Raw genomic sequence first — 67126 nt, forward strand, 5'->3', positions numbered from 1 at the left:
CCTTTTTCTGAATTAGTCAACCTTAGGGAAAGATGACTATTGTGTGTAGACATCCATGGCTCATACTGATTTGACTTAACAATTTCTCAGCTTTACAATGATGCAAATGAGATATATGTTCAGTAGAAACTGAACTTGTGAGGGTTTTTTTCTGTTTGTTTGTTAGTTTTTTCACTGTGTGATCCTCCCTCTCCACACTGCGCTGAAATACACTTCCCAAGGAGCCTTGTGATCATGGAGACAAACAACATGATACTTCGGCATGTCATGTTGCCAAGCCAGAATTCTGCGTAGGTTAGGTGGACTCAAAGCACTTTCAATTTACAGTGGTTTTATTGGGACAGCCTATCACCAGTAAAGGAAGACATTTCTGTCCCTTGAGAAGTGTCTCTAAGCTCAGCATAAACATTACATTCATGAAAGTACACATTAGACACTCTCCCCTGCTATGTACGACTTGGACAGATACAATCACATTTCCTTATGTGAGACAAAGAGAGGTAGAAAGAGAACTTTTGTTGTTTTGGTTAGGTTTTGGTAGTAGTGGGGATTGAACTCTCAAATTCTGAAATGTATCTGCTTGTACTCATTGAAGACACCATGCTGTGTAGTAGATCTCAAATCCTCTTCCTCCTGCCTAAATATGCACACCTCAATTAACAGTTCTCCCAGCCCTTTGCAGTTAATGTTCGTACTACTATTTCTGTATATTCAAGATTGTTAGATTCCACAAATAAGCAAGATCAAGTGCTGTTTGTCTTAAGGTGTTATTTGAATTTTTGAGGGACACACCACAGAATTAGAGCCTCAACAAGATGCATAATATGGAAGGGATTCTATAGAATGCTCTGGTTCAGTTCTAAACATAATTGTTCATCAGCCCCTTTTGTATTCTTCCAGGTCCTGACTGACACTTGTGCCTGCCTCTGAGATTGTGGGTCTTTTAGATGAGTCCATCACTCCATCTCTGTGACCTAATCCCAGGCAACAAGTAAGAACACTAGACAAAAGTCAAGATACAGTCAGTTCTTGTCTCAGCAGAGCTGTTGATGCTTTGGGAAATACACAAAGACTCTTCCACAGACCTCCTGCTTATTGAGAGCCTTCAGTTCTCTGGAAACAGGGGAAAGATGGCTAGAAGGATAATTAAGACCAGTTCCTGAACTCAGGGGATTTCTGGGGCAAGCGTTATTTCTTTGCACGAAACCCATTTGTGGTAACATCTCCTGAAAGACAACATGTAGGTATGTGCCTTGGACACTTTTCTGTGCTCTTGTTTCTTCATTTGTTGCTTCCTCTGTTTAACATAAATTTTCATCCAGCCTTTCCCCATTCTACTTTGTCACAAAAACATGTTTCTATGTTAGCGTGACTAATTTTAATAATTGATTAATGATTCCATCAAGAAGATATGCAGAAGTTGGGAAAATAAACTGCTTGCCCCTGATACATAAAGCTTACTCCAAGACTTTGTAGATGGTTCTGGGCTAGCTTTAGTACTACAAGGAATGTGAGTTTGCAAACAGGACTTGTGATACGGCAGATGATGAGCTACCCCCAAAATCCTAAAGATGCTGTATTAATCACCTTCCTTATCACTATGACAAAGCACCTTGTATTAGTCACTTTTCTGTTTCTATGATAAACATCATGACCAAAGTCACTTATAGAAGGAAAAGTCTATTTGACTTACAGTTCCAGAGAGATAAGGGCCTATCATGGTGATGAGGATGGCAGCAGAGGTGGCTGGAGCAGAAAGCTGAGCGCTTGCATCTTCAACCAGGCACAGGAAGCAGAGAGAGACAAAAAAGAAAGCTTAAGAACTCACAAAGCCCACCTCCAGTGATGTGCTTCCTCCAGCAAGGCTGTACCTTCTAAACCTCCACAAACAGCACCACCAGTAGGGGCCAAGTATTTTTAATACCTAGAGCCTATGGGAAACATTCTCACTCAAACCACCACACACCTGACATAAACAGCTTACAGGAGGAAAGGCTGCTTTGCTGATGGTTTTAGAGGTTTCCGTTCATTGTGGTTGGGAGAGCGTGGCCAGTGTGCAGAGCAGCTCAAACCAGGGCTGGGCAGGAAGAAGAGAAAGAGAGAAAACAGAATTCCTGCACTTGCTCTGGCTTTCTCTTCTCACCCCACCCCTCACCCCTTTTACAGTGTCCAATCCCCAGCCCATGGGATGGTGCCACCCACATTCAGGTTGGGTCCATCTTCCTGTAAATCCTTTCTGGAAACAACCTCACAGACACACACAGAGGTGGTCCTTGATCTCCACGATTCTAAAGCCATTAAGCTGACAATGAAGATTAATGATCACACATTTCTATTCTCTGCCTCCTCTGGGTTAAGATTGAGTTTAAAACCAGGATTTTAAGTGCAAATACATGTGACTTAAAAAGAGAACTTTCTCTAATAACACACCCAGGGGCCAGTCTTGGCCCCAAAGCACCTCAGGATCCCCCAAGAGAAAGCCTTCAAGGGATTTCCACCCAGCAATGAACAGAAGATAGGGAACACATTGCTACCAGACTTCCCTCTGGGCTTCACTCAGTCATTGCTTTTAGGCATTTAAAAAGCAATCACAGTCACAGCAGGGGTGATTGGCACAGTGTGGTCTGTCCTCCATTGCTCTCTGTAGACGCAATGACTCAGCTTGAGCAAAGAACTTGAGGATTTGGAAAGATCCAGAAGCATGGGAAATGTTGGTTACAAGGATAGGAAGAGATAGGCGGGAAACATCATAGATGAAGGCCCTCCACCCCAAAACATTTCACTTGGTACTTTTCCCACAGAGAGGTACCCAGGTCTGTTTGTTGTCAGTTCCCTTCCTCACCTCTCTCTACTCTGTTTTTTGGGGCAACACAGGGGCTCACCCCTGAAGTTCAGACTCTCGTGTTGGCTCATCCTTCGCTTGTACTTGGTACAGGTGAGAGGTAGAAAGAGAAAAATGCCAAGTATTCCTCTCCACCGGCTCTACTGATGGTGTTTCCCATGGCATCAGTGTGTCCTCTGTGGCTCCAGGTTCTACCCACCTGGCCAGCCATTGTTCTACCCTGAGTGGTTTTATCCTCTGGGGGAAGCATCTCTTCTCTGAATCCCTGAAGCCCAAGCATAGTACTAGCTTCTGCTTTGCTAACCTCAGACCTTGACTGGTCTCTCAGCTCTCCCATTATCTGTGTGAGCCAGCCCCAGTTTGAAGTTTTCAGTGAATCCAAGGTCTATGGGACCTTGAGGAACAGGCTGCTCTAATGAGCTCCTAGCTGTAGGAGAAACAAGTGTTCGTGTTCAGATGTGTGAACAGATACTAGGTGGCTTCCATGTGCCAGGCCCATGCAAAGTCTTTCACATATATCTCTTTACATGTATTACTACCTTGTTCATCACATATTGTCCCATTTGACAATATAAAGTGACAAGAAGCCTGTATATTTAAGATGGTAATTATGTAGCTTCCTACCTTTAGAAAAACACAATGATATAAACTATAGATCCCTCTGACATTATAAATCCATCTCACCTTAATAGGGAACTTCTCTTTCCTGAAAAAAAATGTTCCTTTTAGCGTTGCTGAGCATTTATATAAATGTTTATGTTAATTTGATACTCACATTTATATAATAGTCAAATTAAACTCCTAAGATAGGAACTGCAGATCCTTCTTAAACAGGGCATATGCAACAGAATGGGTCCCAAATAATGGTCTAAGAAAAAAAATTAAGAAGTGCATCATGTATCTGAGGGCTAAAATGCATCACGTATTTTACAGTGGTCTTAATAGCTGGAGACTTCAGGATTCCACAGAACACAGGAAATTGCATTATTTCATCCAAGTCATTAGGGAGCTCCAAGCACCAAACCACTTAGGCACCATGCAGACTAACCAAATTCACTTTGCCTCGCACAGATGAGCCATGAGACTCCTGCTAGTGACAGGCCAGGGAGCAATTAGAGGTGCCATCCACTCTGGAGGGCAGTTGGCAGAGACTGCGGGAGGATAGGCTCTCCCACATGGGCCAGGCTGGGCTCTGTTCTTGTGAGGTGCGATAAGTGCTGCAGATGAATGAAATGGTGGGAATCATCCTGCAGATAAGTCACTCTGACAGAACGATTTCCAGTACTCCAGGGATGATGGCATTTATGACTTCCTTCCTTGAGTGTTTATAAAAATCCCACTGTTTTGAACATGCTAGCTAATTAGAAGCCCAGAAGCATGAAACCCCAGCAGAATTAGAAGGTATTTCAAGAAACCAGCTTAATGTAACACTATAGTTCTCCCTATCTGTATAAAACACCTTATGTGCATGTATGAAATTCTCAATAAAGTTTTTGTAAAAATTTTTTAAAAAAAGAAATAGGAAAAAAACCATGAGTTTTTCCTACAGGCCAGAACCAGGCCATCTGAGGTGTCTAATGCTTGCACTGTCTATGCACTGTGACTGGTGCATTGTGGGTGTTCAGTAAATATTTGTTGTATGAATGAATAAAAGAAGTAAAATAAATTTTCAACCTCAAGAGATAAACCAAGGGTCCTCCCTTCCTTCATTCTTGCTTCTATACATTTGCTTAACAGACCTAAAGTAGGCGTGCCAGGACCATGCTGGACAAGAGGTGGACATTGACACTAAAGACCTCAGAGGGCCACTTTCTGGTAGAGAAAGGCAAGAGGAGCCCCTTCCCGCGTGTTTGTGGTAGTGGGTCCTGGAGGAAGCTTAGTTACTTCCATGGCCCAGCTAACACCTGCAGGTGCTTTGTGGGAAGAACCCTTCTAGGCATTAGAATTACAGCCAGAGCACCCTTCCCTATTAATAGCAGCCTGAGGCCAGGCCTCACCACTGACCAGGAAACAATGGCTGGGTTTCTATCCCTCTTTGGACTTGGTCAAAGGTACAACTGACACAGTGTCTGGGCTGGCCTTGGTCAGTTTTTCCTTGAGGGTGGGCACATAAAAAAAAAAGGCTTATTACAAGATATTCCCATTAGTATAATAGTAGCACAAATGTTCTTGGAGTAACCGACCTTCCTCTAAATTGAAAGCCCACTGCATGAGATGGAATCCATAATTGGCACCATTATCAGGGCCTGTGGCTATGTATGCCATAGGCCCTAGGGGAAAACCTGCTACTAATATTCTACTAAATGGACATAGTAATAAAATGACTCATAATGACTCTTTGATATATACATAGATGAGAGAAGCTTTTTGCAGTGAAAGGCAATTATCACAGAGACAGACAACTGGTCAATGTGTAAAGAATAAGAGACTGTGGCATGCTCAGTCCTAAATGAGTCATCTATATCACACACACACACACACACACACACACACACACACACACACCCTCCCCAAGGCTCAGGGATTATTGTGGAAGAGGAGGCAGAAAGATTATATTATAAGGAAACAATATTTTCCAGACAGCAGGGCAGTTGCACATATGAACTCACAGTAATTGTGTCAATATGCAAAAGACCTGCTCAAGCTCAAGCCAGACAAAATCCCAGCACAGAAAGGGATGTGGACATAGAGTCCCAGTTCTAACTAAGGAGCCATTGGCATAGGATGGCTGCTGGGAGGGGAAGAGTCAGTTTTCTTTATTGGTGTGCCCCCTGTTAGGTTGACCATGCTCTGGGACTGGTACCACTCTCAAGAGTATTTGAGCAACACAAATGGAACTCAATGGGAAAAGACAAAAAAGAACTCAAAGGTAAGGAGGTAGGGGTGAACCTGTGAGGAGATGGGGGGAATATGATTGAAATGCACTTATGAAACTCTCAAAAGAATTAATTTTAGAAATTTAAAATAAATACAGTAAAGGAAAAAAATAGAAACAGTGTACACTCATGGAAAACATCAGAAAAATGAAGGAAAGAAAGGCTCCTGACACAAAGATGGTGTGGCTCTATCTTGCTGTTTATTTTTACATAAATGTAACAGTGTCTAGGCATTCAAAAGGAGGGGCTTCTTAGCAGCAGAGGGCAGTAGTTGGTTCTAGAACAGAAGCAGTTACCCCAGGTAGATGGCGGGTCTTGTGACGGAAGGGAATCAGCAGAAACAATAGCACATTCTGTAAGGGAAGGCCTGAGCAACAGGCCAAGCCAGGCTCTGATCCCACATCACCATGTCCAACACGGCTTACCCTCTCTGCAATAGGCAATGCTTGTGGTTCCCTCTCCCAACATCCCAGAATTCATATGTTGAAACCAAGATGGTGGTGTTTAAAGACAATGCTTAAAGAAGATGATTAGGTCATGAGGGTGGAGCCCTCATGAATAGAATTAGTGCTTTCTAACAGAGGCCCCAGAGAACTCCCATGTTCCTTCCACCGTATGATGACACAATGGGAAGTCAGTTGTCTATAAACCAGGAAGCAAGCCTTCAACCCACACCAAATCAGCATGCCTTGATTTACACATCCAGCCTACATTACTTAAGACTAAGCTGTTGTTTCTACTCTTCCTACGGATATTTTGCTGCAATAACCAAGAGAGACTATGACACTGTCTGAACACCCTTTGCTCCCTGTGGAATGATGATAATCCCAGTGATACAAACTACATCACAGAGAGGTTATTCCAAAGGTCAAATAAATTAATGCAGATGAAGTACCTAATACAAGTCCTCATAATACGATAAATTCTTAAGTTTAGAGGTAGAAGATGAAGTAAAGTCTCTCTCCCAGCAAACCTATAATTTGTTTATAAAAAGTGTGACTGTTCCCCTCTTATATCTAGGGAACAGTCAAGTAACTGTTCAAAGTTACTTTGAGGGAAGCTCCATGGCAGAGATCGGGCTTGGTGAATAAATCCTGACCACCAGTGCCCTGGCCTACCTGAACCCTACTCCACCTACACATAATCTGTTAGTCCTGAAGTTGTATTGGGCAAACTGGAGAGCAGAGCTGAAAAACCCTAAAAGCAAACATAGAATCTTCTTGAAAATCTGGGCAAGACAAACTTCAGGAGCTGGAACAGCAGGAGAAGAGAAAGCATCTATGGTTTTAGCAGTCCTGGTGGCTGTAAGGGAGGAGGTGACCCATCCACCTGCCTGGAGCTCCAGAAAAAACCCTTGAGCACAGACTGTGGTGGCAGCTTCTGCCAGGCCTGCACCACTGCAAATCCACAGTAAGTGGAGAAGGGAAGAGCAGCTGCCTGCCCTGTGTGCCCAGATCAGTTTCCAACATAAGAACCTGTAGCCTGTGGGGCATGGTGGCAGGGAGACAGAGGCAGGTGGAGCTCTGTGAGATCGAGGCCAGCTGGGTCTACATAGCAAGTTCCAGGCCTGCTGGAGCTAGACTCTGCCTTAAAAGAAACATGCATGTTCAACACGATGGAGAGTATAAAGGGATCAAGCTGAGCCCTGGGAAGTCAGAAAGCATATCGCTGGTTGAGAAGTCTCAGGTACACCATAGTCATCACAGTTACCCCACAGTGAAGGCAGCCCAGAGTTCCAAGAGACCACCACAGAACTCAGGAAGAGCTAAGAAGGATGAGGGAAAATGTGAGTGGAAAGATGACATCCAAGAAGAGAGAACTTCCTGGAAGACCCAAACACAGTATGAGATGCAAAGTGTTCAGGCAACGTCTAAACACTGAGGGCATCCTGGACTCTGAGGAGACAGAACGGCAAAAGCTGAAGAAGGAGGAAGGTATTTACACCCATGTCTGACACGTATGGGGTCACATGACACTGGCTCCAAGCAGCAATCTACCTATTGCCACTTCTCAGGATCAAATAAAAATAAGATATGCCTACAACAAATTGTCCACACAGATGGAAACTTATAAGGACACTCTGGGCTTCTTAGTTATCACATCAGGGAAACACAGCCAGGAGGTAACACTATATAACTAGTGCCTAGTTCCTGGGGTTAAGTAATAGAAGATGCTTCAAACCCATGATTACCTCTGGAGTTAGACAAAATACAAATTATCAGCCTAAATATGGCTACCGGGCTGAACGGCTATGGAATAAATTTGCATCTATAGTCCCTTGATGCTGGCCCTCTTGATTGTTCTGCCATCATGCTGGGGTTTTCTATGGAGCTAAAATGACCTCATTTTATGTTTCAAACTAGAGCTGTTCATCTATAAATTCTCTCCATGCACCTTTCTTTATAGACTTTTTCATATTTGAATCCTATGCAATGCTCAGAGCACATGGCACTTAAACCCTCCACACTTCTGTGCAGGGCCTTGGCTCTCATGCACCTGAGCTCAGTGTCATTTTAACCACCTTTCCCTTGTTGTCTTCTAGTCTTTCCACTTGAATGTCCTTTACTCATAAATGCAGTGTATGCATTTCTTTGTGCCATATTATTTTCAACACCTTGTTTCTTAGGAGAGAATATTAATTTATCATTTCCCGTACTCCCAGGGAAAAATGGCTGATTCCTCCCTCATTAAGAGATGCCAGTATTAAAGTAACACACACCTCTCTCCCAAACTTTTCTCCTCTTCTTCTCTTCTTCTTCCTCCTCCTCTTCTTCTTCCGCTCTCTCTCTCTCCTCTCTCTCCTCTCTCTCTCTCTCTCTCTCTCTCTCTCTCTCTCTCTCTCTCTCTCTCTCCCCCCCCTTCTAGGAAATCTTTATAACCACTGCCAAATCTTTGGCCATTAACCTTTCTATATATTGTAAACTATGTACACCAGTCTGTCACTATTCTAGCTTGCTTCTGTGTTGTTGTGATAAACACCTTGACCAAAAGCAAGTTGGGAAGGAAAAAGTTTATTTCATCTCACACACATCACTGAGGGAGCCAGGGCAAGAACTCAAGGCAGAAACCTGGGGGCAGGAACTGAAGCAGAGACCATGGAGGAATACTTCTTCCTGACTTGCTTCCCCTGGCTCATGCCCATGCTTTCTTTTATAGCCCAGGTCCACCAGCCCAGGGATGGCAATACCCACAGTGGGCTGGGTTCTCCTACATCAATTAGCAATGGAGAAAATGCCTCACAGACATGTCCACAGGCCAATGTAATGGAATCAATTCTTCAATGGAGGTTTCCTCCTCCAGGAGTATCACATATCACATTGACATCCAAGATTAACCATCACAGTCACTAAGCCTGCCATTAATGGTAGTAAGTCAGATTAACTATGATGCTTCTTCATCATCAAGAAATTAGGGGGAGGGGCTGGAGAGATGGCTCAGCAGCTAAGACCACTGGTTGTTCTTGCAGAGGACCTGGGTTTGATTCCCAGCATTCACATGGTAGCTAACAACTGTCTGTAACTCCAGTTCCAGGGGAATCCAATGCCCTCTTCTGACCTCCATGGACATTGCACAACATGGGTACACTTACACACATGCAGGCAGTACACTCATACACACAAAATAAAAATAATAAATAAAATATTTTTTTTAAAAATTAAGGAGAAAATATCAAAGGCGTATACTACAAAAACAAGTCACATATCTAGAGTGACTAAGTTCAAATTCTGTGTCTCCACATATTAGGAGTAACCTTGAAAATTGAATTTAATGAGTGTGCTTATTTTCTTTAGATCAGTTAAGAAAATAAATTCAAGGGACTGGAGAGATGGCTCAGTGGTTAAGAGCACTGGCTGCACTTGCAGAGGACCCAGGTTCAATTCCCAGCACCCACATGGCAGCTAACAACTGCATGTAACTCCAGTTCCAGGGGAATCCAACACCCCTTTCTGACCTCTGTGGGCATTGCACGACATAGGTGCACTTACATACATGCAGGCAATACATTCACACACATCAAACAAAAATGATAAAAATATTTTTTAGAAAAGAAAATAAATCCGGTTTAAAATATTATTGAACTGTTGCAATAAGTGGCTATTAAGTATCAGAAAATATAGGATGTCAGTTTCCCATAGCATAAATTGTACAAACAGAAGTTATAGTTGACTTTGCTGAAGTTTTATTGTTAGGTTGTAAACAGCCCCTTCCCTTCGTGTTGGCAGTCTTACAAATGTGATGCTAATTTTTATCTGTCCATATGACTAAGCCATGGTGCCTAGGTTTTTGCCAAACAATAGAAATTTTGCTGAAAAGATATTTTAAACATAAGATCAGATGTAGCTCAGTTGGTAAAGCACTTGCCTACCATGCAGAAGCCCTGTATACCGTATACAAGTTCTGCATAGCACTGCATAAACTAGGCATTATGGTATGTACCTATATCCCAGCACACGGGAGGTAGAAGCAGGAGGATCAGAAGTTCAAGGTCATCCTGGGTTTCATAGCGAATTTGGGGCCAGCCTGGGAGATATGAGACCATGTCCTCCCAAGACTGCTCCAGTTTTCATAGAAACACACACACACACAGTCTTTTCTCACATTGAGATTTTTGTTTATGACTATTTTGTTGTTGCCACATAACTGTTCTTACCAAGTGAACCAAATTCCATGGTATCCAGATTGCCATTTGCAAACAGTAATAACAATGAAATTTCCCTGGTTTAGTATTGTAAAAATTAAACAACAGAATATTTAAGGAACTTCTGTTGCTTCTGACATGTAAGCAGTGCTCCAGTACAGTTTCTTATTAACTTCTTATTCCTTCTTACTGTGACTAAAATGCATTATTGTTAAGAACATGTATCAATTCACAAAATCATTATCCCATTTTGCACATGTGTGTATACACATGTAAGTATGGTATACATGTGTAGGCATGGCTGTGGGGGTGTGCAGAGGCCAGAAGAATGTATCAGATGTCCTCCTCTATCACTCTCCCTTATTCCTTTGAGACAAGGGTCTCTCCCTGAACTTGATTTTTGGCTAGGCTGGAAGCCAGCCATCCTCCTGTCTCTGCTCCCCCATGTGATGGCATTATTGGCACATGGGAAACCATGCACAGATTGTTACGTGGGTGTTAGGATCCAACCTCAGGTCCTTATGGTTGAGCAGCAAGCACTCTTAACCACTGAGCAATATGTCCAAATTTGTTTTAAGGAAAATGCTGGAGAGATGGCTCAGTGGTTAAGAGCACTGGCTGCACTTGCAGAGGACCCAGGTTCGATTCCCAACACCCACATGGCACCTATGAACCATCCTTAACTCCAGTTCCAGGGGAATCCAAAGCCCTCTTCTGACCTCCACGGCATTGCACGACACAGGTGCACTCACATACATGCAGCCAATACACTCATGCACATGAAATGAAAATAACAAATTAAAAAATTTCATAGATCCTTTTATTTTTAACAAATTATAAATCAGTGACTATTTAATCATGCTGAGTATTAACCATGCTGAGCTTCAAAAATAAACAAATAAACAAATTAAATTACATTGATTTCAGGAATCTGTTCCAGAGCCTGGACTATAATTCCATTGCCCTGGCATGTTAGGGTCCCAGGTCTAACACTGTGGCAGAAATAAAGGCACTGAGTCTGCATATTGTTAATATATATACTTTTATTGACAGAAATAGAGCCTACCATCAAGGAGCTTAAAGTCTAATGCCAGTAAGACATGAGCACAAGTGTCCTACTTCAGATACAGTGAGAGTTTCACAGTTTAGATTTCTCTCACATTGATGAATTCACAAGCAGATGTGATGGCTAATTCTCATATGTCAGTTGGGCCATGGTGCCCAGGTGTTAGGTCAAACACCAATAGAACCTTGCTGAATAAGCATTTTTAACATTTAAATTGGGATTTTTAGTAAATCAGTTGACCCCTCCAAAAGTTGGGTGAGCCTTGTCCAATCAGTTGAAGGTGTTGAGAACAAAAGCCAAGGTGTTTCCAAGTAGAAGTTCTCAAGACCATCACATTAAAAACCTTGCTGGAGTCACACTGCCTGTGGGATCTGGACTCGATGGCAGCATTGGCTTTTCTGAGAATCTTCAACTTCCCAGGCTGCCCTATGTGGTGGTGGTGGTGGTGGTGTTTTAACTCATCAGCTTCTATACTGCATGATCAATTCCTTGAAAAAAATCAAAAGGGGACTTTTCAGTGTCCCCACGTGGCCCAGAGACCCAGGTAGGTATCACCAGGAGCACACAGATAAGTCCCTGTTACCCTCAACCCCCGGAAGGCACCCCCAATAACCTTCTCCTGCTAGATAGCAATACCAAGAGCCTGTCTCCCCATTCCCCCACCCTGCCCCACCCTCCTCACTCATGGCACCACCCTGAGACCTTGAACCTAGTTAGAGACCTCCAACCTAGACTCCACCCTACCCACCTCCTCCGAGGTCATGACATCCTCCCATTGGCTCCAGGGAACATTCCTCACTCCCACTGTGGCTCCATCTCCTGTGACCAAAGAATCACCTATAGAAATGTGTTGGCCTCCCACAGACTTCTGAAGATTGGCAGTGAGAATTGACTAACTCTACAAAGAGTTTGCTCCTCACCTCAGAAGTTCACATATCCCCAGCTATGCAGGGAACACATCTGACACTCCATTCCCACATCCGCACAGGGCTACCACAAGACTGAACACCAATCATCGTTCAGCTAATCCACAGCCTGACATACTAAGGTAACAGCAAACAAAGATCCAAACACCTGCTCATCAAAGTTGGGACCAGATAACTATATCAGGAAACACCACCCAGGACCATGCCTAGGTTCAACCCCAAATCATAGAAGAAAGCTTTCCAAGTCTAATGAAGGAGGTGCCTATCAAGGTCCAAGAGGACCATAGAACCCCAAATAGACAGGATAAGAAAAGAAACTCCCTGTTTCAAATATTAATCAAAATATTCAATGTCCAAAAGAAAGGATGCTGAAAGCTGCAAGAAAGATCAAATCACATATAAAGACAGGCCTCTCAGAATAACACAAGACTTTTCAATGAAGACTTTGAAAGCTAGGAGAACATGGACTGATATGGGTGTGCGGGGATATCGGGGCGCCAGCTGCTGGGTGTGGCGCCGGTCTCCCACATGCCGCTGGAGTGCGGCGGGTCCCGCGGGCCTGGCCGCGTCTGCTGTTTGGGTCCCTGGCTCTCCGCCACTGGGGTGCGCGTGTTTCGCGCACCGCATTGCCGTGGGTCTCTGCTACCAGAGCTGGCGGCTCTAGGACTGCTGTCAGCTGCCCGGTCGGGTTCCGTTTCAATTTCCACCGTGCACTCCCTCTAGGGTTCGAGACCCGTTGGCCACCAGGTCACGAGGGGAGGTGCGAGAAACAGTGAAAGCAGGGTCTTCGTGAGTCGATGACGGAAGGATAGCCCCCCCCAGACTGGATCACAGGATTTTAGTGTTACAGCTTCAGACAAGTGACTCAGCTCAGATCTCAGTGATTCAGCTCCAGCTTTATTGGGGTAAAACTAGGATTATTTATAGTGTGGAGACAGTAGAAAAAGCCTTAGCTGATAGGTGCTCCTGGAATGCTTCATTTACATAGGGCACTGGGCTTCTATCAGGCTATCAGACAATGCCTGATTAAAGCCTGGTAGCTTCTGTGCTGGAGGGCATGTATCTGTGACCCGCACTTCAAAAATAAGTCAGGGAGGAGAGCAGAAGGTGCCCCGCTGAGAAGGGGAGCTACCCCATTCGCACCGAGCCAGCTTGTGGCTATCCGGACATGGGGAGACTGCTACCCTAAACAGCAGGGGTCCCCAACAGACTGATATTCTGCAAATTCTTAAAGACCACATATAACAACACAGGCTCTTATACCCCCCAAAATATCAGTCATAATAGGAGAAAGGAAAACTTTCCGTGATTAGAAACATATTCAAGGAATTTACATCCACTAAGCCAGCACTACAGAGGACACTAGAAGGAATATATCCTTCTGAAGAGGAATAAATACACAATTCAAGTACAATTAACCAAACGAGGTCAAAGAAAACATGGCCACAATAAAGTAACTGGTATTAATAAGTATTGGTCAGTAATAACTCTCAGTATTAAAGGTTTTAATTTTCCAATAAAAAGACAGAGATTCAAAAACAGGATCCATCTTTTTGCTCTCTCCAAGAAACACACCTCACAGTCAACAATCGATACCATTGTGGGGTGAAAGGATAGAAAAAGGTATTCCAAGAAATTGGAACTAAGAAACAAGTGTAGCTTGTTCTAGTATCTGACAAAATGGGCTTCAAACTAAATCTACTCAAAAGACATAGGGAAAGACATTTCATACTCATTAAAGGGAAAATCTATCAAGAGGCTATTATAATCCTAAACATATACATATCAAACATAGGAGCACCCAATTTCATAAAAGAAACACTATTAGAACTAGAATCACAGACTGAGGACCTAACGAAATGGCTCAGCACTGGCTGCTCTTGCAGAAGACCCAGGTTCAGTTCCCACATGGTTAACAACTGTCTAGAACTTCAGTTCCAGGGGATCCTATGCTCTCTTCTGGCCTCCAAGGGCATTGCATAAAATGGGTGCATTACATACATGCAGGAAAATATATACATAAAATTTTTTAAAGTTTTAAAGCATTTAAAAATCACAGATTAACTCCAACACTGTGGTAGTGGGTGACTTTGATACCCTACTCTCATCAATTGATAGGTCATCCAGACAAAAACTAAACAGAGAAAGCCAGGAATTAAATAACATCATAAATTAAATGGACCTAATAGACATTTACAGAACATTCCACCCAAACATCAAAGAGTACACATTCTTCTCAGCAATCCATGGAACTGTCTCCAAAATTGGCCACATATTACGGCACAAAGCAAGTCTCAACAAATTTAAGGAAACTGAAATAACATCCTGCATCCTGTTTGACAACAAAGAAATAAAGCTGGATATCACCAACAACAAAAATGAAAAAAATGTACACCAATTCATAGAAACTAAACAACACACTACTTAAAAAAATTTGGGCCAAGGGAGAAATCAAGAAGAAAATGTACAAGTTCCTAGAACTGAATGAAAACCAAAACATAACATACCAAAAATCTATGGGACACAATGAAGGTAGTCAAAACAATCTCCAAAACAATCCAACACAATTTTTACAGAAACTGAAAAATAATCTCAAATTTCATATGGAAACACAAAAATACCAGCATAGCCAAAACAATTCTGAATAATAAAAAAAAATCGGAGGCATCACCATCCTTGATTTCAAACTACAGTAATAAAAACAGAGCTGTAGTAATAAAAACAGCATGGCACTTGTGGGAGACCACACTGCCTGGCAGCCCTCCCTGCCCCCCAGGGCAAGCAGCCTCTGGAGAACTTGCTGATCTGTCCTCCCTGCCCCCTAAGATAAGCAACTTTTCCAATGATTCAAGATAAGCCTGAGCAACCACCAATTTCCTTATCCTGCAACCAAGACTCATGGTGCCAGTTCCCCTCATCCTAAGGGACATTCATTAACCCGTTGAGACAACACCTTCCCTTCCCCTTCCCCAGCTAATTTCCCGCTTCATTCCGTATAAGAATCCCCGTGGAAAAATAAACTTTTGCAGCTTGATCAGAGTTCTTTGTCTTGCTGTCATTCTTTGTGTCTCTTGTCCCATCATTCCAGGTCCCTGGGAGTTCAAGCCTCCATCTTCCGCCCTGCAGGCCGGGGCAGGCACTCACATAAAAACAGACACATTGATCTTACCCCAGTCAGATAAGATCCAGAACAAACAACGACAAATGCTGGTGAGAATGGGGGTGGGGGTGGGGGACACTTATCCAGTGCTTGTGGGAATGCAAATTGCTGTACTCACTATGGAAATCACTGTGAAAATTCCTCAAAACATTAGAAATAGATCTACTACATGATCCATCCATACCATTCTTGGGCAATACCCACAGGGCTCTGATTCCTACCACAGAGATACATGTTTATCCATGTTCATTGCTGCTCTAGTCACCATAGTCAAGAAATGGAAAAAATTTAGATGTCCATCATAATGGATAACAAAAATATGGTAAATTTACACAACGGAATATTATTCAGCTGTTAAGACAAATGAAATTTGGGGCTGGAGAGATGGCTCAGCAATTAAAAGCACTGGTTGCTCTTGCAGATAACTCAGGTTTGATTCCCAGCACCTACATGATGGCTAACAACCATCTGTAACTCCAGTTCCAGAGGAATTCAATGCACTCCTCTGACCTTCATGGAAATTGCATGACATGGATGCACTTATACACATGCAGGCAATATACTCACATACATAAAATAAAAATAAATAAAATAGATTTTAAAAAAGAAAGATGAAATTTTGAAATTCATATGTAAATAGATAGAACTGAAAATAATTATTCTGAGTGAGGTAACCCAGACCCAGAAAGACAAATGTCACATGTCCTCTCTCATAATTGGATGCTAGCTTTGAATCTTTAGATACATGTATTTCAACTGGAAAATCCAGAGAGATCAGGAAACTAGTAAGGGACCAAGGGAGAGAGACTTCATGGGTAGGGAGATAAAATGTAGTGATATAAAAGGGAAAATGGATTAATGGGGTAGGGAAGGTTAAATTGGGTGGGGAATGGGAGGGCTGGGCAGAGGAGGGATTATGGTGAGGAACAGCTAACCCTAAAGGCCTTTTCAAAAAGTCATATTGAAGCCTATCACTATAGAATAAAAGCTTCTTAAAGTATATACATATATAGTATCAAAGAAACATTTAAATGGAGTTATCCTATAACAGGAAAACAATGTCCCTACCAGACACCACAGGCTAGCAAATAAAAAGTCTAATGCCAGGAATGGACTTCCTATTTTGAAGCTGTTGCCCATGGTTCCCATAGGCCAAAGAAGATTGGCTATTGCCCTTGATCTTAGTTACATGCCAGAACTTGACAATAAGACCCCATTGCTGAAGAGACTACATACATGAGTCATCGAACAAACAAGGAGAAATCAAGCTGGTACTCACATCAAAGCTTCATCTCTACTGATTAGCTTTCATAGTACTAGGAGTTGCTATTCATGTCACCAGAAGTAAAATCTAAACATCAGTCTTGTCCAACTGTGAATCCTGAGGGCTACATTAACAACTGGTCAGGAAAAATATGTCTACTGTTACAATAGTGGCACGAATGTAATCAGAATAACCAACTACCTACTGCTTGGATTTAAGGCCCACTTCACAAGGTGGAGTCCATACCTGGCACTATTATCAGGGCCAAGAACATGTGGCTAGACAGGTCACAAGCCAAAGAGGAGAACCTACTACTATTATTCTGCTAAATGGACATACGATTAAATTGACTCCTAATGGCTTATTGTTATACACATAGATTAATGTATCTCTCTACTCTCACTAGAGAAGCCTCTTCTTGCAACAGAGGATAATTGACAGAGACTCACAACTGGGCAATCTGCAGAGAATAAGAGACCGCAGAGCGCTTAGCCCTAAATAAGACCTGTATCAAACCCTTGCTGCTCAGGTCAGAGGGGTTATTGTAGAACAGTGGGAAGAAAGAATTTAAGACCAGAGGGGGTAGATGACTACAGGGAAACTGTGTTTTCCAGACAGCAGGGCAGTTACTCATATGAATTCACAGCGATTGTGACAGTTTGCACAAGACCTACATAAGCTCAAGGCTGAAAAATTGCCAACATAGAATGGGGGAGGTGGGTAAGAAGCCCCAACCCTAGCTGAGGAACTGTTGGTAACTAATAACTGCTGGGAGAGGGAGACTCGGTTTTCTTTAAGCATGTGACACTGGACAGGTAGACCAGGCTCCAAAGGATGGTCCCATACCTAAGTGCATTTGAGAACACAAATTGGACTCAATAAGCATTAAAAAAATAATGGGAGTACATGATCCTGGGTGAGGAGTAGTGAGGGGGTACAGATCAGGGAACTGGCCTGACTGTGATCAAAATACATTATAGAAAACTCTCGAAAATGCAATGAAAATATTTTTTAAGAAGAAAGTACCTGGCATGGTGGTGCATGTCTTTAATCCCAGCACATGAGAAGCAAAGGCAGGGGGATCTCTGTGACATCAAGACCAGCTTGGTCTACATAGTGAGTTATAGACAAGCTAGGGCTACAGGGAGACCCTGTCTCAAAAGAAAAGAAAAGAAAAGAAAGGAATGAAGGAAGGAAGCGGAAAGAAAGAGAGAGGGAGAGAGAAGGAGAGAGAGGGAGAGAGAAAGAAGAAAGAAAGAAAGAAAGAGAGAGAAGGAGAGAGAAAGAGAGAAAGTGAAAGAAATGATAGAAAAAAGAGGGAAGGGAAGAAGGGGAGGGGAGGGGAGAGGAGGGGAGGGAAGGGGAGGGAAGGGGAAGGAAGGGGAGGAGAGGGGAGGGGAAGGAAAGGGAGGGGAGCAGAGGGAAGGGGAGAGGAGGGAAGGGAAGGAAAAAGGAAAGGAAAAGGAAAAAAAGGAAATCTGGAGGGGTAGGGAGGGTGACGCAGAGGATAATTACCAAATAATTCAACTTTGCAAGTTTCTGATGTGTGGCCCCTCTACCTTGGTGCCATGTGGTGCTAAGGCAGGTCATCCTGAGACTATAACTTCAAATAAACCTTTCAAGGAATGCACATCCTGGGCAGGAGGCAGTTAATTTTATTTGCTGTGTGGCACTTAGCAGAAGCTGCTGGCGGTGTTACGTGTGCTTTCCACCTGTCTCCAGCCAGCTTTTCCTCTCTGCTCTTGCTGCCTAGTCTGCCATTTTAGATTCAATAAATTCTCAGTAGTTAAAGTGAATTGAGTTGAGTATGTCTTTCTCACATTGTTCCATTAGAAGATGATAGATCCCATAAGATGAGAGTTCTAGGCCAATCCCAGTGATAGAGACGATGTAAAGCCTTCTCACCTCTTTTACTGCTTCCTTCCCTCTCTCTTTCCATTAAATCTCATTCCTGCCCCCAGTCCCTCTGCACCTGGCCTGGCTTGATATTTATCAACAATTGTAATGGATCTGTTGCATAGAGAGCACTGTGCTCAATGCCTGGTGAGTGTCAAAAGAAACAGAACTTCAGCCTCTATGTTCTTTGACCTCTAACTCCAGTAGCCACTTTCTTTTCCATCCTCAACCATCTGTCCTCATGAAGTCTGTCTCCAACACTCACACCACCTCCAGAGTTCCTATCCCAATGGGCCACTTGTTCTCAGCCACTGCCTCCTCACTTGGAGGCCCTGGTCCTTTGCTCTAGCCTTCTCCTACACCTTCAATCTCCACTCGCCTCTGCTACCATTGAATTCACCTGACAAAATGCTAGCCCTGATTAATCCGTGTCTACATCCTTCAGGCTTGTTCTCCAGTAGCTGAAATAGGATGCAAATCAAATGATCCTGCAGCTTGTTAACTTTATATCCATGATGGTCCTAAACAGGTAGCACATTTCCCCAGTAAATCGAATCCCATCTCTTTAGGGACCCTTCTCTTTCCTCAAGTCTCCAACAATCTTCTTTCCTGGATTTCATGACCTTGTATCACTCTTCACAGAGAAAATACTTAGATGAGAACTTGCTCATTTCCACCAGCAAATCCTACAAAATGTGTCTGGACCACAGACAAAAGATGAAAGGTTCCCACTCCTTCCCAAAGCCAGCTCCTCTCCATCCAACTGTCTCTTCCTGCTCAATACCTTGCATAACTTCTTCCATACTGTGTCATTATAAAGAACATATTCATATGCCTTCCTATGATCCAATTAAGCATGTTCATTGCCCACAATTTCCACCCATTTCCCCCATATCTCTACACAAAAATCTCCTATCTCTTTCTACTCCCTCATCCTCCATTCTCTGCATAATACCTCTGTCCTTGTCAACCAATGAATGATCATAATAAGATCACCAACAGTCACTGTTTTGTCAAGTTCAGAGGTCAGCTCTCTGTCCCCATCCTCCTTGCCCTCGGCACACTAGACATTGACCTCTGTCTCTTTCACTTGGTTTCATGACCCCACAAGATCACTGCGATCAGTGATCATCCTACTTAAGTGACTATTCATTGATCTTTTTTATCATGAGAAAATTATATGTAAGAAAGTTTGCAGGATGTAGAATGAACTCCCATATTCATCATCTGGCTTCAACTCATGACCAATTTTGTTTCCTCTATCCCAACCAAGCCCCTCCAAATATCTTCAAGTCCCAGGTATATTTTACATATTTCAGTATGTATTTATAAATATGTACACTTTCACAGGAAACATAACCACACTATCATTATCAACCACCCCCTAAAATAATAATAATCCTTAATATTATCAAATAGTAATAGCTACTTTCTTCTTTGCTAGTTCTCTGTTTCTACCTGACCCCTAAGTGTTGGATCTTAAGACTTTGCCCAAAGATCTTTTCTCTTTTGATACTCTTTCCATATGTGACTGTATCCAACCAGACCTTTAAATGCAATCAATTTATTGATGACTCCTCTGAGTTCCTGTTTTCTGTTGAATTTCTAATGATAATGTCATTTTTGATATGACAAGACAGGGTCCCTAACTCTTCTCCATCCACCCTTATCTCAAAACCTGCTCAGATCCCAGCCTTTCTCATTCTAGAAAATAGCATTAACATCTATACATCTTGCTTATGCAAAAATCTGATAGTGTACCTGATTTCTTGATTTCCCTCCTAATTTATGTGAGAGACACTGCTATTTTCTCCAGTGCTCATTTTCTACTTCCTCCATAAGATTATAATTTTTACTGAACACATATTCGCTCAGAATAATGGCTCTGTTTCTCAGCCTCCCTTGCAGCTAAATGTGAATTCATGGTAAACAGAAGGGTCAGCCACGTACCCAAAGGCAAAACTGAGATCACATATTTTCACTCACATCAACTTTCCATTTACAATATGCTTTTTAAGTTTTGGGGCTCAAATTCACACAATGGTCTCTGATGAGTCTAAAAGTAATTCTATGATCCTTGCTAAAGATTAGTTCATAAATTTGAACCCAAGACAATCAGCATACAGCATTCAACTAGTCCTAGGCAATGGTTCCTACATGGGGCAGACATTAAAACCTCAAGTCAATGAGAGGTGAGCAGAGGTGTGCTGAGAGGCTCTGAGAACATTTCCCCACTCTTCATGAAGTGCCATGGGTAAAGACCAAATGTCGTACCTTGTAGCTTCGAGACCACAATTCCTGTAACAATCTTGACATCAGTTTGGGGACAGATCTGACACAAAGAAAAGAGCAAAGTCAAGAGGATCTCAGACAAACAGGATCCTGAGTGAATCCTGCCTGGCCCCTATTAACCTCCAGACTTTTCCAGCAACATGTTACTAAATAATGAAGTGTTCAAGACACTTCCACTTTTCTGTTACTTGAAGCCATTCGCTTTTATGTCTCTGATAAGAAGTAATTCAAATTCCTTTAGGAATAGCCACTAACCACAAGAGGCTTTGAGGTGCTAAGCAGTGTAGTTTGGCAAAGACCTGGAGAATGTATTTAACAATATACTCTATCAGAACAGTACCCAAAAATGCTGTTCTTGCTCCAGTGCCTTCAAGTTTGCAGTAAAATCATTCTTTCTGGTGGTATTTAGTGTTCACTTTCTTTCTATCTCTCACCCCTCTCCCTCCACATCATCCTTCCATCGGACCAAGATGTGGAAGATGAAGTCCCAGGACAGACACATAGGAAGAAACTTTGTGACTACAGCAGGTCTGTCTTGCCTTGTCTTGGGACAGTTCCATCCCAGGGGCCTATCAAACACTTAGAAGAATAAATTTGGAGTGGACCTGTCCTACCAGGCTTCCAAGCATGTTTGCTCTTTCCTGACTTGTTGTGATGGACAGGACCTAGGACCCTGCTAAATCTGAAGTCTGGAGAGGTAGAGAGCATTGTTTGTTCTTTTATCATAAACACTGAAACCAAGGCTTAGAGAAATTGAGATTTGCTCAACGATTCATAACAATGCCTTGATCAATTTTAAACATGTATTTGCTACTAGTGAGTTGGGTTTTACAATAAAAGGTTTCAAAACTGGTGACTGAAAGGTCAGCATGTCCTGCCACAATAGTCACTATTAGAGAAAGTATGGTGCACATTTGCATTCAGGGCCACATGGAAAAGGGACCTGCGGTTGGTAATTTTGCATTGCATTGTTCTGCCTGCTTTGCTTGTGCTCTGAATGAATGGAGTAGACTAAACCCACAGTCAGTTGTGCCTGAGCCTGAGGAAGTAGCAGAAGATGGCCCCAAGGCCAGCATAAGGCCTGGTGCAGCCTCTTCCATTGGGATGGGTCTGGATGGAAGATTCCTCACAGTGAGAATAGGCTCAGCCTCTTGAAATTTTCTATAATTTTAGACTTCCAAGAAAAGTGCAAGGCATATTTTCAAGGTCTCATTTACAATCCCTGGAACTTTTGAGAGATGCCTTTGGTTTGGTTTTTATTGTTTGTTTTGCTTTTCATTGCTTTCCTTGGAGACCTGCCCAAGTGTCCAACTTAGGGATTGAGCAAAATTTTCCATTTTAAAAAGAGAAAAGGCACTGGCTCTGGTCTCTTGGTATGATGCTGATTCCGCTTAAGAAGGACCTGCCACTCTTTTTTGTTCTTGCTGATCTCGATGGCAGGCAATAAAAGGAAGAAAAGTTTAAGGGAAACCATGCTGAACACTGGAATGTTCACCCCTACTCTTTGCAGACTGAATTTCTTCTCACCCTCTAGATCTCAGTTTAGGTATCACCTACCCAGAGCAGCCTTTCCAGTCACCCATCTGGGGTGGACACCCCTGTGATGATTAATTCTTGTGTAAGCCCTTGGCTAACCCCAGGAGATTTGGTCAATTGTTATCCTGCATGTGTCTGTAAGAGTGATTTGGGGTAAGATTTACATTTAAATCTGCAAACTTTAAGTAGATCACCTCCTTCTTTAGTGTGGCTGAGTTGCATTCAATCAGGTGAAGGTATAGATTTAAAAAAGGAAAAAAAGAGTGGTCTCCCCTGAGCAAGGGGGAGTACCCTGGCAGATGGTCTTTGAACACAGGCTTTTCCTTTCTCCACAGCAAACTGCCTTGGCCAGATGAAGCTCTTCCCCAAGTCTCCAGCCTCCAGCCTTTCCTAGGAGACTCTGGGCCCACAAAGCTTCCACAATTGCTGAGTTAATTCATATATATATGGACCACTGAGCTTTTTTAAATACAAGGTCTCACTCTGTAGTCCTGGCAGGCCAGGGACTATGTAGACCAGGTTAGCCTCAAACTCACAAAGATCACCTACCCCTGGGTCCCAAGTTCTGGGATTAAAGGTGTAGGCCTCCACATCTAGAACTCCATTCAGTCCTTTTCTCTGGAGGACCCCATCTTCCCACACACAGCAGTGTTCTTTTCCTCAGCCCCTGTTCTCTTCCTTCAGAGACTCATTCCAATGTGCAGCCATTTCATTCATGTTTTTTCTGTGTCTTTATCAACTGTGACTTCTGTGAGGCCAGTCAGTTTGCCTTGTTCTTGCACCTGTGTCCCTGGGTGCCGTGATCTTAAACGGTAAAAGTTTGGGTTCTTTCTTGACACAAGTGAGAGATGCTGGAAAGTTCAAGAAGTGTTAGAATTCTAGTGATAGAATGCCCCAGTTGCAGAAAGTCTGCATTATCAATCAGCCACTTCCCTCCCTGCTGAGAGAACTGTTTGTTGAGAGCCTGTTTCCCAAGACAGCCTGTCTCCTTGAGCAAATGGTCCTAAGAAGAGATCATAAACCCTCTGTCTCTTTAGATAAACCAAAGCATGCAGTGCCATGAAGAAGGGTACGATAAACTTCTCAAGAATGCCCCTAGTCACACAGTAAGTCAGCCATACTATATCCTATATAAGCCCAACAGCCCCTCCCCAGGGCAGCAGTCGACTCCAGCATGCAGGAAGGCTGTTGTCCCTCCCTGAAGTGCTTCAGTAAGTTCAGTCTTGTCTGAGGTCAGGCATGGTCTCCTGCTCCCTCTTCTATTGTTCCTGTATTCTAAACCCCAATACCTAACACCTAGAAGAGGTTTTTAGGTCATTTGTGGCATATCCATAAAGGGAATTATGGGGCATTGTTCTCTTCCACTTTCTCTCTTTTTTGCCATCTGTCTTTAGTGTGAGAGTTTGCTGTGTTCTATGCACTACCCACCGTGATGTGCTGCCTCACCAGAGGCACAACAGCCACAGGGTCAACTGACCACAGACAGAAGTCTCCAAAACTATGGACCATAATAAGTCTTTCATCCTTTTTGTTGTTGTCTCACTGTGTAGCCCAGCCGGCCTTGGACTCACAACCCTCCTGCCTTAACCTCCCAAGAACTTGGATTACAGGTATGTGCTACCACGCTCAGCTAAATTTCCCTCTGAAGAAATTAATTCCATAGCTTTCATTTGTTATAGTGATGAAGCGCCAACTAATACACTAGCCCATTCCAGAAGTTTTGGGCACCTAGCAAAAGCTATTAAATACTGGTTGAGCGAGTGAGAGGCTAGAGTTCTCCAATATACTATAGACTGGACGAACATGTTCCAATATGTATGAGGACATTGTGTTAAAAGTTCTCAAAATTGGGCTGGCAAGTTGACTCAGTAGGTAGAGGTATTTGCTGAGCTGAATCCCTAGTACCCACATGTTGAAAGGAGAGAGCCAACTCCTGAAAGTTGTCCTCTGATCTTACATGTGCGTGTGGCACACATGCACCCACACATATACAGACACACAAAATAAATGTAATAAAAAAACTTTTATTATTTAAATAAATAATGTATTGAGAATTTCATACATGCATATAAGGTGTTTTAATCAAATCCATGCCCACTCTCTCCCCTCCACCTCCTCCCATATCTCCCCCATCACTTTTTTTCTGATAACTTAATGTACTCTTTCTTCTTCTTTGATTTATTTATTTTTATGGGGCTTTTGCCTACTCTAACAGTCCCCCCTCTGAAGAGGTATCCCTAAAATCTTTTAAGGATTAGATACAAGCTCCCCAATACTTTCGACATTTTTGGCCTTTGGAACAGAGAATGTTGCTAACAGGCCCAAGGACACTTTGAATTTTAGCCCAGAAACTGGCTACATTTCTTTGGGGTCTTTTTACCCTAACTGCCTAGCCAATTCCTACCTCCAATCTTTATTCTTAAGAGGTTACCCAAATTGCCAATAAAGAATCGGGATTCAGACTGCTCTGGCTTCTTCCATGCTGAACAGGGACGCAAGGTGAGGCAATTGGGGTTACCCCTTCAGTGGGTCTATCTAAAAGACTCCCAAATTGCATAACTCTTGTCTCCAGGGGGAAAAGAAAGTCCTTGAATCGTGACTAGGAGATGTAAAGGAGAAGTAAAGGCAAGAGTAATTAGCATTATAAATTTTAGACAGGGAACTTAAAAAAAGTCAGAACAGGGCAATTTTCAAATGCTCATATGAGAGCCCATTGGAGTTTCTTGACAAGGGCTTCCAAAACGGGTCTCCACTTCTTCCCTGAACAAGAGGACAGGTGACTCACCACAGTTATAGGATATTTTGAGAGATGTTCCATAGTCCCCTGGAATTTGGTCAACCTTGGAGGGCAAGAGGCAAAAACTGTCCCTTAAGTCCCTCTGACCACATTAGTATAGGCCTCAAACTATGGCTGTTAAACATCCAAAAAGGTTAGTTCTACCGGTCTGGTACTTTTAATTATCATGTGCTTTGTAGATAAGGCTTGGGTAGAAAAAGAAAAAAAAAAACAAACATTCCCAGATAAACTTTGACTAGATATGTATTTTGTTCCTTAAACTAGTTGACTAAACTATGACCACAGAAATTTAAGATTATGTGTATATCATTTTTGTCTCATCCTTTATCTATCATAACAACCTACACAGACCTTCATTGCTTGCTTAGGCTTTCTCATTTTTTTTCTATTTTAGAAAATATCTCCATTCCCATATCCTTTTAACACCTTTTACATTCTCATTTTCTTTTTTTAATAATTATGAGACATAATAGCATTAACAAATAAATTTTCCATCTGTTGTGAGAATTATTTCGTGGGATACTAAGTGATGCTTATTCCCTTTCAAGGTTCTAATGTCAAGCCCAGTTTTACTGGGGAACCAATGAATTTATTGTACTTACTTACTGAGATAACTGAGGGGTTGCTGAGGGGTTTGTATTACCTGAGGGTATGCACGCTGGAAAGCCTTACCCAGCCTTCTCTTCCTAGCCTTCCCCAGATTGTATAATTTGGCCCTCCGTTTAGCCCTTCCCTAATCCTGGAGGCCATGTGTGATTAGGGCCAAATTACATACAGTTGGCTGGGAAGAGTGGCTGGATACTCCATTGAGGGTCCAATGACCCTGCTTGGCCCTCCTTTAATGAATGAGCACTCATTCATAAAAAACCTTTTTAAGTTCTTACAGCCATGATATGCTACTACTGTTATCCACTAAGGGGGCTGGAATCACACATATGTACATAAACATAAAAAGAGAAGTAAAATAGCACAGAAAATAATAATTTTGGCAGAGATGTAGAGAAATTGAAACCCTCATACATTGTTGGTAGACATATAAAATATTACAACTACAATAAAAAACAATTTGGTGGTTCTCCAAAAGGTTCAATTTATAGGCAACCTATAATCTAGCAATTCTATTCATATATACTATTATGATGGCCCAAAGCTGGAGACAGTCTAAATGACCAGCAACTGGCCCATAAATAAACAAAATGTCATATTTCCAATAAATAAAAGGAATAAAATACTGATTCATGCTACAACATGGATAAACCTTGAAAGCATCATGATAAGTGGGAAAAAAACCAAGCTCATAAGGCCACATGTTGTATGGTTCCATTTATTCAAAATGCCCAGGCTGTGCAAATCCATATAGATAGAAAGTGGATGAGTGGTTACCAAGGGCTGTGGAGCTGCTCATAGGTAGGGGGATTTGGAGAGAAAATGTCTGTAACTAGATGCTAGTAATTAGATGCTAGTAATGACTGTATAACTTTGCAAATATGCTAAAAGCCTCTGGATTATATACTTGTAAATGGTGAGGTGTATAGAATGTAAATTATATTCAATCATCTTAATAATAAATAGAATGAGGGAGAAAGCTCTTGACAAGAGGTTTATGGCCAGTACTGGTGTGGAATGTGGTCGCCAGCTAAATGGAAAGTACAGTATCCCAGCCACTCCAAGTGAGGCCCTAGCACTATGTAGAATGGTCATGATCACAGGAGGAGAGAAGTAATGCTAGTTTCTGGTATGTTTTTTGACATATAAACACAGCTACAGGTGCCACACCATTCTTAAGACTGACAGCCACTGTAAATTTTATGAATTTATGGATGTTGCCTCTTCTAAAAAATATTTTATTTATTATTTTTATGTGTATAAGTGTATTGCCTGAATGTAGGTAAGTGCAGCCATGTTGTGCAATGCCCGAGGAGGTCAGAAGAGGGTGTCCAATTTCCCTGTTGTTGAATTTACCATTACAGATGGTGGTAGGTGCTGAGAATCAAACACCAGTCCTCTGCAAGAGCAGGCAGTGCTCTTAAATGCTGAGCCATCTCTTCAGCTGCTGGATGTTCCCTCTTTGGAGACGATGTATCACAAACTTTGATGGAGAACTCATGGTCCCAAACCATCTGTCCACCCTTTTTCACTTCCTCCCCTGTGAACAGAAATCTTTGGGACAGTATTTAGACAGGAAGCATGGCTGGTAGAAAATGTCACACTTCACTACTACAAAAGCATCATCCTCCCCACACATCAGTCTCATGGAGGAGACTAAAGACAGTCTCTCTCAAACACAAATCCCTCCTGTCTCACCTCACAACCATGCACACTGGCTAATGCAGTTTCACTTCTGGCAACTGCTCCAAGCATCTATCAAAGGCAATTGCATTTCTAGACATCTTGGGGCTCACAAGAGAAGCCTTTGGCACATCTCACTCCAAGGATGCCCTTTAACTCTTGGGGAGACCATGGTGGAAGAGAAGATAGGAATGCCTTGGGAGGGTTTGGGAGACCATGTGTTAACACTCACACAGGAAACATCTTTCCCTAGATGTCTAGCTCTTTCAAATAAGAACTTAAGAAAGGGAGTAAAGGATTATGACTGGTCTCTAGCTCATCAACCCTATGTGAGCTCATTAGAAGTCATCAGAGCCCCTTCCTCACAGAATAAGGTCACAGAAATGTGATACAGAAGGCATAAGAATTGGCACTGGAAGATTGCGGCTCACCACAGAATAGGCTCATAAAGACCCAGGTACCCCTGGTCAGAAAGAAAACATGTTCTTTTGAAATTAAAAAAAATCAATAACTGCAGTTTTTACTCCTTAGACAGGAAAAGTGAGTCCTAAATGCTTATTCTGGGTGTTATTTGAAGTAAGCAGCAGAAGCCTGGGATTTTTGTGAGTAAACTAATCTTGGGTCATCTTCTGAAGTGTAAGCAGGCCTGTGGGTTACCAGAATGATCTGCAGGAAGATGACCAGTGCATTAGTTGTTTCTCCATTGCTGTGACAAACACTCTGACCAATACCAACTTGAGGAGGAAAGGGTTTATTTGGCTTACATCTCCTGGGTCACAGTTCATCGCTGAGGGGGCCCAAGGTAGGAACTCAGGGCAAGAACCTGGAGGCAGGAGCTGAAGCACAGGCCATGGAGGAACACTGCTTACTGGCTTGCTTTCCTGGCCTGTGCACAACCTGTTTTCTTATATAATATAGGCCCACTTGCCCAGGGGTGGCATCCCCCATAGTGGGCTGGGCCCTCCTACATCACTCAACCATCAAGTAGATGTCCCACAGACATGGCCACAGGCCAGGCCAATGGAGGCAATTCTCCCAGTTGAGGCTCCCTCTACCCAGGTATGTCAAGTTGATAACTAAAGCTATCCAGCACAACCAAATTTTCCAGTTTTCCTGAAAAACAAGTGAAGAGAAGTAGATCCAAATCTCCCTTACAGAATTAGACCTCCAATTCCACCAGAGCTATTAGCAGCTTCCTATATAAGGGGCTGGGAGCGGGAAGGCCTGCAGAGCAGCCAGTACAAGAACATGAATGTTGAGAGATCCTAAGTAGTCACAAAGTAGCAGAGGCAAGGGAAAGGTGGGCTAGCAATTTCCATGTTAGAAATCTGTCTGCCAATATAAGGCTAATTGGCATGTGCCTCATGACAGGAGGAACACAGTTTCACATTCTCCTGCATACATAACTGAGGCTCTAATCACCAGAAATGATCAGCCAAACTCAGACTGAGGAACAGTCTACAAACTCACTTGCCTACACGCATTACAAATGAATAGGTCTGTATCATTAATACACAGGCAAACTTGGGAAAAGCTATACATTAGAGACCAAAGGTGTGACAACAGAACACAACACAAGGTGTTGGATTTTCTTTTGCTACAAAATCTAATACTGTGTCAACTAAAATTAAATAAATATAGTATCTGTAGGTAAGAAAATAGTGTTGTAACAATGTTAATTTCCTGGTTTGGGCAATTGTGCTGTAACTGCATGAGAAAATTCCTTGTTTTTAGAAAACACACACTGAAATATTTAGAAGCAAAGAGATAATATATCTGTTCCTTATTCTTAGATGATCCAGGAAAATATTGAGAAGGGAAAGGAGAGGGGGGAAAAGGGGGAGGGGGAGGAGAAGGAGGAGAAGGAAGAGGAGGAGAAAGAGGAAGAGGAGGAAGAGGAGGCATATATTATAAACAAAATCAAGATTCTGCAATTTAAGAAGGGAAGAATGGATATTAGAACACAAAACAGGCACATTGACCTTCCTAAGTGTCTTCTATTGCTGAAAAATCATTTTGTCTATTCAACCCCAAGCTATTGAAACATGTAATGATATATAATACATAAAGGGAGATTTGTTTTTCCCCTGTGGGACTGAAATTACTAAGAAAAAAAATAAGACAGAAACATAAAACATTCCCATTCAGAGAACTGCAGACTAGTTGTCCATGGCAGGGTCTGTGAGAAGCACCACTTAGATTCCTCCCTTCCCCTAACATGCCAGGTGACCATAAGAAGCTTGAGAGAAAGGGAGTCCTCACTGGTTTACCTAGTGCAACGTTCATGAAAATAAGTTATTTTTTCCACTTTCCAAACTCAAAGGAAAGTAAGAGTTCTATATTCATTACTTTTCTCATCACTGTGACTAAATACCTGATAAGAAATAACTTAACCAAAGATGGATTTATTTTGGTTCTTGGTTTTTAAACACAGTATGTCATGCTGGGGAAGGCACTGCAGCAGAGTTTGAAGCAGATAGTTCACATGTCAGTGACAAGAAGAGATTTAGACTGGAACCAGAACTCAGATATAGCATTCCAAGTCCACTCCTCACTGACCCACTTCTTTCAGAAAGGCCCAACTCCAAAACATTCCACAACCTTCCAAAACAGAACCACCAGTGGGGACCAGGTGTTCAAATATGTGAGCCTGTGATGAACACTTTATATCTAAACAAAACATTCTGCCGTGTCCCCCATAGACTCATGGCCATCCCATTATTCAAAATTCATTCAAGCCATCTTCAAAATTCTCCAGAGTATTACAGTTCTAACACTTGAAAATTCCACAGTCCAAAATCTCTCCTGAGACCCAAAGAAAATTCTTATTGTAAGCCCCTGTATAATCAATATACCAATTACATACTTTCAACATACATAGAACAAAGTAAACATTGCCATTCCCAAAGTGGGGAACAGGAAAACAGAAAGGAAAGGTCAGGAATCAGATCTAAGCAAGACCCAAAATTAGCAGGACAACTACCAATTCCATATGCAGCATCCAGGGCTCATGATGACATCATCTGGGTGTAAACTGACTTGGAGGGCCCTGCCCTTCCAGGACTCTCACCTGAAGCATGTATGTCCTTTCTCTTATATCTACTTGGTACCTGCAGCTTTCCTCAGCAGATGTCCCAGGTTTCCTGAGTCTCCAGCTTGCCCACTGCAAATGCAGATGTTTCCTAGTTGATCTATTGCTCTCGAGAATCTCAGCTCATTCAGAATGAAGAGTGAAGTACCATGTGCAATAGGTGAGTCAGCAACATTGAGAGCTCAGTGAAGAGAAGTCATCCAGCCAAACCAAGATCAAAAACCCAAGTCTTCCATGAAAGATCCCAAACTCAAGGGAGGCAATGTCAAGTAAGATAAGAGTTCAGTGGATGAACCAGGCAGGTGAACACTTACAAGTGTGTTTTATTGCCCCAGGCTAAAGACTCAACTTACAGCTCTGATACCCGTTGTGGGGTTGCAAACCACCCCCCCAAAGACAAACAGAATGGCCAGGCTACAGGCTGTCACTCTGGCTATTTGAGTCTGAGCAGCCACCATCCCAAATAGATCTATGATGGTCCTGATACAAAACTAGAGGAATTTGGTGATTTGAGCAAAGCCCCAAATGAGAAATGTTTTTCTTGAATGGGTCTACCAAATTACATGGATATTTGTGAGGTTAGATAACACAGTGGTCAACATCTTCAATCCTGCTGTCAGACAAACACAGGATGGAATCTCTATAGATTCCTAGGTGAGTTACCTAAATACTCCAAAATTATATTTTCTAGTTTGCAATGTTGGGTCAATCAAAGTGTCAAACTCAACGGGCCACTGTGAGTAATAAATGAAAGAATTTATTAAATAGGTCTAGCACGCAGTAGAAGTTCAATAAATGTTAGATTCTCACTGACTCAGTGCCATTATCATGTCCATTTCCTGTAAGAGGGAAAATGACTTCAAGACTTATGTCAAAAATCTAGAAAATTCCTTCTACTATACTCTTTTTCAAAGTCAGAATCATTTCCAGATGTCCAGCTACCGTCAGTGTTCATGTAAATATTTTTATAATAATATATTTATAGAATGGACAAGACAGAGATCTCACCATCATATGCCTATAATCTCCAGTTACATGACCAAAGACAAAGCTTATCCCATGAAACGTCCTGAGAAGTGACTCAGATGTCAGGCAGTCTGCCAGAGCAAAACCACAGAAAATTTCTCTCCCCCTCCTTCTGTCCCTCCCTGTTCTCTTTCTATCTGCATCATCGAGGAAAAGCCTCAAGAAACCCTCTGCCTTCTAGCTCACTGGCTCTTTGTTGACTCAAAGATCACTAATTTGGAGGCCACATGCTGAGCAATACATTGCTCATTTCCCACTAGCTTTTCTGGAGATGGGATAACATATCTTTCATGCGGATTGCAATAACGGTTGCCAATATTACTTTTCAGGATGCTGAAGGCTGCTTTCACCGAAAACACTGCTCTTTCCTTGGGCTTGCAGGTGTCCCATGGGTACAGGAATGGGAAGGGAAGACTTGGTATCTCCACCTTCATGTCATTCTGCCCCCTTTGAACCTCAACCTTTTTGGGGTCAGATGCTATTCAGCTGTCTACATAGACATGTTGAACATAATAAAGGGAGTTGACTTGACCCAAATCTGCTTAGTCCCTCTCCCCACATCAAGGCTGAAAGCACTACCAGCCACCATGACTGATAACATCAGACCATGGAAGGAGTGAAAAGATGTGGCATCCAAGCTCCTGGAAGATCTTCACCTATGTCCAGAACACAGGAATTCCCTTTCCCCTTTATTACCCTGTCTCTTTCCTTCATTATTCTTAACCTATGTTTGTAAGCTCTCAACCTGCCTTCTTGGCATCAAGAAGCTGATTTGTGAGCAAAGTGTCATCTTCTCCACTCTTTGGCCACCTAATAAAAGCCTTTTCTCCTCTTTACCACTCAGGGACATTAGTTTTTCCAGAGGATGAATCCATCTTCTGGACCTGGATCCAGTGATGTTGCACCTATAGCCCAGACATCTCCCTTGAACTGCTACAGATTTATAGACTCAATTTCCCACTTGATGTCTCCATGTGAGTATCTAAAAACTGTCTGAGACAAGTTAAAAATCAGACCCTAATCATCTCCCAAGCAAGCTCCTCCTGCAGCCTTCCCCACGCCAATCAATGGCAACTAAAACCTTCCAGTGCCCAGGTGAACAACGTTGGGATGTCTGTGAGCTCTCTCTCTCTCTCACTCTCTCTCTCTCTCTCTCTCTCTCTCTCTCTCTCTCTCTCTCTCTCTCTCTCTCTCTCTCTCTCTCTCTCTCTCCACACACACACCTACTCTGTCAGAGTTATTACTGATACAGTTCTGAAAACATACTCAGAGCTAGACCACATCTCATTACCTTTCAGCTCTAATTCAGGTCTAAGCTGCCAATCTCTCTCATCTGAACTCCCTGATTCTACAGTTGCCCCTTGCTGTGTATTGAAATATACTCCCCCAAATAGGTGTTGAACTCCTAAAATCTGGTACCTATGAATGAGATCTTATTTGAAAATAGAGGGTTTGCAGATGCAATTAAGATAATATGATGCACTAAACTTCAATGGCCCCTAGACATTGGAAAGGGTTGTATGGGGGGGGGGAGAGAGAGAGAGAGAGAGAGAGAGAGGAATGATCTTTATATTGCAGTAAACTGGACTTTACCAGCCACAAACCAAGGAATACCAAGAGTCTTCAGAGGGAACATGGTTCTGTCAACACCTAGACAGTTTAACTTATAGAACTCATAGAAAATATATTTCTATTGTTTTAAGCTCCCAATTTGTGGTAATTTGTTACAGTAGCCCTAGAAAACTGAAACACACTTCTATAATCTATATCAACAATAGATCCAAGAGTAATCTATTTTTTTGAAACAGAGTCCTGTATATCCTAGACTGACCTCAAACTAATTATTTAGCCAAGGGTGGCCTTAAAGTCCTGATTATCCTGCTTCTACTTCTTGAGTGCTGGCATTACAGGTGTACACCACCATGCCCTATTTATGCAGTGCTGGGGATTGAACCCCAAACTTCTTGCCAGTCAAGCACTGAATCAACCAGGTTACAGTCCCAAACCCATAGAGCAATCTTTTTAAAGGTAATCTGGAGCCCTTCTCTGCAAGTTAGTAAGCACCAGCCTATCCTGTTTCTGCTGGCCCACTAAGCTGCCAGAGAATACCTGACTTGCTGAGACAAGTGGACCTTTCACCACCACCCCCAATCAAAGAAGCTTCTTTTTGCAACAGATGGAAACACAGAGAACAAGTGTCTGTGAGATGCTTAGCCCTAAGTGACACATCTTCAATGCAATGTCTACACATAGGATGAATGCATCTCTCAACTCTCAAGAGAAGTTTCCTTATGCAGAAGATGGAAATTAACACAGAAATCAACAATTGGCCAATGTGCAGAGAACAAGAGGCTGCAGAGTTCTTATCCCTGAATAGGACACTTATTTCAAACTTCTGCCTCCCAAGGCTCAGGGAGCATTGTGGAAGAGGGGGCAGAAAGTGGAAGAGGAGCCAGAGGTAGTAAATGAGCACAAGAAAACAGAGTCTTCCAGACAGCTGGACAGTTATACATACGAACTCACAGCAATAATGATAGCATGCACAAATCCCATGGAAACTCAAACCAGAAAAAAATCTCTGCATATATATGGGGAAGTAGGTAAAAAATCCCAACCCAACCTAAGGAACTTTTGGCAACTGAGAGGGGGAGAGACAATATCTTACAGGGATGAGAATGTTGGTGGGCCCAGTAGATGGCCCACACTGAAGGACATTTAGGGAAACAAATCAGACTCTATGGGAGATATATATATAATATATTGCAGATATGGGAGAGGATCTAAATATGATCAAATCATATTGGATGCAATTCACAAAAATTCAATTAAATAAAATTAAAAAAGAAATGTATATAAAAAAATTTAAAAGGTAATCTGATCTTATTGGTTGCTTGTACAGTCTAAAACCTCCAAGTCCATCTCTGTCAAAGTCCTTCCAGCTGCTAATAAACTGATTTTGATTTCCTCATCCTCCCAACGCTCGCCACCCTGGTTTTGAGCAAGCTAAGCATGCTCCCACAGTAAGGTCTTTGCTCTTCCTGGACAGCTATTCTGCTAGTCACAGGGCTCCTCCCTCAGTCACTTCCCTCTTTGCTCACTTCTCAGTGAAGTATACCTTGACTATCTTGCTTAAAACTTCAATCAACCAATCTTGGGGCTGTAGAGATGGCTCAGCGGTTAAGAACACTGACTGTTGTTACAGAAGACAGGTTCAAATCCCAGCACCCACATGGCAGCTAACAACTGTCTATAATGCCAGTTCCAGGGATCTGACAGCCTCTTCTGTCTTCCACAGGCATTACATGACATGGGTGCACTTACCTACATGCATGTACAACACTCATACACAAAAGATAAAAATAATAAATAAAATATTTTTTAAACTGCAATCAACCAATCTCTTCACTACCAAAGCTCTTTATCCAGCTCTGTTTTTCCGTACATTAGACCCTACTCATATGCCATACAATTTACCAATCTATTATGTCTTTTTACAAAGCTGAAATGTAAGTTTCACAGGGAAGGGATTTCTTTCTTGACCATTAAAGACAATAGAAGGCACTCAGTAAATATTTGTTGACTGGGTGGATGAAAATGAATGAAAACTGTGTTGGGGAAAAACTGATTTCTTAACAAAAGGCATCTTTTAAGTGCAGATAATTCTCTTCCCAGTGGTTTGTGAAGTCTGACTTCCTTGATCAAGTTATTTTCAGACCATAGCTCCCAAATCCAATTTAAGCTGGGATCTTACCAAATCAATTAAATGAAGATTAAATTAGAAAATGCATTTAAATTTAGATAACACTGCTCTAGACTAGATAGGTACTTAATAAATTATTTCTCCTCTCCTTTGCAATAAGTAGAGGATTTTAATATCCTGAAGGAGTGGGTTGGGAATTTCCTTCCATGAGTCATATAAATCTAGAGACAGAAACAAATCATCTGAGGACCCATATACCTGCTTCCAGATTTGTTCCAGATTTGTAGGTAAGCAATGACATAGCAACACGGTGACCTGATGGAGCAGCAGTGCTAGAGGTGAATGAAAAATACCTGGCCTTCTACAGCCAATGAACCCATTTCCCTTTGGGCAGTATTTCAACTACTGATGCCCTTGTACTTGCTCCTCAGTACCCTCTAGCATTATGTGCTTAACAAGTACCATACAAACATCAGAAGATTCAGAGGAAAGAAAAGCTGCTTGTGGTCATTATTACATACTTTCAGGCTAATAATCTTAGGGACTTACCTTTTCTAGGTGGCAATGAAGTCACTTGGCAATGTCTTTTCTTAGCGGAAAAGATCATATTTTTTCAATATATTTTTAATTGCATATATGTGCATGTCCGTGGGTGCAGGTGCTTGAGGAAGCCAGAGGTGTCAGATCCCCTAGGAGCTAGGATTACAGGTGGTTGTGATCCACCTGATGTGGATGCTGGGGGTTGGACTCAGGTCCTCAGGAAGAGCAATACATGCTTTTAACTGCTGAGCAATCTCTGCAGCCCAACATATTTCTTAAAGCAGAACCTGGACGCTAATATCTGCTCCTCCTCAGTCTTCTCTATTCTTCCTACGTTGTATTGAAATCATGAATGATTCCATGAAAATCTTCAGTGTATGGCTATAATGTTAGTAAAGCACAAACTATATCCCATAAGCTCTAAAAGAAGTAGGTCAATAACACATATGACGTTTTCTAGGGAGGGACTGAAGAGGGCTCAGTGGGTAAGGTGCTTGCTGAGACAGCACCAGGAGCTAAGTTTGGATCCCCAGCACCCATGTAAGAGCCAGACATGACAGAGTGCCTCTATAACCCCAGCACTGAAGAGCAGAGACAGGCAGATCCCAGGAACTCACTGACTAGCCAGTCTAGCCAAAAGAGCAGCTCCAGGTTCAGAGAAGACACCGTCTCTCTATGCTGGGTGGAGAAACAATTGAGGAAGTCATCCCAACTCCAAACACTGTCTTCTACATGTACCTGCATGGGCAAGTACACCCATGGGAAAGCGCAAGCACACACACACACACACACACACACACACATACACACACACACTCCGGAAAAAAGGAAAATTTCTAGGAAATCAGAAATTGCAAACGGGAAAGGACCACTATTCTTATGTACACGCTATCTTGTTTTATCCCCTCAGGAGATAGATAAATGTTGCCATTTCTGTAGATGAGAAAATACTGGACAACATATGTTCAGAAAATGCTACTTGAGCACTGTTACTTTTCCAGGTCTGTCCTACAAATTCCCACAAACTTAGTAGCTTAAAGCAACAGAAACTGATCCTCTTACTCTTCTAGAGACCAGAAGTCTGAAATCCAAAAATAAGTCCAAGTCCTGAGACGGTTCTGTCGCAACAGAATCATTCATTCATTTTCATTCATTCATTCAACAAGTATTTACGGAATGACTTCTATGCATTAGCAGGATTTGAAGCCTCTGGAAGGTCTAGGAAGAATCCTTCCTTGCATCTCTCCTAATCACTGAGGACCGCAAGAAACCCTTGGTGTTCCTTGGTTCACAGATCTACTGTCCCAATAGCTGCCTTCGTCTTCCTCTGGCCTTCCCCTTTGTGTGTGGCTCTGTATGTCACATCTTCCCTCCTTTGCCTTATAAAGACACTATTCATTGAATTTATGGCCCAAATGTCTAACTCCTTGACTTAATTACAACTCCAAAGATGTTTTTTTCCTAACAAGGTCATGTTCTTAGACACCTGGGGTTAAGACTGGGCTATATCTTTGGGGAGCCATAGAACCCACTGCGGTCACTAAGAAATGATAAGGCTAGAGCTCACGCCCAACTCTTTCTAATTGTAGCAGTCTAAACACTCCCTGGTCATGGTTCTGTGGTGATCCCAGGGGAACTAGAACAAGCTATTCTGGACACAGCTGCATGAGAACAAGTGTTTCTTCTAGGGTCTTCTTTTCCTGAGAGAAAATGCTTATTTCTGACTCTTCCCGTAATTTATCAAGATTCAAATGAAATCTGAAAGTTTCTCTGCTCTTGTAAACTCCGGGTTCTTCTGAAATTCCTTGGGAAGTGTGTGGGTGGCTGTCCTGATGCTTTATATGATTTGCATTGTCACTTTTCATATGATGAGTTTAAACTGTCCTGAGAGTTGTCACACCCTGTAACAGAACTTTCAGGAGCAATGCCATAAACACCATAAAGATGGTGTTTGGGGCGGGGGGGATTGTCCTAGTTCACTTTCAATTGCTGTGATAAAAACACTGAACAAAACCAACTTGAGGAGCCCATGTTCTCAACAGATTAGTTATTCATGACTAGAATTCTAATGGACTCTTCCAGTGGGTCAAAAGTCTCAGTCTTAAAAGAAATAAAGTTGATAAGTGATTGAATTGTGGCAAATATTAGGGTATTTCCAAATGCCCAGAGCTGGTATATTCTTCAACGGTCCGTTTTTGCTTCCTTTGATATAGAATTAAATGTTTTCAGCACATGATGCCAAGTAGTAAACTAACAGACAAACGACTAATGTGCACTAAAACATACTGTGTATAACGCAAGCACTGAAGAGGGTGACTGTTGCATGCTGCAGCCCCTACAGGTGCTTGACACCTCACAGGCTTGCTTTTGTTGAACATTTCTGTTTGTTCATCCACTTGTATTTTCTCATATCAGTATCTTCAACGGTGACATCATCTGTGATAACAAAGCAAACAAAGTGAGTCCATCAGTTAGCTGGGTTTGGTGGGAATCCCAGCACTTGGGAGGCTAGGGCAGGAAGATAGCCGTGAGTTCAAGGTCAGCTGGACTATATTGGTTAGTTCCAGCCCAACTTGGGCGGCAAAGTGAGGCCCTATCTCAAAAAACAAACAACAAAAATTGAATACGTCCTTTAATCGCAGCACTTGAGAGGTAGAGACTGACAGATCTCTGTGAGTTCAAGGCCAGCCTGGTCTACATAGTGAGTTCCAGGTCAGCTGTGGCTACAGGGAGACCCTGTCTCAAAAAGACCAAAAAAAATTTTTTTGAGTAAGTCCATAACAATCAAGACTGAAGTAGTGATAACGGTCTATTTCATGACTTCCCAGTGAAATCAGAACCTGGGGAGACAGAGGAAGGAAGTAGGAACAAAGAGCTTTATCAGCAAAAGGTGGCAAGTTGGAAGATGGAAATTCTTGTCAAAAAGAAAAATAAAGGGAAATCTTCCTTAAGCGTTGCTGGGGGCTAGGGCCTGGGGGATGGAGCAAAGTGTTCATAAATCCCACAGTGCTAAGCTTTTCTGGCACACACACACTGCTGTTATCTGAAGATCACCCAGTTCTAAATTCTATAACTCAAAAGTTTCTGATTAGAAAGTTCCTTCTTTAAGGAACAGCTAACCTTGAAGTTACCCTTATGATATAGAACAAAAGGAGCTAGAGGGATGGTTCAGAGGTTAAGAGCACTGATTGCTGTTGCAAAGGACCCGGGTTTGGTTCCCAGCACCACACGGTAGCTAACAACAGTCTGTAACTCCAGTTGCACGGATCTGATGCCCTTGTCTAGCCTTACATGCACAGATGGATTTACACACATACACACAAAACACTCATATCCATAAGAGAAAAATAAATAGAATGTTTTAAAGATACAGAACAAGGAAAGAGCATAAAAAGGCAGCTTTCTCCAGAGAACAATTTTAGCCGATGATGGGGCTTCAGTTAGAGCAAAAGCAAAGCCAGTGGAAGACTAATAATATATTATTCAACTATGTAACATCTACAATTGGTGAGTTTTAAAGTCCACTAAAAGATGAAGCTAGAAGCTTTACTTAGGTTTCCCTCTGTTATGCAACTAGTTCTTGGCTCTGCCCATTCTCTGTTCTTCTAACAGCTTACAGCTTACCAACACTTTCTACACATGCTGTATCGTGATCTGATATTCATCATAACCACCTGTCATAGGTACAGCAGTATATAATAAAGCCATTTTTGCAGTGGAGGACATGATGGCATTGGGTCAAGTCCCTTGACTATGCCAGTACTGCTAATAAGGTAAGAAATTGACGTTTGAACTGATTTCATACGACTCCAATCCGGACATCTTTCCATTGTACCTTTTGCCTCTAAAAGCTAGGGTTATCATTAAGGGACAGCTTCAAGTGAAGAAGAGCTACTAAACCCAAAGGAGTGTCCAGGTACCTTGGGTTAAGATCAGCAACAAAATAGGAATGGAACCAACAGTCATGGCAACTGTGGATCTCCACTCTGCTCACATCCCCATCAACACCACTTTCTTCCATTTCCTGCAAGTCCCCACCAGTGTTATCACTGAGAAATCAAATAGTATCAATCCCCAAGTATAAAGAAATGCAAAAGATAGCTATGATGATGCTCACTTATAATTCCAGCACGTGGGAGGGTAAGACAGGAAGACCACAAGTTCCAGGCCAGCCTTGACTACATAGTGAGATCCTAGCTCAATAAACAAAAAAAGGAAACAAAAAAGAAGAAAAACACACACACAAAAAAAAAATACAAGAGGAAGCAGTGCTGAACAATGTTGACTCAGTTTTGGAAGATAACATTCGTACATCAGGTACTTTTTTTGTTTAAGAGTACTTAGAAGATAAAGGTAACTCAAAAAGTAACACAGTAAGATAAATAGATGCGTAACCAGGGGAGGGTAAGAAATGTAGGAGCTCAAATCCAGAAAGAAAAACTGAGACAAAAATATGCAGGAAAGGCTTTTTAAAGAAAGAATACAAGAACATATACCGGTTGAAAGGAACCCAACCAGTCTCAAAATGAATAAAAAAGAGCCCAACCCACAGCACCTCATCATGAAATCTAGAATTCTTGTTATAGAATATCCTAAAAGCTTCCACAAAGGAAACACAATCACCTATGAACAACTGAAAATGAGCATGACTTTGAACTATAAGCTAACATCTGCTGGAGAAACAACCTTAGAATGGGGCTAGGATAGGAAGCAAATCTGTCTGTGACATACATGGAATTAAGACATTTTCAGAAGCATGGTAACTGGAGAAAGACAATTTCTTACGTATGCTCTCAGAAAACAACACAGGATACAACTAGTTAAAGGCATAAGAAGAAAAAGAAAGGATAAATCCAGGAAGAAATCTATTCCTGGGACAGTGGCAAAGAGGGACCCCAGGAAGCAAGGGTAGTGCCTACCTGGGGAGGGTAGGACACCCCATCTTCTAGTAGGAAGAATTAGAATGTCAAGAGGAAGCTCCAGAGGAAGCACTGCAATCAATTAATCAGCAGAGGGTTTTGAGTATGTCTTCCAGATTGCATAGTCCATTCAGGAAGAAAAAAGGAGTGATGTAGAAAGAAAAACAAGTATTCAAAGAGAAGCAAATATTAACTACAGTGTTAGAGGGCATGCAGGCAAGAAGTATATTCTCCACTGCCTTGCTATAGATAATACTCATAAATTAAAATTTCCACTAAAAAGGCCACACTTATTATAAATAGTCTACAAGTTTGATAAATTGATTGGAACTTCTGTGAGTATGTAGAATTACTATCTTGGGCTTTAACCCCCTTCATGGCTATTCACTGTCCACACCTGGGTTCAGCCTGACATCTTTGTGACTATTAGATAAGTCCTTTTGAAATCTCCAAACAGACCCCTCGCTTCCACTAACCCAAAGGTTAAGAATGTCATGTGACAGCATCTGCGGCCTAAAGCAGAGATTTCCCTACTTTGCTATTACCCACCTACATGATTCCACCAACACATCTGAAAACTGTCTTGCTTTATGACTGTCTTTTGATTTCTTACTATAAAACTTCATGAACTGTTATCATGTTGGAATATGGCATTGGAGGTAACCTTAATCCATGCTCCCGGGCCATGATCCCTTATATTTGGCTCCAGAATAAACGATCTTTTTCCCTTTGAGGTATAATTTGTTTGTTTGGTTGGTTGGTTGGTCTGGTTTGGTTTGGTTTTTTTTGTATCAACACACCTGTAATATATTGGTCATTGCCTAAGTGTTTGCCTTCAGAGAGCAGAAATAGGATAGAAATATTGACTGTGAAGCAAGGAACCATAGTTATTCGTGTAGCAAGAGAAAAAATAGTTTTGACCCTAATTTTCCTGAGTGTAACAGTGGTTGTTCCTTTGAGAAGTGTCCTGGGCAGAACTGTTTCAGCTTCTCCCTTTGCCTGGCTTCCTAACTTTTAAAGAAAGGAACCACCTAATTGGAAAAAGTTATTCACTGCTAAATAGCATTTCCTTGGGTAACCCAGGATATCTTGTGGCCTGCAGATAACATCAGAATGCTTAATACCCCTCCGAATTCTTCAATTCTGAGCATCAGTTACTACAAAGCATGGAAATTTCTGTGATGTTTAACTTGCAGAAAGTAATATTTAACCCCAAAAGGTCAAAGTCAATTTTGATAATCAAACCAGGGCGTGGGGGGGTGGGAAGTCACACACCCTGGAGACTGATGACCTCGATAAGCATGGTCTTCCTGCCTATTGTTCCTGCTGCTTTCCCTCCCTGTAAAAGTCCATTGTGTCAGGAACTTCTCCACGATAGGACATCTTGTCAGGATACAGGTGTGAATAAAACTGATTCTTTTCCCATCAACTCTAGCCTCCCCCTCACTGGCCTTTGGGTAGCAAACAACTGGACTTGGGTCTGGTAATATGAATTTTTACTTGGGATGGAAGCCTCTACCAAATAAAAAGAGGAAAAAATAACCAGGTATCTTTTCACGTGTACACCTCATATATAAATACACAGGAGGCAACCAGGAAATGAGTAATTCTTAGTAGTAAATCTCAAAGAGATGGCTTTGACTCGGTAAAGGAAAAAAGAAAGGCTGTGGGAAAGGCTGGTTTGGGGAAAATGACCAGGAAAAGCACATGAGCAAAAGAGAGGTTTGTTATAGAAATGTAGGTGAACGAGGTCCCCCTGCAGTGATGCAAATTTCTATCATTTTTCTCTTGGTAGTAAAGACAGAAAAACACCTTCAATGATTTCCTTTACTGGGGTCTTTTAGATAGATCCACTGAGGAGGTACCCAAGTTGCCACGCTATGTGCCTCTATTCAGCACGGAAGAAGCCAGAAAGACCAACGTGCAAATCCCCTATTGGCAATTAGAGTTACCTCTTCAGAGGGAGGAGTAATGAAAGTAGGAGGCCAAAACTGGCTAGGTAGTTTAAGGTGAAGACCCCAAAAGAACAATGACTAGTTTCTTTCCAGCTGAGACCTGGAAATTCCCTTGAATCTGGGAGTAAGCTTGTCCCTACCTAAGCCTAGGGATGTCAGAACCATCTAATTCAAAAATATCTCTAGTTCCACTATAGCTAGAGGCTAGGGAGGTCAGTAAGGGGTTCTGGTTTTTTCCATACCTCTTTCTTTTTCCTAAAGATCCTGTTCCTAGAAAACACACTGAGGACATGACCAGAACCTCAATGAACCTGGACACCTGGAATGAGGACTGGGCTGACCAGCTCATCTTCCCATCCCCTCCTTGTACTATGCTTAATTAACTGTCATCGCCTAAAGATTCTTACAGAATCTCCTGACTGAGCAGCCCATATGATTGCCCAAGCCAAGACCTGAGACCAAGTTAAGGCTATGTTCTTGCTCTATGCCACCTGAGAACTCCTTCCCAGCTAAAAGAAAAAGGACGCCCCCATTCTGTTTTTTTGTTGTTGTTGCTTTTTTTTGTTTTTGTTTTTGTTTTTGTTTTTTTATGTCTTCAGGGTCTGGAATGATAGAATGCCCCAGTTACAGAAAGCAGCATTATCAATCAGTCACTTCCCTCCTGGGAGGACTGTTTGTTGAGACATTCTGTTTCCCGAAACAGCCTGTTTCCTAAGACAGCCTGTCTCCTTGAGCAAATGGTCCCAAGAAGAGATAATAAATCCTCTGTCTCTCAAGATGAACCAGAGCAAATGGTGGTGGGAAAAAGGAGGCCATAAAGGGGCTTCTCAAGAGTGCCCTTGATGATGTAGTCAGTCAGTCAGTCACAGCTATATAAGCCCCAACAGCCCTCCTCCGGGACAGCAGTCATTTCCAGCATGTGGAAAAACTGCTGTCTCTCACTGAGGTGCTTCAATAAACTCAGTCTTGTCTGAGGTCAGGTATGGTCTCCTTCTTTCTCTCCTATTGCTCCTGCATTCTGCACCACATAAATCTAACACGTTTCTAACATCTTTCTCTTGGTATTAAAGACAGGAAAATATCTTCAATGATTTCCTTTACAGAGGTGAAGTTCCTTCATGAAAGAGTAACATCTTCTCTTGGTTTTAGGGCTACTCTTCTATTGCAGTTTCTCAAAATAATCAGCTCAAAACAAGGCTTATGACAAAAAAGTATATTGAGGGTGGTATGTTTCTAATCTCCTACAGTCATATTTTAGGGTAGCATATCCCAAACCCATAATTTGTCCTAAATCCTTTAATACTATTTGATTTTGTGGTGTGTGTGTGTGTGTGTGTGTGTGTGTGTGTGTGTGTGTGTGTGTTTTACAGGGATGTATACATATATCTGCATATTTCTTTGAGAGGTTAAGGGTTATGATATAATCATAAGATTTGTAGAGGTGAAAAAAAAGGATACATTAGTCACTATTCTGCTGCTGTGATAAAATACCATGACCAAAGGTGACTTACAGAAAAAGGAGTTTATTTTGGCTTATGGTTCCAGAGGGATAAGAGTCCAGCACGGCAGGAAGGCATGTCAGCAAACAGCAGGATGGCAGCAGCAGCAGAAAGCTGAGAGCCCACTTCTTTTTTTTTTTTTGTCTTTTTGAGACAGGGTCTCTCTGTAACCCCAGCTGTCCTGGAACTCACTATGTAGACCAGGCTGGCCTTGAACTCACAAAGATCCACCTGCCTCTGCCTCCCGAGTGCTGGGATTAAAGGCGTGCACCTAGAGCCCACTTCTTTAACAGCAAACACCAAGCAGAGCATGAGCTGAAAGCAGGGCGAGGCTACAACCCCTCAAAGCCCACCTCCAGTGACACAGTTCCTTGAGCAAGGCTATATCTCCTAAAGATTTCATGACTGCCCTAACCTGGGAGGGGTACCACCAACTGGGGAACAAGTGTTCAAATATGTGAGCCTATGGGGACATTTCTCATTTAAACCACTGCAGGGGATAATCTCTTTTCCTGTCCACCATAAAGTGTCATGGCCCACACATCTATAGCAAAAGACAGGTTAACCAGAGCAAAGTATAACACTTATTTTTCTACAAGTTATACATAACATAGAAGCCTACAGAGTAAAGATCTAAAGATACTGGAGATGCTTCCTGATTCCATGCTTAGGTTCAATGAGGCAGAAAAAGTCAAATAGGAATGTAATTAGAAAAGGAGTAGGACTTAGGGAATTATACTGGGTGGGGAAATCCAGCAAGGCCTGTCTGTCCAGATTCTCCATGACCCACAGTTATAACATTTCTCCAGGTATGAGGAAGGACCCTCTGGAATCTCTGCATTTCATTACAGCCAACATCTAGACAGAAAAGCAGAGGCAGGTTGAAATCATAATTCTAGATTTGTGGCTGGCTTTTAAGAAGAGGACTTCTGGTTTCTTGCTATGTCTTACTTTAGGGAAAAGTGAGGAGTGTGAGTTGGTGGGCAGGAAAAAGAGAAATTTTGCTCAGAGCCTGTGCACGAGGCCTTCACTTTGGGGTGTCATTGTCTGATCTCCAGAAGAATTGAAGAGGGATGCTCCAGCTCTTGTGAATCTGCCCTGATGCCCACCTGAACTGAGTGTGGATCCTCACACAGGTACTCCTTTGGGCATTACCAGTTCGGTTACCTGAGCAAACAGGCAAACAGTAGCCCAAGCTGCCAGTCTACTCTTCAAAGCACATTCCAGAACCTACTTGGGAACACTGTGACTTTCATTAACTAAAGGCACTTTTGCCTTCATGGCCTCTTTAAGAAGACAGACAAATAATGCCTAGCTAGTATAAAAAATCAGAGGAAATTATATTATCCACCTAATGACAAATTACACATACAATATCTCTAAATGTGTTCATGTGTATATCTAAAGGCTATAGAACAAGAAATAGTGCCAGATAGGAGAAACTTTCCTTTTGGTTTTTGGCTAGGGTGGTCCAAGAGATTCCCCAAATTACACACTACAGCCCTGATCCCAGAACTTGAAGGTACTGCTGCCGAAGACAGAGCATACTTCGGACACAGGATTTGGAGCAATGGAGCTGGAACTGACCTCTAAGCCACTTTCCCCAAAGGCTGGCTATCTTAACTTTGGAAAGCACTATGCAAGGTGCTAAAAGAGAACATCAATTGATGATCCAACACCAGCTTCAACAGCAAATAACCACACCAATGGCCAGCACAGCAGACAACATTGGTGCAGTAGTGGCACTTTTATCTTAGGGGTGATCAACAGCTACCTAATTGGACTAAAAGCCTATTCAATGGAATGAAACTCATGTGTGGTACTGTAAACATAGCCAAATAGACATGGCTGGAGAGGTCATAGATCTTAGAGAAAACCCCAAAACTGTCACATCCCTGGATTAATGTAATTTCTTACTATGTGCAAAATTTATACATAGTACATATTTACAGACAAATAACCCAGTTACCACTCACCAAAGAAGCTTCTTCTGTACCAGATGGAGACTGTAACAGAGTACCACAACTGGTCACAAACATTGTCTGTAAATTTCCCAAGTCTAAGTGGCACATCTACAATGCAACCTCTATACCTAAGGGTCACAGAACATAGAAAAAGGGATAAAGAAGACAATAATGAACATCTCAGTTCTCATTAATGAAACTCCCTCATGCAGCGTAGGGCGAGGAACACAAAAGGTCACAAATGGCCAAAGTGTAGAGATTAAGAGTGTGCAGAATGCTGGTCCTTGGACAGGAATCCTCTATTAAACTACACCCACCCAGGGCTCAGGGACCATTTTGGAAGAGGGGGCAGAAAGATTGTAAGAGCCAGGGAGGAGGTGCATGACCATATGAAAACAGAACCCTACAAGCTCCTGGGACCCTGCTCATATGAACCTACAGCAATGGTGTCAGCATGCACAAGACCCATGCAAACTCAGACAAACAAAAACCCAGCACAGAACCGTGGAAATGCACAGCTGACCCCAATCTTAGCTGAAGAAATATTGATAACTGATTGCTCCTGAGTAAGACTTGATCTTCCTAAAGCGAGAGACTCTAGATAGGCTGAGTAGACCTCAGTAAATGAACTTACACTGAGGGACATCTGGGGACACTAACTTGACACAATAGGCCTTAAGACAAATGTCACAATGTATGAATTCCAGTGGGGGGCCTATTGGGAGGGGGTCATAAAGATGATTTAGATTGATTGAGATGTTCTGTATGAAATACACAAAAATTCAATTAAAAAATCAAAGATTATATTTGACAGCTTTGATACAAAGATTAATTCAAAACAAACTTTATTTGTTGTTATGTGCTTATTTATTAATACTGCTTTTTCTGATTTTGAAAGAAATTAAGACACATTCATGGGCCTATAAGCATCTCGATCTTGAGGCACTATGAGATCCAAAGGAAAATTGACCCAGAGAACCTGAAGAGCCTGAAGAGGGGACGAGCAGATGAAGCACTCTGCTGCCCTCTGCTGGTCCTAGCAGAGAAGCGTCAAAAACCAAGAAATCATAAAACCAGTTGGGACAAGGCACACCAGCAGGGCTACTGCTCTTTCTTAGGTTAGGGAGTGGCCAGGTTAATTCCAGTTAGTAATTTAGAAGCACATCTATCTCACTGAGTTTCCATAGGCTAGCAAAAGTTTGTTGATTTCCTGTGAAGCCAGGTTTATGTCCACTAATGTCCAATAATCCCAGGGATTAGGTTTTGTGCCCTAATTCAACTGAGCTGACATTAGTAGTAGCCCAGGGATCCATAGCCTCTGAGTCTCGCATTTCTCTGGTCTGTCAACATGGTCAGACCTGCAGACATTGTGAGGTGGGCAGGGACCACGTCTGCTCCCTGTTCCCCCTCAGACTCCTTCCTTCCATACTCTACCTTGCTTAGAAAATAAACATCAGTGACCAAAAAGTGTGCCAAAATGATCCAATGTGTTTTAAAACTCCACAAATACATGCTCTTTTGTAGAGAAAAAAAAAATCATAGCTTTTGTGTTTTCTTTTTCCTTCCCATTTTAGTTCATTCCGGCTGTTATAACTAAAAACACCATATACTGAATGGCCCATAAAAATCAGAAATTTATTGCTCTCAGTCTGGAGACTGGGAAGTCTAAGATCAAGCTGCCTACAGATTCAGTGTCTGGTGAGGGCTTCCTGGTTCATAGATGGTAACTTGGTTCTGTGCCCACACATGGCTGAAGGTGTGAAGTAGCTCTGAGGTACTAATGCCATCAAGAGTGATCTGCCCTCACGACTAGTCATCTCCCAAAAGCTCCCTTTTATTATGAACTGGATGTTTGGCCATGTGCTAAAGGCTAGGTCTCCCAGCTGATCCCACTGTTGGAGATGGTACATACCTTAGGAAGTGGGCCCCAGTTGGAAGGAGGACATTGGGAAGATGCCCTTGAAGGATAGATTAGGATTGGACCCCTGCCATGCTCCTTCCCACCACCATGGGGTTGTTACCAGAGAACACAGAATCCTTTTCTGCAGATCCTCAGTCTTGGAGATAAAAGAATTCAAAAACAACTCAGAAAGAAACTCAAGGACAGTTTTGTTACAGTTTGAGAGAAAAACAAGGCAGGCAGGTTTAGCAATAGAAATCTGCAAGTATTTGGGGACCTAGAGGGGGACAGAGGCACTGAATAGACAGTAAGAATGCCCAGAGTATCCAGTTGTCCTAGTTTCTTTCTTCATTGCTGTGACAAAATACTCTGACCAATACCAACTTAGGAAGAAAAGGGTTTATTTGTCTTACATCTCCCAGGTCACAGTTCATCTGGGGGCCCAGGGTAGGAACTTAGGGCAGGAACCTGGACACAGGAGCTGAAGCACAGGCCATGGAGGAACGCTGCTTACTGGATTTCTCCGCTGGCCCCTGCTCAACCTGCTTTCTTATGCAACACAGGCCCACCTGCCCAGGGGTGGCACCACCCACAGTGGGCTGGGCCCTCCCACATCATTCATCAAGAAGATGCCCTTCAGACATGGCCACAGGCCAGTCCAATAGAGGCAATTCCCCAGTTGAGGCTCCCTCAACCCAGGTGTGTCAAGTTGACACTAAAGCTATCCAGCACACCAGGCAAGCAGGATTTTGGCTGGTATCCAAAAAAAGAGAACAAGGGAAAAGAAAAGTTACAAATTTTGAGTCAGACTCAGAAAGTCAGCAAGCTTAGCCGGGAAGAACTGCCACAGGTGCATGAAGTTCTTCCAGGGCACACAAGCTCATGGCTCACCACAGGACGGGCATTCCTCTCAGCTTTTTAACATGTCTTCAGGGGTATCAGTATTTGTGAGGGGTGGTCTCCTGGCCAGGTGACTGACAGGCCCATTTGGATGAACTCTTAAGGTGGGGAGGAGCAATAGTATGTAATTTTATAATCTTTGGAGCAGTTTACAGTTCACATATCCTCCCAGAGCGAGGTGTAACTCAGGTCCCATTCTTTTAACCAAAGCTCACGTAATAGAGTATATTTTTTAAATTAAAATAAAATCTATATTAATAGCCATGTTATACCAGAGGAAATAGCCTTCCTTTAAATGAGCCCCTACAAAGCCCTACTGCCTCCAACTTCTCTTCCATATGTTATTTGAATCATAAGGAGGGGTAATTGTGATTCATTCTCTCTCTCTCTCTCTCTCTTCTCTCTCTCTCCTTTCATGTGGTCTTTGAAATTTTGAGGGCAATTGTCTTATTTTTTTCCCCTTTCTTAAAATCAGTGTGTTACTAGGGGCACAGGAGATGGGCGCAAAGCAGATTACAGGGGAGGAGGTGTTTATCCTCAATGACTTCCAAGCCTGACTGATGACTACCTACCCACATCTGCCCAACAAGCTCCACAACTTTGCTCTCTGCCATAATATTCTGTGCCACATCAGACTTAAAAGTAATGGGGCCAAATGACCAGACACTGACCGCTCTGGATCCCTGAGCCAAAATGAGTTTATCTTCCTTTCAATCTGATTTTTCTTTTCAGGTATTTTGCCACAGCAACAGAAAGATAACTAAAAGGATTTCTAAGCATCATCATCTTGGGGGTGAGGGTTTCAATCTATGAATTTTCAGGGGACACACATGTTCAGTTCATCCTGCCTTTCAACCCAAATAATTTCTTACTAGTATCTCTATGTGACTATTACATCAATATCATGCTGCTGACCTCAGCACCAAAGACTGGCGTCCACCTCAGATGGTCCCATTTTGCTCTGAGTATGAATATCCAGTGTTCCCACCCCTACTTCCAGAGTCCAAATTCAGTTGAAGCTTTAATTCCAGCTCCACCTCATTTTCCTCAAGTTGTGCCTGAGAGAGACTCAGTGAGTGAAGAAAAGTGACATTTGCATTTATATGGATTCCCAGGTTTAAGTTAATTCATCAAAACACTAAGCTACCCTGACAAATCCTTCCAGGAAAATCCAGAAAGCTAAACCGTGGTACACCTTGTTTGAAATAATTATTTCAGCTGAGGTAAAATCTGGCAACAGGCCCTCTTTAACTTGGAATCTATTATCTCTGTAATGGGGAATGTTCCTGCACAAGAGGGCTCTATCCACAGACTACAATAAGATGATTTTCCTTTCCACTTTTCCTACCCTATCTACCTTTGTATCCACTCCACCAGCAAAACACTCAATGATTAAAAGGAAAGAAAAATTATCAGGAAAAAGAGATGTTTTCTAAAATAAATGAGAAAACCAAACAATTCACAAAGGATGGATTGAACACCTAGCCTGTAGGGAGACTGAGGCAGAGTGCCTCCCCAAGACTGGGTGTGAGCCAAACAGCTGAGAAACCCATACCTTCTGGGTGCCCCATGACACACACAGCAGGAGGCTGTGAGGAAATCACTTGAGCGAAGGAAAAGACGGTTCAATGTAAAAAGTTATGGAAGAAAGAATCAAGAAATTGATACATGATATAAATAGGGGTAGCCCCAAACTGTCCACTGAATATAGTAGTTAGTTCAGGAGATGGAAGGAGACGGGTGTTAGGCTTTAGGTGGAGAGGAACAGGAAAGGAGATCTGAGAGAGAGGCACTGAGTTGACTAGTACTACAGGCAAGAGTTTTGTTAATGCCACAGCAAGCAGCATGGCAAGGGTCTGAGGAGAGTTTCAGCCGAACCAGACAAAGCAATGTGTCTGCTCCTAAAGATTTCCGAGGGAAGAGGAGGTTCTGCATCAAAAAGAAGCAGATTTAGGGGCTGGAGAGATGACTCCGTGGTTGAGGGCACCTACTGCTTTTGAACAGGACCCAAGTCCCTGTGAATTGGACCAGAGACAGACACGTGCGTAGTGATAACAACAGAGGCAGTTCATTAAAAAAAAGGCGTCTTGCTGCTGAAAGTGGACTAGTGAGCCGCAAAAGGACAGAAGCTCACAAGCCTCGGGCCACATGAGTTCAGCTCCTTTACAGGTCTTTACATAGTACCTGCCTTCTCTCATCTTTGTGCTTTTTTCCCACAGACAGTCCCTTACATACCAGCCCCGTGGGGAGGGCTTTCCAGTCTTTCTGCCAACAGGCTTCTTTCATATGTTAACCTTGATGTCTCTCTCCCTTCCATTCCCCTACTGGCCTGCTGTACCATCTGGGGTGGGTTCTTGGTGAGAGCTCTCTTTCTGGACACATCTACTTTCCTTGGGTCCTCACACAGCAGAGAGAGTAAGCAGGCTCTCTCCTGTCTCTTCTCTTAAGGTCACTAATCCTATCATGAGGGTCCGGTCTTACTTTCTTTCCCTGCTGTTGTGACAAAGTGTCCTGACAAAAGCCGCTTCAAGAAGAAAGGGTTTTTTCTGGCTTACAGTTCAGTGTCACAGTCCATCATGATGGGAAAGTCACACTGCAGGAGTTTGAAGCAGCTGTTCACATTGCATTTTCAGTCAGGAGCAGAGGAATGAATGAATGAATGAATGAATGAATGAATGAATGAATGAATGAAGCCATGCTCAGTGTGCTTTCTCCATCTTAAATAGTCCAGTATTCCCTTCCCAGGAAATGGCCTCACCCACAGTTAAGGTGGTCTTCACACATCAATTAACATATCAAGATAACCCCCCACAGACATGCCAATGACCTATCTCCCAGGTGATTCTAGATTAATCAGGCTGACAGTACTAACGATCACAGGCCCCAGCATAATTTCCTCCCAAGTACAATCACAATCAGGGTTAAGTTTCAGCATACAGTATAGGATAGACAAACACACAGTCCATGAGACAATTCCCAGAGTTGAACCCAGAACTCTTCGGGAAACAGAAACTAAGTGGGGGGAAATAATTTATGTCATCCCTAGTTGAAATTTTAACGCCCACAACAGTCAGCACAGAAAGGTTAAATGAGAGGCAGATCTATTTTTCTACTAGTTTGAAGCCCAGTGGGGAAGAGCCCATGTATCCTCACCATCTGCTGTCCAGAGCTACAAAGAGCAAAGGCTGGGGCTGGGGCAGACAAGGGAATTGGTGTAGATGGAGCTGGAAAACAAGAGGTCGTCCAACTGGGGTCAAGTTAGGAAAACATGAAGGGTGGTCTGGCAGTGAAAGAAGTAGTGTTGTCAGGTCTGGGTGGGGTCTACAGGAGAGAGCCAGGCACCATAGGCGAAGCACTAGCTAAGGGTGAGGATCTGTGCCGCTGCACCTCGTAGCTCTACCACTCAACAAATAGAGGAAAGTGGGGGACAGGCTGGGGACACAAGGCTGTCCTGAGAACCTCAGGTAGTTCAGACTTGACTCTACACGAGGTTCCTCTCATGTCTGAGCCTTGAATTAATCCAGGGTCATTTGTACAATTGATGTCTTTCTAAAATGTGCCTCCTGCTTAGCCTCCTTCTAGAACCTCCTGGATGATTCTGCCCTGTATACTTTGTGTACATTCAAGTAATTAGCTCCTTATTTCTTTGAAAAGTCTACAAATGCTTATGAGCCTCACCCCCAAAATATGCTCATCTCTGAGGACACCGGTGATCCTGTGAGGAGAGCGTCAGACTGCTCGCACAGTTCATCACAAGTGTGTTTACCTTGGGCAGTTACCTCTCCTAGTCGCAGTTTACTCTGCATAATTAGTTCCCTGTTGCTCTCCTGAGTACTGCACCAGCTCACCTTAGGCCAGATCACCCAGAGCCCAGCAGCAGACTCTGTTACTGTAGCAAGAAAGGCTGCTCAAGAGAAAACTCCTGGTCAAGATAATAAAATCTCTGCCCTGGAAGGTGCACCAACATTCCAGTTGCAACAAGTCAATCACCTGGTCAAGGCCCCCTAGAAAGGCCAATTCACCTTGACATGCTAAAGAGGTAGGCGGAATGACTAGGGCTGTAATGTGATGGTGAACGTTTCCTTCCTGGAATCCCCAACCCTGGAGCAGCAGTTTACTGAGTACAGACATGCAGCCTCCGAAGTCTGCCAGCCTTTCTGAATTCCTCAGACTTCTTCATAGAGCTGCACCCTCTCATTTTCTTCTATCTCTCTTCTGGGCATGCTGACCCTAACACTTGGGGCTGCCCCAACATTTGGAGTTTCTTGCTTTCTCCCTACCTCGAGGCTGGTAGTCCGCCACGTGTCTGACCTCCATGCTGGCTTTAAAAGACGTGGCTTTTCTCCTCCTCTCCATCCTCCTCCTCCAGGCAGCTGCTGAGATTTGCAGCTCGCCTGCCTTTAGGGTTTTTCTTTTAACTGCTAAGAAAATTGTCCGTTTCCATTTGAGTCCAGTCTTAAATTATTTTATTACTGAAACTAAAAACACCAAGAGGGGGCCCCAAAATTTCCGTGACTAGTTCTACCTGCCTACTATAGCCAAAGGCGGGACATTGACCCAGCTTCAAATTAGGGACCACAGTCTTGCTGTGGACAGAAGAACCAAGGAGGAAAACAGCTGTGGCAGCAGTCAAGGCAAGGTGGGAGCCTCCAAATCAAAGGCTAAAGGTTTTGCTGTGGTGCTCTGAAAGGACCCCCAAGTCCCCAAGATTACAAAGCCAACTCTAAAAAGGTATTTACTTCAAAGCTTCACCTAAATTTTGAGACCCATCCTTAATTTACAAAAGTGATACTTCCTAACAGAATAGGATAGGTGACTGTTCTTTCAATAGATTCAGAACTCAGGGGATCCCACAATCCACAAAGTTAAGGGATTCTGGAGCAGCTGTACTTCCTTCACACGATGTGGTTCAAAAAAGGGGTTTCTCTTTCTCTGTTGAAGAAAGTCAGACAAGCGGTAACAGGTGGAAGCGGCAGAAACAGGAAGGCAATGGTTATCATCAAAAATGGGGACAGACAAAACACAGCCACCAGTGGAAAGCACATTTAATGGGTGCTATTGATAACACTGTGCAGAGGAGAAGTGCATGTTCTGTTCGGAGGAGTGAGGAAATCTCAGCTAGTATAGCGGTGTTTACTGAGGTGAAGGAGAAATGGAAAACAAGCAATCCAGCGGATGAAAATAAGGACATCTGAACCCGGCACAGTGTTCCCTGGAGAAATGCAGGATGCACCACTAGCCTTCATTTTCAGATAACTGCAATTATTTGTTAGCATAAGTAACTCCCCAGTATTGTGTACTTTAAAATTATTCATTATTCATCTGAAATTCAAATTGAACTGGGCTTCCTGTAGTTTTATTTGCTAAACTGGACAGTCTTACTATTGCAAGAAGGTTGGAAATGAAAATTCACAGCATTGGGATGAGAATGTAGAGCAGAGAGAGAGAGAGAGAGAGAGAGAGAGAGAGAGAGAGAGAGAGAGGCTGGTGGGAGGCCATCCAGTGAGCACCACAAAGATTTTTAGAGAACATTGAAAAACATGTCGGTAGAGTGCCGGCATCTTGCTCTGGTGAAAGGCTAGCTTTGTTCCTTAGAAAGATGCAGGCTGCCCTCACTAAGCCCAATTTACAGTGATCTGAGAAAACCCTTCCCAGCACAAGTGGTTTCCATGGCAACATCTAACTGCCAAATACTCAGGCATTTTCAAATGCTCTGTGTGCAGAGGGTGTAGTAGGGGCTCAATAAAGAAGAGTTATGTGAGAAGTTCTGGTAGATGAATTCACTAAACTTTGGTGTCTAAAGAATAGGCGACTCTTTTGTAAAATGAGTTGGCAATCCAAGGTGTTCCTATCTGGACTCACTGCCAATGTTCAGTTTCCAGAGTAGAAAAATGAACAGCTCTTCAGGAAGTTTCTCAGCTATCTAACAGCAAAGCTGGGACAAGAAGCTCCTGGCAAGAAACAACCATGCTGTGCCATGCAACTCGGTATGTGTTTCCATTTGAGAATTTTCTTTTCTATTTGTTAGTTAGATCTTTCACTTTTAAAGGGTAGAAGTTGTTTTAGCTTTTTCCCAGAGGCAATATAGATTTCTGCATAAGACAATTTACATAGCCCTGTTTTCTCAATTCTTTGGTTGACTGAGTTGATTTGGTTTGAAAGACTAACACACCCCAACTACTTTCCCATTTATTTGCAGATTTATGACTATCCAAATAATACTAGTCCCTGTCAATTTGTGTAACATTTAGGTAGAGCTTTTTTGTCCCTTATGATGTTTTTTGTTTTCCCTGTCCCCATTAAGTAATGAGACATGACCCTTAATTCTAAGCCATACATTTGGCTAGAAGTTCCATGTTTTCAGTTACCATGAAGTTTGAATTCTGGGTATGTTAACATTATTCTGGGTCTTTGGTAAAATTAGGGAACATCCCCAAAGGCATTTAGGTACATAGCATAATTTTAAAACTACAGGAATCAGCCAGTGAACCTGGGTCTTGAGCAATGGTATCTCCAACAAGAGAAGAAAAAAATCAACAAACCAGACTCGGCTTCCTGATTTTGTTTTGATGCACAATATTTCAAAGCTATCACTGAACTGGGGTCCACTGACCTGAAAGCACCAGACCATGCTGTACACATGCCCTCCAAAGGTGAGTCACCACCCATGACAGATCCCCCACTGCACCCTTCCTCGCCCTCAAGCTTTCCTTTTGCTAGAATTCTACAAGTCACCAGATTTCAGAATTCATCCAGTCACTCTTCAGACATAGAAAGAGAAATATATGCTTTGGTCTATGGAAACTGAACTGGTATAAATTAGGAAAGGGCATTTTGTAAACCCACATAGCATGGGATGAACTGGGACAGGAAGTACTACTGAGCACCTGCCCTCTGCCAGATACCGAGCTGGACAGATAGAAACTATGACGCTGAATTATCCCTCTCTCCTCTAAGGGCCATGAGACGATCTATGTAATTAGAGCACAAAACAAAATATAAGATGTGCCTAAAAAGGAACAAAATGTTACAGAAGTTGACAGGAAGGAGAGGAAACCGGAAATTGAGACTTGCAAGTGTTAACATTTTGACAGACGAAAATGAGATGAGGGTCAAGTCAGACAGGGCTTGAGAAGCAGCATGCCCTGTTCCCATGAAACAGAACCCAGGTCACAGCAGGAGCTATGCCTGGAAAGGTAGGCTGGAGTCAGACAAAACATCTGTGAGATGTCCCATTCTGGCATTCAAGGGGTTCCATGACAGTGGGCTGTCTTCATATTCTCCCTCTTATTTAGCTGGGCCCTCTAATGTAGTTATTAATATCTATTCCCACCCTGGTCACTTTGTCCAGTGACCACCAGACAGGAAATCTCTTGATTTGTCAATCGGAATAGAAAGCTACTATGCGGTGGCATTCTAGGTAGCTCCTAGGACCAAAAAATACCTTCGAGGCTTCAAGAGAGATATAGAAACCCTATTTTACAGAAGACCTAATCCTTAAAAACACGTCAAGAGGCCATCACAGTCAGGCCCTCTAGGTAACCCTGAAGAAAAGCCATTAAACGCTAGAACAGGACTGGGGATATGGCTCAGTTGGTAGAATGTCTAGCATGCATAAAGTACTGAGTTTGATCTCTAGCACCACATAAACTGAGCATGGTGATGTATGACTGTAATCCCAACTCTTGGGAAGTGGAGCCCTCAGGATCAGAAATCTAAGGTCATCCTCAGCTACTGTAGCAAGTCCAAGGCCAGCCTGAAACACATGAGATTCAGTCAAAAAAAAAAAAAAAACTAGAACAAGAGTCAGGAATAAAAGGAACCATCTGAACAATAACAGCCTCAGAACCCTGGTCTGTGACAGAAGCATGACTCTCAGATGACTGTGCTCCTTGGGTATAATCTAGGGAAATAATTATGTCCACCCCCTCACCTGCTGTGGCTTCTCCTTCCAAAACTGTCTGAGGAAGGTCTTACTCAGTGGACTTAGCAGGCTTCTCCACTTCTGACTATAAACTCTGCCTGAGTGTCTAAGAACCTGCACCAAGTGAGCAACAGCCCAATCAGAAAGTTCAGACCAAAGAGAGGAGAGTTCCATGGGCATGAAACAAGTGGGTGGTCTCCAGCGTGCTTAACATAATGGGCAAGTACTCTACCACTAAACTGCATAACCAGCTCAGATTGTTTGCTTGTGGTTACACTAGGATTCAGCAGGATATGCCCAATACAGGCTCTGGGCTTGCCCACGGTACTCAGATGTTTAAGCCCAGTTGCTCTGCTAGGACTTCTTAGGCAATGACACCAGGATTTCATAGTAAAGTGTACAGTGTACACAGGTTCATCATCTACCATCATCACATGACTTACAGCCACAGTCAGAGACAGCACCTTCCTCACTGGGAACGTGACAGTGGTCCTCACCTCATCATCTTCAGCTATTATGTTTCCATTATGTATCGGCAAGGAAAAGAATTTTGCCAGCCTTATGTGGGCCTGGGCCCTGGACTTGGGGGATCTACTAGAAACTGAGGTCAAAAATGTGGGAGGGCCTGGCCCACTGTGGGTGGTGCCACCCCTAAGCAGGTGGTCCAGGGTTGTATAAGAAAGCAGGCTGAGCACAGACCAAGGAAGCAAGCCAGTAAGCAGTGTACCTGCCTCCAAGTTCCTTCCCTGAGATCCTGCCCTGGCTTGCCTCTATGATGAAACTGTAAAGGTGAAATAAACTCTTTCCTCGTTAACTTGGTTGTGGTCAGTATTTAATCACAGCAATGGTAAGTTACTAGGACATCCTTTACATTTAAAGCTATGATGTGAATTTAAATGTGAACTAAAACATGTACACATGCTTATTCAAAATCGTTTTAGCTTGTTATGAGCAAAACTTGAGGAACATTAAACTTTCAGATTCTCCCCACGTTAACCACCTCTGTTGAATTTTATGAAGGGCTGGAGTTGAAATTCTAGATTAGACCTGCAGAGGGCAGCATTGCTAAAATGTTATCAGTTTATTTTAAAAAGGGAAGCCCTTCCCCCCTCAAGTGAATCCTTCTAGGCTAACTTTTCCTTCCAATCTCCAGGCCATGTTAGCGTTAATGAAAATGAACTTCTGCGTTTGTGGCCTTGAAAACAGAGTAGCTATTTGACTATAACAGAAATACTCTTCAGAAGGCACATTTGTCCAGGGCAAAAACTGGTATTCTTCCCCCAATCCTCTTCCCATCACCATTTTTTAAAATAAACTTCCTTTCCACCTTCAAAGATTGCACTATGGATGAATAGCTATGCTATTTCCAGCTCTAGGGCCGTTTCTGGTTAATACACAAGAAAAATGCATGTCTGCAAGACACCAAGACACAGCTCACCCAGCTCCCTGAAGCCTCCTTCCACCTGACTCAGATGGCTCTGGGCTCAGCTGCTCTCAGAAGGTGCAGGCAGGCACCATCTAGAACTGAAAGGGACTTTGGCACTAGTTGGTATGGAACGCCCAGATCTGATTACAGCTTTTTACATGGCTTATTGGATCCAGGAAATCATCTGATGCTATGCTATTAAGAAAACCAACCATGTGATTTCCTCACAGTTAATGATTGATAGGCTGGAATAAGTGGCCCAACCTTTGTATTTAAAGCGCAGGTGATACACACAGCAGATAATCCCTGGTTCACACGGAGCACTGCCAGTGGCAGGAAGCAAAATCTCTGTCAAAGACATGACAGGGCAGGGGTTCAGGTGCAAAGCAAAAGTGTGGAGTCAGGAGTTTTGAGACTTCCAGTTCCTCTTTTCCAAGAGTGTGTCCCCTCCAGAAAGGTACTCCCTGGCCCCCCTCCCCAAGTATCTGCACCCTTCTCGTTCAAGCAAAAGCTGTCTTCAGGCAAGTTTTAACTTGTGGATGTTAGTTGCCTCCACCAGGGCATTTGAGCACTTGCATAATTTGCTTTGAAGTACAAGATTGTGCTCCCCTTGAAGGAATTCCAGCATGAACAGGTGTGGTAGGGGGCCTCTCCAGAGAGCAACTCTGCAGCTGTTGTTGAACTGGGACACATGGGAAAGGAGTGTCCTGGCCTCCACTCAGTTTCCACACATGGGACAGCCTACAGCCTCACTACTAATATATTCTGATGAGACCAAATCTAAACCTGCCTGTGTTCCTACCCAACTCTTCTACTCCCTGGACTGGCTCCATCAATAAAAATAAATAAATAAAATAAATCTTTTTAAGTAAAAAAGAATCCATTACCTAAGCATAGTGGCACACTCGTAATCTAGCGCTAAGGAGTCTGAGGCAGGAGGACCATCAGTTTGAGGCCAGCCTGGACTATATAGAGTGTTCTAGGCCAGTCTGGACTACATAGTGAGACCCTGAAATCATCATCATTATCAAGATCCCATAAGGAGCTTCAAAAAAGAAAATAAAGATAAAGCATCCTCTTAGCACCCTCCCTATAACTCCAATCGCCACTTGAATCTTAGAGGAAGGAAAGGAAGAGGAAGGAAAGAGGGAAAGAAGACACATGCCCACCTTGCTCTGCTGCAAAGCAAATGGAGAACTTGCTTTCAGAGAGGAAGGGCAAGCCCGTCTCCATGGTGGCAACAACCTAGTTGCAGAAGGTACTGGGTTTTTGAGGTGTTGCCCACCTCATTCTGTAGGGCAGCTATTGCCACAGACCCTAAGAGTTTGATCACTGGCCAGAATGAGGCTGAGTAGCATCTCATTTCCTGTTCCTACAGGCTTCCTGGTTAGGCTTCTCAGCCTCAGCTGTGGCCTCAGAAAATCTGCCTCTAGAGGTGTGGCCTTGACTTCCTTCCACCACTTTTGAGATGTGGAAATTGGGCAGATATCTACACGCAAACAAGCAGGGCAGGGCAGGGCCTTCTTTGTTTTGTAACTAGGTAGAGATGTGACAGCCCCCACATCAGTCCATGGTGGACAAGGGATTCTATTGTCCTTTCTGCCCTCTCCAAACTCCACAGAGGGAATGGTCAGATACAGCAAGGAGCTGGCTTTGCTCCAGAAGAAGGGAGGACCTTAGAGGAGGCAAGAAACTAGTAACTCTCCCTACCCCATAAGCCCTTTCCTACTGGTGAACTAGTTTACTCGGTATCCCTTAACAAGCTATATTAATTTATTCAATTTTTCAATAATTACTTAAGGAAAACATAACACATTCTAAGCTCTCCCAGATGTGGGAAATGCAATATCCCTTTTTTCCCAGAGCTTCTAGCATGGTGGGGAGGATAGAAATTAAATGCCATGAGGGATGTTCAGCATCAAGACAAGGGAGGTCTGAGGTCAATAGAGCAGGTGACATGATATTACTCGAGCTATTCCATAAGATTTGGTATTCGATATAACCTTACTTACAAGCTAGTAAGTCACTGCGTCATGGGTATTATCAGAGACTTGATCAAGATATTATCAGGGACTTGCAGGCACAGTGGCCAAGGAGAGCGGGCACCAGGCCTCAGATCCTGCTCTTCCTCCATCCACTTGCCCATCCCTGGAAGGATGTGTTTCTAGCCAATAACTCCATATAGGCTATTCTCACTGTGGCCATGAAGTCATTCCAATAAAACCTTAGGGCCCCAAAAGGGAACCTTGGCAATTCCTCCTCTGACCTGGACCCCAGGTAGAGGGTTGCAGGTACAAGCACATGGCCAGCTGAGCAGATCCTTCTGTCGGAACAGATGCAACATTGTCTGACCGTCCCCTGTGGGTCCACCACCTTTGCTGGTTGTTATGCTCTTTCACCTTAAAGCCCTATGAAGCTGTCGGTGAAGCAGTGGTAAGAGAAGAACATACTCCATGTTCTTACTTCCAGATTAGAACCTCCCCTGAGTGTGGTTCTACAGGGCATGTGAAGAAAAATCACAAGCAGCTCACCTAAAAGGAATGAATTCAAAAGCTGCCATTCAGTTCTGATGGAGCAACATTTATTTTGAAGTTTGAAGAGACTGTGGTGGGCATGGCCTTGACCTCCCCTTGCCCTGTGGTCATGTCAGCGACACCTGAACAGAAAGTCCTCTGGAAAAGGTCCAGAACAAACTGAGTCCACATGGCTGCATTCCCCTCTACTCTGCTGGATCTTACAGACCATATCTCAGTCAGAGCAAGTGCGTGGGCTCATTTGCACGCTTGGTTTTTTTTCAAGCCTTGTAGTAGTAGTCCTTTTCCCTGACTTCCCCTTTCAAATCCTTAGTGAGCACAATAAAACGGGTAAAATCGAGCTGGGCATGGTGGTCTGTGGGAATAACTTATAAATGGGCATAATGTGGACTAATGACTTTTAATTAACCCCAGCACAACCATGTGCTCTCATGTCTTGTGACCTGGGTTTCCTGGGAGCCTCAGTTTGGTACTCCACCCAAAAAGATAATGAATGAATGTGGGCATGCTTGAGAATTAACATATAAAGTACTGAAAGCAAGCTTATCCATCTCTGACTGCACACATGGGAGATTGGACCTTGGGTGAATGAGATATTCTAGAGCAAGGAATGAAAAAGGCAGATGGTCTGTTAAGATTAAAGTGGAGCCATGTTGTACTTCCCCAGTTGAAGCTGGAAAGCCATTTTGAATAAAATCATCGGTGGGGCTGGGCTGGAGGACACAGTTCCAGAACAGAATTCCAGCAAGACAGCTGCATCAGGACAGTTCCAGGAGACAGGCAGTTCTAAGAGATATCTAGGGGAACAGATGTCCTCTAAGTTCAGGCCTATCTTAAAACTAAATTTAAGAGCTGAGCTGTTTGTTCACGTAATCATAATGTTGGCTTAGTAATGTGGCAGTGGCTCACTTGTGTAATCCCCACACTGGGGAAGTGGTTAAGTATGAAGACAGTCTGAATTACATAGCAAGACCCTGTCTCAAAAAAATTATTGAGTAATTAAATAAATAATATCATTTCCTTCCCTATAATAAATTTGGTTTGGGGAAAGAAGTCACTGGGGCAATGAAACAAAGGGAGTAGTGTTATACCTCATCAACAGGACCCCAAGAAGACCACCGAGGACCCAACACACCAAAATGCAAAAGCAAGGTTTATGGTTTGCTCGGGCTCTCAGACCGCATCAATATAACGGATCCATGCTGAGAGCCCCTGGTGGGGGAAGAAGGGGCTCTTTATAGGTTAGAGACAAAGGGAGGAGGGGAATAACAGTGTCACTTTGTGGTTGAATCCCGCGCATGCACCAACACACTTTTAAACTGATTGGTTGTACAGGATGCAGCCGTAGAGGTTTTTTATTGGCGGGTGCTATTCTCAGGGTTGTGGAATGCGCTGGCCATCTGTGTGGTCAGGAGTCTTCATTTTTACTCTATAGGGCAGTGTCCATGCCCGGGCTTATCTAACCTATAGTTTCCTGGAAGGGGAACAGCAGGGGGAGGAGTAGCAGCAGGCAGGCATTGCAGGCATTACACAGAAGCTGAAAAGAGCAACCAGTGGGGTGTCAGGAGGGGTTGAATGAAGAGGATCTCGGGGCCCTACAGTAGAAACCTAGTAAGTACCATATTCTCCATCTTTTATTACTTAGTATTTCTGGGCTGACAAGATGGCTCAGCAGTTAAAGCCACTTACTGCCTAGGCCTGACAACCTGAGTTCATCCCTGAAACCCATGTTGGGATGTGAGAACCTGAAAGTTGCCCTCTGACCTCCATATACACTTCAAAGCATATATGTGCCTATACTCACCTATCATACATATACAGAATAATATGTATGATAAAAATAATAAAAACAGCCGGGAGTGGTGGTGCACACCTTTAATCCCAGCACTCGGGAGACAGAGGCAGGCAGATCTCTGTGAGTTCGAGGCCAGCCTGGTCTCCATAGCAAACCCAGGCCAGCTAGGGCTACAGGGAGACCCTGTCTCAAAAAGACCAAAAAGAAATTTTTTTAATAAAAATAAATAAGTAAAAATAAAACAATACATATCTTTAAAATAAAAACAAAATTTCTAAGCTGGGTAGAGTGGCACACACTTGTAGTCCTAGCACTTGGTAGGAGGATCAGGAGTTCGAGATTAGCTTTGACTACATGGTGTGATGTTGTCTGAAATAAAAAATTTCTAAGACAGAATCTTAGCTAGAAAGTTTCTCAATCAAAACTTGTTCTCCCTCAAAGAAATAAAATCATAGACACATATTTGAGTGTGCGTATGTGTATATATATGTGTGTGTGTATGTGTGTGTGTGTGTGTGTGTGTATGTGTATATATGTGTGTATATGTGTGTAGAGAGAGAGAGAGAGAGAGAGAGAGTTGAGGCCACTGGATCAAAGAAAAGATTTTAGTGCTTCAGCCAGCAGGCAGCAACAGCCAAGTGCTATCAGGCCCTGGGTAGCATGACAGCAAAGAAGGCATCTGCTTGTGGAATCTACCTGTATAATGGCAGCTGGTAAGAAAGCTTGCTCTTCAGAAAGACATCCTTTGCAAGAGCCTTACCTCATCCTTTAAGGTACTCATGGAAAATATACCTCTGAGAAAGGTGGACAGCCGTGGGACTACCCAGCAAGAAGTTTCAGTGTCTCTCAGAATAATTCTTCTCACTGAATTTAAGCTCTGTTTACCAACTCAAGCCCCTTTGCTCCAAGTGTCTCAGACCAACATCTGGCTCCTCCATCCCAGATCCTTACTCTTTAAGGCTTTGTTTCAATACTTAGTTATGTGATGATTTCTATTGTCATCTTTAGCATTGTGTTCCCTCCAGTAATGACTTGACTGATGCTTCAGAAGGAAAGAGAAACCTGCGTAGCAGCTGTGGAGTGGCAGTAGAGAGTACTGAGGCAGGAACTAGTACCAGTCCTGCTGGCATCCGCTCTGAGTTGGCCTTGGGTAAAGGGCTTAATTTCCTCTTTGGGGGATTTCTCACCTGTAGATTGAAGATAATGTTATTTTCCTACCTACCTTCAGAATTAATTAGTGGTTGTGTTTGAGTCTGCAGATGAAAAACTCATCATCATCATCACCACCGTCACTGTCATCACCATCATTACCTTATATCCAGAAGATAAACATTACAGAATTCCCACATAAAGCTTCCAAAAGACTTGACCTTTTAACCTTTTCAACCTCTTCTTTAAAGAATCAACTATCCTCATTTTGGGGAGCTCACTGTCATGAACTGAGAGCTAACTGTAATTCTCAAGATCCCTATTTCACACTTCCTGACACCTTTCTCTGAGTAATTAAACCTGAACATTTAAACCATACTCCAAATCAGGAATATAAAAAAGAGTGGCTGGAGAAATGGCTCACCAGCTAAGCATGCTTTTGCAGAGGACCATAGTTCAGTTCCCAGCACCCACATTGGTTGGCTCACAACTGCCTGTAACTCCAATTGTAAGGGAGCTGACGCTCTCTTCTAGAGTCTGTGGGTGCCTGTGCTCCTATGTATACATCCCCACCTATGGAGACACACATACACACATAATTAAAAGTAAAATCTTTTAAAATAATATTAAAAAGATCATAAGGGGCTAGAGAGATGGCTCAGCAGTTAAGAGCATTGACTGCTCTTGCAAAGGACCCTGATTCAATTCCCAGCACCCACATGGTGGCTAACAACTGTCTATAACTCTAGTTCCAGGGGAATCCAACACCATCTTCAGACCTCCTTGGACATTGCATGACACAGGTGCACTTACATACATGTAGACAATATACTCATACATACACACATAAAATAGAACTAATATTTTTAAAGCTCATAAGCAGTAGAAAAGGGAAGTTTTTAGAGACACTTTCAAAGAGTCTTGGGACTCCTAAAAAAAAAAATACCATGCAACAGAATTTCTCACTAAATAATTAAATAATTATATCTTTTCTACATACTGTGTTGTCATTATAGAGAGGAATATTGCTTCCTTCAATTTAATACTCTATACTAGACCTCGCATCCCTGGAAGTTTGTTAGTCTTTTGACTAAATAAAATGGCAAATTCTAATGGCAAAAACTGGAATTTTCTTGATGTATAGTTTATTCTCTGTTGCTAGTACAGAATACCACAGACTAGATAATTTATAAAGAATAAAAGTTTGTGGAGCTAGAGAGATGCCTCAGTGGCTAAGAGCACACACCACTCTTGTAGAGGACCTGAGTTTAGTTCCTAGCACCCACACTGGGCAGTTTGCAACTGTCTGTAACTCCAGCTCCAGGAAGATCTGACACCTCTGTCCCCATGGGCACCCACACATATGTGAAAACACACACACAGATATATACAATTAAAAATAATAAAAGTAAATCTTAAGTAAAAATAAGTTTATTGATTTCATGGTTCTGGAGGCTGAACCTTGGAAGTCCTTCAAGGGCATGTATGTTTTGAGAGACTTTTTGTTGGTGTGATCTCTTCAGAGTCCCCTGTGCAATTTACAACATCTAACAGTCAGAGGAGCACATACAAGAGACAAAGCCAAACTGGTTTGTAACAGACCCACTCTAGAGATAACACACTATCTCTTCATGCATCATTTCATCATAAAGTTCTAACCTTCATGATCTAGTCACACTTATAGATCCCACTTGGTCCTGTGTCTTACTGACTCACAAAGTCAACATGAGCTTGGTGAGAAGAAAGTAATAGGGCCATGGTACATAGATTTAGTGTTCTCTCCAAGTATAGTAACACGGTGATTTGCTGAGCAGTCTTAGATTCTGACCACCATCTTGGCTGTCTTGGGAATCCATCATAATGGACAAATGATTCACTTATGATTCAGATACCTCTTGGTTCTAAACTAGCACTCTAATATGAAAACTAGTGAGAGCCTGAAGAATCAGACTGACTCAGCTACTCCTGAGATTCTAGCCCCAGCTTGTAATGACGAGTTGCATAAGGACACTAAACAGTGTTTTGAGTTTTTGGTGACTCACCTATCTATGTAGTAGGAATAATAATGAACACATTTGCACTTCCTCCTGTGTGATAGGCATTATATTCCTTTTGTATAAAATAAAGTTATATAATCCTCAAACAACATAAGGAAGCAAATTCCATTATGACCTCAGCTTTGTAGATAAGGAAACTAAGGAACAAAAAGCTTAAATGTCTTATCCAAGGACTTTCCAGCCAGACCCAGGATTTGAACCCGAGCTATTCATGGCTAGAACCATTAAACTCTGAATCTGTGAATGCATCTTTCTGTATCAGATAGCAATTCTAAGTGTTCAGAAGTTGGTCTATATTGTGGGGGCTGAGTTTTAGTCAACTATTTTCTCTATACCTTGGCATTTTTATTCCTAGGAAAGACCTACAAATCTAATCAACTGCCAAATAAAAAGCAGGTAAAGGCCACCTAGTGCCCATGAGGTGCAGACAGAAATACTGGGGACTCCCGGAAGCCACCAAGAGCAATTCTAGGTCCCCTGTGGCAAAGACGGTGGTTTATTGTTTGTTTTTACTGAGCCAACCCAAAATGGGTGACTTAAAGAATTTTCTGTTGATGATAAGCATGTGCCACCACACCCAGCATAAAGCTGGGCAAGGAAATCAATCTTTCCCTTTCATTTTTGCTGTCTCGCTCGCTTTATGGCACTGAGGATTGCTAGGCAAGCACTCTACCACTGAGCTACATCCCTAGGCCTGGAAAATCTCTCAAAAAAGTGGAACAATAGTTTTGGAGCAACTAGACACTCATATAAAAAAATCAGGCACAGACATTTTATAAAAATTAACTCAAAGTGAATCTCAAATTTGCTTATAAAAGAAGTATAAGGCTAGGCATGGTGGTGCACACCTTTAATCCCAGCACTTGAGAGGCAGAGGCAAGACAGGTCTCTGTGAGTTCAAGGCCAGCCTGGACTATACACCAAGTTCCAGGCCAACCTAGTGAGACCCTGTCTCAAAACAAACAGAAAAAAAGAAACCAAAAAAGAGGAAAGAATCTAAGCTGGAGAAGTGGTTTAGGAGGAGTTAAGAACACTTGCTGTTCTTCCTGAGGATCCTGGTTCAATTGATTCCCAAGCACCCACATGGCCCCTTCCAGCCTTCACTACATACATGTCAGTATACATATTGGCATTAAAACACTTGTATAAATAAATAAATAAATA

At 42.7% G+C, this 67126-nt stretch overlaps 1 long non-coding RNA gene across 1 annotated transcript; it reads right to left on the bottom strand.

The window, feature by feature from the left end:
• Positions 1-26073: 26073 nt before the first annotated feature.
• LOC115068641 lies at positions 26074-58513 on the bottom strand. Its single transcript, XR_003847972.1, has 3 exons — positions 58440-58513; positions 38227-38376; positions 26074-27454 (listed from the first exon to the last, which is right to left on the bottom strand). It is a non-coding gene; the product is annotated as an uncharacterized LOC115068641 (long non-coding RNA).
• Between the last annotated feature and the right edge of the window lie 8613 nt (positions 58514-67126).

Source organism: Nannospalax galili, unplaced genomic scaffold (genome assembly GCF_000622305.1).
Source record: "Nannospalax galili isolate Female #2095 unplaced genomic scaffold, S.galili_v1.0 scaffold388, whole genome shotgun sequence".
NCBI lineage: Eukaryota > Metazoa > Chordata > Mammalia > Rodentia > Spalacidae > Nannospalax > Nannospalax galili.